Source organism: Panthera leo, chromosome B3 (genome assembly GCF_018350215.1).
Source record: "Panthera leo isolate Ple1 chromosome B3, P.leo_Ple1_pat1.1, whole genome shotgun sequence".
Lineage (NCBI taxonomy): Eukaryota > Metazoa > Chordata > Mammalia > Carnivora > Felidae > Panthera > Panthera leo.
Genome location: NC_056684.1, coordinates 69,795,539 through 69,867,627, shown reverse-complemented (window position 1 = coordinate 69,867,627; position 72,089 = coordinate 69,795,539). Strand labels below are relative to the sequence as shown.

Sequence of the window (72,089 nt, the reverse complement as noted above, 5' to 3'; positions counted from 1 at the left end):
GACAAGCAACAAAAACAGAATAATACACAAGTGGAGCTACATCAAACATAAAAACTTCTATACAGCAAAACAAACAAGTGAGTGGAAACGCAACCTACGTTGCGAATGGGAGAAACTTTTTGGAAACTATGCCTCCCATAAGGCTTAACATACATAACTCATATGACTCAATAGTAAAAAGCAAATAATCCAATTTTAAAATGGGCAAAGGACATGAATGGAAATTTCTCAAAAGAAGACATACAGATGGCCAATATATATATTAAGAGGTATTCAACATCACTGATCATCATGGAAATGCAAATCAAAATGACAATGATACCATTCCACATGTTACAGTGGCGGTTATAAAAGAGACAAGAGAGAACAAGTGCTGGTTAAAAAAAAAAAAAAGTGGAGAAAAAAGAACTCCGGTACACTGTTGGTGGGAATGTAAACTGGTACAGAATTTTAGAAAACAGTACAGAAGTTCTTCAAAATATTACAAATAGAAATACCTTATTATCTAGCAATCTCACTTCTTAGTTTACATCTAAAAGAAATGAAATCAGCATCATTTCATTACAGAGAGATATTTACACTCTTACATTCATTGCAGCATTATTCACAATAGCCAAGATATGGAAATACCCTAATATCCATCTATGGATGAATGATAAAGAAAATGTTTTATATACATAAATGGAATACGATGGAGCCTCAAAAAAAGAAGGAAATCTCGCTGTACGCAACATGGATGGACCTAGAAGACATTACGCTAAGTGAAATCAGCCAGTCTCCAAAGGAAAAATGCTACATGATCTCACATATCTGAAGTGTCTAAAATAATCACATCATAAAAACAGAGTATAGAATGGTGGTTTCCAGGGACTGGGTAGGGGGGGAGGAAATTAAGAGTTGCTATTCAACGGATAACAGTTTCAGTTAAACAAGATGAATGAGTTCTAGAAATCTACTGTACAACAATCTACCCTATAATTAATGATATTGTTTTGGACACTTAAAACTCTATTAGGAAAGAATATAAAGTATTCTCAGATCAAGTATAAAGTATTCTTACTACAATAGAAAAAAACAAAAAAAAAACTCTACATCTTTGAATCCACTGATGGTAGTGCTAATCTCTACAATTCTTTCTAAAATGAAGTATTGTTTTGGTTTATTATTTTGATATGTTAATTAGGTCTAATTTGGCTCACTTGTCCTTTCTTATCATAACAGCTTTGACTTCATGGGTTAGTTAATCAATATTGGAATTCTGCCAATTTGTTAGTATATCTATGCCAATCTACCTCAAACTATAGACATAACTAAAGGGAGAGGAAGGTGGGTGATGGGCATTGAGGAGGGCACCTGCTGGGATGAGCAGTGCGTGTTGTATGGAAACCAATTTGACAATGAATTTCATATTAAAAAAAAAGAAAAAAATAATGGATTTAGGAAACCACAGAGCACACTGTGAGATGGGCACAGACAAAATTTCATTGGCCACCTGACCACCATAAGCCCCTAATTTTTGACTGGTTGTCCACAGTAGCATTTTCATTCTCCAGAAATTAGTGACAGTTCAAAATCAGTGTCTAATAATGCCCAAAATTCTGATTATTTCAGAGTCCTTTGGGAGAAGGATAGGAAAAATACAGTATAAAATAGTGGCTGTGTAGAAAGGTCCTCACTCAAGAGGACACAGTCCTCCCTTCACTCAAGAGGACACAGTCCTCCCTTCACTCAAGGAGCTTTGGTTTGGTAAATCAGATCCAGTCTAAAGCAAATCTCTAGATGCATGAAACAAATTCCTTGTTGTCTAGGTCTGGGAATGGAAGTAAAGATTAACTACAAATAGGTGCAAGGAGTATTGTGGGGTGATCAAATTATTCTAAAACTTAATGATGATGATGATTATACAACTCTATAAATTTATTTGAAATTACTAAGTAGAACATTTAACTGGATAAATTTTACAGTATACATATTAAACCTCCATAAAGCTGTTAAAAATACCAAGTGAGACTTTCAAATCTAACTTTGTACTACTTTTGGAACTCCCCTGATTTGTTCAAATACCAGTCCATTATTTCTCAAAATCCAAGTCAGAAATCCATTAAGGTATAATGTGATAGTTTTCTTAAATTTGATAGTGATGCCAAAACGACACTATCAATGGTTCAGATAACTTGCAATAACAATGAATATGTAACAAACCTAAAATTCTATCATTTGGGAAAAAATATTATCAGAGCACAAAATCATAGACCATCATCACATTGAACTGCTCAATTTCCCTGGATCTCTTTTCTGCAAATTGTGATAATTTACCCTTGGGAAAACCAGTATGCACAGAAGACCTGGTTTCCATTTGAAGTAATTATGGACTCAATCCAGTCCCGCTATCCAGTCCTACTAATTGACTCCCTTCCTAATGGAATGAACTATTTATAAGTTTCTGTCTGAAGAAATGGTGACGATTCAAAGCGGGTGTTAACTGTCTGTGTGTCTCAATCTCTTGAAGCTCCTGCTGAGTGAAACCTGCACCTGAGCAGGTACATATGAAGCCTGCTCTCTTAACTCCCTAGCAACTGGTTACATTTTGTTACCAAACCTTCTTTCCTCTGTATCTCAAGGTTCCTTTTGTTCATGTGCTTTTTGAATGATTTTCACTCATACTGTTTTATGTATGTTCTGGTCTCATTTTCTTAAGTTCAATTGTATTATGAGGTGAATTTCTCTTCAAGGAGTCCTTATCAGTTTTAAGCTGGTACGTGAAGGGGCTTTAATTTTCCACCCCCTTTTCACTCTGATATCAGATTAATGGAAATAAAACATTATGTTTTTGCTATTTCATTCCAACTGAGCACAATCTGGCAGAGCAAGCTATCTCTATGTTTGGAAAGCATTGAATGATCAAGTCTTAAAGATCGTTAAAATTATTTTTTTAATTTATTAAGTACTTATTATATGCCACACCATGCTCTGCTGTCTTCCATGTATTAACTCATTTAATCCTCACAACACTATAAGGTAAGTACTATTATCATCCCTATTTTACAGATGAGGAAATTCAGGGACAGAGAAGTGAAGCAACTCACCCAAGGACACATAGCTCATAAATCAAGGAGATGGAGATTCGAATCCAGGTAGTTTGTCTCCAGAATGTTTGCTATTAGTTACTACATAATATTGCCATTATAAAATTGCCCCTATTTCATTTTTCCTATTTCCCCTCACTAATTTCAAAATTTTCTTTAAAAATTAAAGAAAGCATAAATATTACTTGTAAAAATATAGAAAATAAGAGTCCATATTTAGGAAAAGACAAAATTACTCAAAATCCCACAAACTACAGATATTATAAAGTCTAAATATCTACACATATGCATTTACACTATATTTAGTGTTTTATAATCTTTTTTTAACTTAACAAATTATATATTTTTTCAATTTACTTTATCCAAAGTTCTAATTTATGTCATGTGCATCAAAAACTCTTCTGAACATAGATTCAGGTGTATTTAACAGTTTTCTTCCTTCTTCATGTACCAAACAGCTTTTCACTGGGGCTTAAAGCATGAAAAGTGTACTGTTCGTTTGAATTACTGAATTTTTCCAAATATCCCAGTGATGTTTTAAGCTTAGTATTCTTTCCATAGCATACTTTAATACTTAACTGTATTTTGAGGAAAGTTCCAGACACTCTGTAATGACTATACACATTTTGTTTGCGGCAAAAAATAAAGAGGAAGGTTTGTACTTTTTCTTGTTTTACTGTATACGATTGAGGGTCTACTTGGGAATGTGGGGTGTTGAGGTCACTCTGTGAGGACAGTGTCATGACAAGGGAGTTGCTGATCTAAACCGGTTTCCATTCTACCATTTGTATGCAGATGTCAATGAGTTCAATCCCCAAAGTCATTTGGTGAAAATCTACTCTCCACCAAAATCTCCCACAGGGGCTTCTAGGCCCCTGATTTGCTTATCATGTCTTCTTGAACTTTCTACTATGAATGTTAGTGAAGACTATTATTTAATAGTGCCTACCTTGTGCGAGAAATTGTGCTAAATATGGGGGTATACAAAGTTGGCTAAAAGCCCTTTTTCTCAAAGAAATTATAGTTGAGAATGAAGAACATGCAAAAGAAACTATAATATAGTATATTATAAAGAATGTACAAGATATAACAATAGTTCATAGACACTACTCTTCTTAGGGTCTTCAACAGATACGTCTGAGTAGCTGACATTTAATCTAAGTTTTGAAAGATAAGGAAAAAGGGAAGTAATACTTCTGTCAGATAGTTAAACTCCTATAATGCCTCACAATATTTTATTTGTTATATTTATGTTATGGACAAATAAATACCATCAGCATCATTGGCTAGCTTACCCTAGTTTATATAGCTCCTAAGTGGCAGAACTAGAATGGCAACCAAGTCTATCAGGTCTTATAGACAAGTATGTTTCCACGTAGTAATGACCAGGAATAACACAGTTGAAATCATATTCAAGAGCAGAGAAATGTGAAAAAATACAGTAACATGTTCAGTTTATAAAGGGTCTGATGTGATATGCTATTGAATTTTAGCTTATCCATGATAGAATCAGAAGATAAAATAGAAGAGTAACATGACCATATTTGATCTTTAGATAGACAAATCTGAAAGCAGAATGTAGAACATACTAAACGTAGGTAAGATCGGAGGCAGAGATATCATTCAGGAGGCTTTTTGGTCATTAAGTACAAAAAATATACAGACCTGAAATAAAACTGACAGTGGAAATGGAGATGAGGAGACGAAACAGAAATATTCAGAAGGTACAATTTTCCAACTGGCATATAAGGTGAGAGAGGAGAAAAGGTGCCTCGAAGATCCCTGGATTAAGCATCTGAGAGAATGATCATGATATTTTCTAAGGGATTAAAAAGAGGATAAAATTAATTTGAAAGTGTTTGAGGGATGTCCATTTATGTACTACAATACAGCCTTGGATATATTATCCTAGAGTCCAGGAATAGCGCTATGGATATAGAAATCTCCCATAAGTGGTGAGTACTTAAAACTACATGTTTGGAATTAAAAAAATATTTTACAACTTGAGTCACATCAATACTCAAAGATAAGTGGGGGGAGGGAGTATTTTTTCTCACATTACAAGATATCAGAAGGTAGATCTTTGCAGACATCAAAGACTATTTAGACTGGATTATTTTTCTATCTGTTCATACTACTGTCCTTAACATGTAGACACCCAGGGCTCATGATTACTGCATCTTTAGTCATCACCTTAATATTGAATTCAGGAATAAAAAGGCTAGACAAAGAGCCTTCTTCCCATTAATCTTTATATTTTAATCTGGGAAATAAAACCTTTCACAGAAGACATTATTCTGTATCTCATCAAGTCTAGGCTACATGCCCCTCTTACACCAATCCATGGCCAAGTCACATAGATTATCATATTTCACCCCAGGGCTAAGATAAGAACCTACCCCCCCGCCCCACCCCAAATTGAGAACAGATATGTGTTCTCTTGGCATGAACTAGTGTGGAAAATGCTTTGGGAATGGCAACATATGTAACATCCAATGACGGAAGGAATTTCAAAAACAATGCAAGATCATTAGTATCAAATTTGGACAACAGGTATGTAACAAAGACTGAAAACATTATCATATGTGACATTTTTATATGTAGACTATTGTGTGCTGAATCCCTGGCAACTTCTCTAAAAGTTTTTTCTGGAGTGCAAGCAAGCTTGTTTTGGCTTGTTCAATAAATAGAATGTATATATTAAAATAAACTTACCTGAGAAGGGTTTTGGAGAGTAGAGGGAAAAAAAGGAAGATAGCCCACTCCCATCCTTCACAGATTTAATTTTTGAAGGAGAGATACAATGTGTAACACACCAAGGAAAGTAAAGAGTTCAGATGAAAGATGAAAGAAAATGGTTGATGCATCTAGACCCTTGAAGAGGACTACAGTATATTTGGAATGCCGTGCAAACTGGTACAGCCACTCTAGAAAACAGCGTGGAGGTTCCTCAAAAAATTAAAAATTAATTACCCTATGACCCAGCAATAGCACTGCTAGGAATTTACCCAGGGGATATAGGAGTGCTGATGCATAGGGGGCACATGTACCCCAATGTTTATAGCAGCACTTTCAACAATAGCCAAATTATGGAAAGAGCCTAAATGTCCATCAACTGATGAATAAAGAAGATGTGGTTTATATATACAATGGAAATACTACTTGGCAATGAGAAAGAATGAAATCATGCCATTTGCAGCAACGTGGATGGAACCGGAAGGTATTATGCTGAGTGAAATAACTCAGTCAGAGAAGGACAGATATCATATGCTTTCAATCATATGTGGATCTTGAGAAACTTAACAGAAGTTAAGGGGGGGGGGGTGGAAGGGAAGGGGGAAAAATAGTTACAAACAGAGAGAGAGGGAGGTAAACCATAAGAGACTCCTAAGTATAGAGAACAAACTGAGGGTTGATGGGGGGAGAGGGGGAAAATGGGTGATGGGCACTGAGGAGGGCACTTGTTGGGATGAGCACTGGGTGTTGTATGTAAGCCAATGTGACAATAAATTATATTAAAAATAAGAAGAATGCATTCTAAAGTCCTAAAGCTCTGGCTTTGCCACTTCATCCTTCCCAGGCATGGTTTCATTTGTGAAGTGGGGATAATAAAATTGAACTTAGCTTTTAGTCATTGAGAGGTTTGGAAGAAATAATGTACTTACCACAATTCCCTAAATATAGGAGATATTCAAATCTGTTATCTGTGATCATTAGACTTATTAATTTTGGTTACATTTATTCCTCTTTGCTCTCAGATATGCAATATTTTATTTTATTTTTAGCTTGTCATTAATTTGTTTATTAAAAGTTATCATGGACGAATATGATAATCATGCAATAAACCATTAAAATTATTAAGCCTGTGTATCTGAGTTCCATTTAAATTTAAAAAGCCCAATGTAGGGAGTGATGGGATATGTTCAAATACTTTTGTCATGGTCATCTCTATAAGTCCAGTGAAGAAGGGAAATTTTAAGGGGCTAAGAAAAGTTCAGATAAGAGAATAGAGAATTAGTATGAAAATATTAATAGGGATGCAACAGAAAAGCTGACGTTTATGTGGTGTGAGAACACTTAGGGCAATGGTTAGGAAAATGATCTAGAATTCTTTGAGAAAAAAAATTTTTTAAAGATTTAGGTATGAGATGAAAATTAAAGTAACCCCTTTTGGCCCTATCTGAAAAATTTACATTTTTCCTCACATACCCCTTTATTATTTTTTATTTTTTTAATGTTTATTTATTTTTGAGAGGGTGGTGGGGACACAGAATCCGAAGCAGGCTCCAGGCTCTGAGCAGGCAGCACAGAGCCTGACGTTTGAGCACAGAGCTTGAACCCATGAACTGCGAGATCATGACCTGAGCTAAAGTCAGATGCTTAACCCACTGAGCCACCCAGGTGCCCCCACATATCCCCTCTCCATAATAAATTTGCTGTTAACTTTATTTCTTCCAAATTCATTTTTCTTCTCTCAGTGAATTATATCTAACCTAATTAGCAAGGCAAATAGGGAATCTATGTTTCTGCCCGTGATGCTTACTGTTTTTAATTTTTATCCTCAGGTCACTTGAAAATCAGCTCTCCTGTCCCCGTCAATGGGTGGACTAAATGACTCTGTGGTCACTGAAATTGTGTTACTGGCCCTTTCTTGCTCTTGGGAGAAAAAACTTTTTCTTATTTTGATATGTTCTTTGCTGTATTTAGGGGTCATCTTGGGAAACCTTTTTATTTTGTTTTTGGTAATTTTTGATTCTCACCTACATTCTCCCATGTACTTCCTGCTGGCCAACCTGTCCCTCATTGATGTGGGTCTTTCCTCTACTACAGTTCCAAAGATAATCACAGACCTCTTAAATGAATACAAAGTAATTTCTTTCCAAAGTTGTATGACACAGATATGCTTCATCCACATCATAGGAGGAGTGGAGATGGTGTTACTCATAGCCATGGCATTTGACAGGTGCACAGCAATCTGTAAGCCTCTTCACTACCTGAACATCATGAACCCTAAAATATGTGTTTCATTTGTAATCACTGGATGGGTAACTGGGGTGATCCATGCTATGTCTCAGTTTTTATTTGTTATAAACTTGCCTTTTTGTGGTCCTAATAAAGTGGACAGCTTTTACTGTGACTTTCCTAAGATCATAAAACTTGCATGCACAGATGCGGCCAAGTTTGAGTTTATCGTTACTGCCAACAGTGGCTTCATGAGCATGGGCACCTTCTTCCTGCTAATCCTTTCCTATTCATTCATTTTGATCACTGTCTGGAAACGTTCTTCAGGAGAATTATCCAAGGCATTTGTCACCTTGTCAGCTCACATCACTGTGGTGTTTTTGTTTTTCACTCCATGCATGTTTCTGTATGTCTGGCCTTCTCCCCCACCTTCAATTGATAAAAATCTGTTCGTTGTAGACTTCGCTATTACCCCTGTCTTGAATCCTGTTATCTATACACTAAGGAACAAAGACATAAAGTTATCTATAAAAAGACTGCACAAAAGGATATCTAATTCCAAATTTTGTTGACTACATCTTTTTCAGGGAGCTCTAAAACTAAACACCCCACTGCACGCTGACCCATCCCTATATAAGCACCTCAAATTTAACATATCCTGCACAAACTTATCATCTGCCATTACTACTGCTACTAATTCATCTGTGAAGTATAAGAACATTACCAAAACTATCACGAAGTTGTAAATTCATCATACAAAGAATTGATATTCTAACAGAGAATAGCATAATCTGACAACATTTTAATTTTGAATTTTTGGTTATTTTGCCAATAAAAATGTAATAACACTGTTTCTGCTATTCATAAGCTTTAAAAATAACTTGTAAATTTGTTATTATGAATGGATGAATGTACATCACATTAAATTGCTGTGTGTGTGCTGTATGTATCTGTGTGTGTATGGCCCAACGGCTTTTCTTATTCTTTAAAAGAAGACACAGAGACAAATTCAAGGCCCAGAGTTTATTTGGATGGGGCACCAGGAACACATTTTTTTCAGAAGTGGAGACATGGGACAGGAAAAAAAAAAAAAGATGCCAACAGAGGGTATATTAATGGGTATTCTACTATGTGGACATTGGGGTTCAATTCTGCTATGGCTCTTTAGGAGAATGTATAATATACAGTTGTTTCACTTAAGAGGCTAAGACGCTGTATTTCTGTGTTGGGGTAGTTCTGAGGCAATGACCCCATGGCAGTTCCAGGCTTCCCCACATAGTAGGTTGAGCAGTTCTGATAACCAAAGAAAAGTACTCAGGCAGAAAATTTTTGCAGCTCGTGGTATAAAACAATCTTACATTCTTTTTTTTTTTAATTTTTTTTCTTAATGTTTTTATTTATTTTTGAGACAGAGAGAGACAGAGCATGTGCAGGGAAGGGGCAGAGAGAGAGGGAGACACAGAATCGGAAGCAGGCTCCAGGCTCTGAGCCATCAGCACAGAGCCCGGTGCGGGGCTCCAACTCACAGGCTGTGAGATCATAACCTGAGCCGAAGTCAGATGCTCAACCGACTGAGCCACCCAGGCTTAATATTCTTAGGAATATTAAGAGGGATATGTGTGTGGCATCGAAAGCATCACAAACACTCCACATCTTCCCATGCTTAGAGGCATTCACATTCAATGTAAAATCACTCCATCATTGATTGTTCAAATGCAGGAGTGTTAATGAAACAAGTGTTAATGGGTTCCATCATTGCACATTTCCAGGAAGATAATCGCTATCTTCTTCTTCCCTAATCCATTCTAGATTTCCCTCACATTTTTTCTGTACTTCTGCTGATCTAGATCACTTGTCCAGATCCACACTTCCTACCTATGAAGGCTAAATCCATGATTACCGTGCTTTCGTCAGGCTGTAATTACTGCAACTGCTCATTTAGAGTTATCACCACATATAGCAGACATTCTACTTCTTGGTGATAATGAAGGTTAATTATATCTGGCATGGTAGTAACTGTTTTTTGTCTGCTGATCTATAAACACAAGGAAACCAAAATGACCAGGGAGCTACTAAAATTTTAGCTTTATTAAAATGCTTACTCTGTCCCCAGAAGAAACATACACCACCCCAGCAGAGGTTCAAGTTGTAGGTCCAGAAAGCTCAAATTCTCCAAGGAAGTGATGGTGAATTGAGCAACTCTCACTGACTACCTTGGGTTTCCAGACCTCTGCATTTTGGAATACAATACCTTATAATGCCCATTGGTTCAAAGTATGTACCACAAGTTAAAGCACTAAGTATTATCCCCAAGCACACTTACTCGCACCTTTACTTGCATTTTTAAAAGGCTGTTCCCATGTTCTATTAGTCTGACAGCTTTTGCATAATGCCATCTATTGCCATATCAGTGGATCACTTGGTTGTGTGCTCACTGTTGTTCTTTCTTGGTTGTAAAGATACTTCTTTGTCCAAAGCAATGTTGTGAAAGACATTAGAGATTCTGTGTGTCTTTGGATCGCTTAATGGCCAAGGTACTGCTGTAAGGATAGTCAAAACCATACTTGGAAAACATGATTTTTTTTTTTTTTAAGGCTTATTTATTTTTGAGAGAGAGAGACAGAGTGCAAGCAGTGGAGGAGTACACAGAGAGAGAAATAGGAAGACCCAGAATCCAAAGCAGGCTACAGGCCCAGAGCTGTCAGCACAGAGCCTGATGCAAGGCTCAAACTAACAGACCACAAGATCATGACCTGAGCCAAAGTTGGACGCTCAACCAACTGAGTCACCCAGGTGCCCCGGAAAAGATGTTTATCCCAATAAGAACTATCTGCTGTTCTTACAGCATAAAAAGAACCTAATGTGAACAACTAGCCATCAAGTTGCTGGCTAAAAGCACCAACTGATGAAACCACATCAAGGGTTTAGCATCCGTCTGTACTTCTGAAATGAACAAACATTCAATAGTGGCTGTCACTATAACTGCCTAACTGAGAAGAGACCATACTCAAAGAACCCATGGAAAGACTTCACAATGAGACTTCAGATGAGATTTAATTTTTATCCTATAATAAAGGAGGATTCTCAAAACAGAGGTGAATAAATCCACATAATCACAAAAATTAAGAATTTGAACAAAAAGTTACATTCTTCATATAAAAAAATCAGATACATACTCTTCAAAATAAATAAATTGGATAAAATTATTTAAAAATTATATCATAAAGCACCTTTTAATAGTGTGATATTTATATAATTGTGGCATAAAATTTGCAATTTTAGGCAAGGCAAAACAAATAGAAAACATGAAAAAGGAAAAGACTATATTTTACTACACTACATTTAAATTTATAAAAACAAATATAAAGGCTTCTGGTTCCTAGTTCTGCATATAAGGAGCCTGGACATGATTCCATCCTAACAACAAATAGAAGGTAGAAAAAAGTGAAAAATCAACAATTCTTGAATTCAAAAAGCAATGGGAGGACACAGAGCAAACTACTGTCTCCAAAATTAGAGACACAGACAAAATACAGGTTGTTATGGCTTATTAGAGCAGACACAAACAACCAGAAACTGCTGTGGGAATGAGAGCTGGATAGCAAATGTAAGCCATAATTGATGAATTTCTGGAGTCTCAGTACAAGCGATTTTGAAAGTTAAAACCTATCCAGGGGAAACCAGCCATAGGGGGTCCCAAAAATATTGTGAGGTTTACTTGAAACAGCTTGATCAGATTCCCTAGTAAATATCTGAGAAAAACCCCCTCAGGTTTCTGGCAGAGGAAGAGGAAAAGGAAATATTTTGAAATACACCACAATACTCTTTTCTTAAGAATCCCTGCCCTCGGGAAACTAGCAAACCAGAATCTAAACTACTGAGGTATTTATAAGAGCCTAACTGACCTGGAGAAGGAAAATACCCAACTCCAACCCATGCTTGCCATTCTGTCCCTTGTAAGAATTGAAAAAACAAAACAAAACAAAAAAAAAAAAACAAAGACAAAAACAAAAACAAAACAAAAAAAAAAAAACAGAAACACCTGTGGAGTTCACAGTACAGAGGCATAGGCTCATTAAAAGCCTAAGCCCTAATCATCAGACTACATAGTGTTTTTCCTCCACCCACACTCCACCACATTAACTAAGGCCAATTTACAACAGTTCCTTTGCCCAGTACATCATGTCAGCATCAAGAAAAAATTACAAGTCATACTAAGAGGCAAAAAAAAAAAAAAAAAAAAAAAAAAAAAAGACAAAACTAGCTTCAGAGCTAGATACAGCAGGGATGTTGGAATTCTCAGACAAGAATCTTAAGATAACTGATTAATATGCTAAGGGCTCCAATGGATAGATGGCATGTGAGAACAGATGGCCAATATAAGCAAAGGGATGGAAATCCTCAGAACAAAAAAGAAATGCTAGAGATCAAAAACAATGCAACAGACATGAAAAGTGACCTTGATGGGCTCATCAGTAGGTGGGACACAGGTGAGGAAACAATCTCTGAACTAGATCATATATCAATAGGATCTTTGAAAACTAAAGAGCAAAGGGAACAAAGAATTTAAAAACAAACAGACTAAGGACTGTGGGATAACTAAAAAAGGTGTGATTTATGCATAATGGGAATTTCAGAAAGAGAAAAGCTCAGTGGGGACTCTCTGCTCCTCCCCAACTTGCTTATTCTCTCTCTCTCTCTCTCTCTCTCTCAAAACAAATAAATAAACTTTAAAAAAATCCATGATAGAAGTCACAGGGAAAAAAAAACAACTTTATGTATATAAAAACAAACTGAAGAACCATATCCAACTTCTCCTCAGATACCACGCAAGCAAGAAGAGAATAGAGTGAAATATTTAATATATTGACAGGAAAAACCCTACAATTCTATACCTCTCAAAATTATCCTTCAAAAGTAAAGAACAGAGACTTTCTCAGACAAGTAAAAATTGAGGGAATTTGCGCCTAGACCTGCATTGAAAAAACTATTAAAAGAAATTCATTTGAGAGAAGGAAAATAATATAGGTCAGAAATTCCCAGCTACACAAAGAAAGGAAAAGCATAGAAATAGAAAATGGAATAAGTGAAAATAAAATAAAAACTTATTTTCCTTATACTTAATTGATCTTACAGATAACTGTTTAAATAATAATACCAACAATGTACTCAATTATATATGCCTAGGTTTATATATTATTCATATATATGTGTATATATTTACATATATATGTTAATGCATGCTTACATGTAAATGTAAGCATTTGCAAAATCCAACACCAATTTATGGTAATAACTCTAGGTTAAATTGGAACGGGGGGGGCGCCTGGGTGGCTCAATCGGTTAAGCGGCCAACTTCGCTCAGGTCATGATCTCGCAGTTGGTGAGTTCAAGCCCCACGTGGGCTCTGTGCTGACAGCTCAGAGCCTGGAGCCTGTTTCAGATTCTGTGTCTCCCCCTCTCTCTCTGACCCTCTCCCATTCAAGCTCTTTCTCTCACTGTCTCAAAAATAAATAAATGTTAAAAAAAATAATGATAAAGAAGATGGCGGCGAAGGAGGACGCTGGGCTCACCGTGCATCCTTCTGATCACTTAGATTCCACCTACACTTCCCTAAATAACCCAGAAAACCACCAGACGACTAGCAGAACAGAGTCTCCGGAGCCAAGCGCAGACGAGAGGCACAAGGAAGAGGGTAGGAAGGGCGGAGAGGCGGTGCACATTCCAAGGATTGGCGGGAGGGAGCCAGGGCGGAGGGGCGGCCTGCCAGCACCATCTCCCTCACCATCCCCCAGCCAAAATCCCAAGGGGAACCAGTTCCTGCCAGGGAACTTGCTTGCTCCGAGCAAACACCCAAGGCGGTGCTTCTGTGGATCCATCCCTCCAGCGGATAGGACTCCCTCCCGGTGCCACAGGGCCCCTCCTGAAGTGGATCACCAGAGGAGAAGCGAGCTAAGCCTGCCCCTCCTGCCCCTGTGCACCTTGCCTACCACCCCAGCTAATACACCAGATCCCCAGCACCACAAGCCTGGCAGTGTGCAAGTAGCCCAGAGGGGACACACCACCCCACAGTGAATCCCGCCCCCGAGGAGAGGGGAAGAGAAGGCACACCAGTCTGACTGTGGCCCCAGTGGTGGGCTGGGGGCAGACATCAGGTGTGACTGCGGCCCCGCCCACCAACTCCAGTTATACACCACAGCACAGGGGAAGTGCCCTGCAGGTCCTCACCACTCCAGGGACTATCCAAAATGACCAAATGGAAGAATTCTCCTCAAAAGAATCTCCAGGAAATAACAACAGCTAATGAACTGATCAAAAAGGAGTTAAATAATATAACAGAAAGTGAATTTAGAATAATAGTCATAAAATTAATCACTGGGCTTGAAAACAGTATAGAGGACAGCAGAGAATCTCTTGCTACAGAGATCAAGGGACTAAGCAATAGTCAGGAGGAGCTGAAAAACGCTTTAAACGACATGCAAAAGAATATGGAAACGACCACGGCTCGGATTGAAGAGGCAGAGGAGAGAATAGGTGAACTAGAAGATAAAGTTATGGAAAAAGAGGAAGCTGAGAGAAAGAGAGATAAAAAAATCCAGGAGTATGAGGGGAAAATTAGAGAAGTAAGTGATACACTAAAAAGAAATAATATACGCATAATTAGTATCCCAGAGGAGGAAGAGAGAGGGAAAGGTGTTGAAGGTGTACTTGAAGAAATTATAGCTGAGAACTTCCCTGAACTGGGGAAGGTAAAAGGCATTGAAATCCAAGAGGCACAGAGAACTCCCTTCAGACGTAACTTGAATCGATCTTCTGCATGACATATCATAGTGAAACTGGCAAAATACAAGGATAAAGAGAAAATTCTGAAAGCAGCAAGGGATAAACGTGCCCTAACATATAAAGGGAGACCTATAAGACTCGTGACTGATCTCTCTACTGAAACTTGGCAGGCCAGAAAGGATTGGCAGGAGATCTTCAATGTGTTGAACAGAAAAAATATGCAGCCGAGAATCCTTTATCCAGCAAGTCTGTCATTTAGAATAGAAGGAGAGATAAAAGTCTTCCCAAATAAACAAAATCTGAAGGAATTCGTCACCACTAAACCAGCCCTACAAGAGATCCTAAGGGGGATCCTGTGAGACAAAGTACCAGAGACATTGCTACAAGCATAAAACATACAGAAATCACAATGACTCTAAACCCGTATCTTTCTATAATAACACTGAATGTAAATGGATTAAATGCGCCAACCAAAAGACATAGGCTATCAGAATGGATAAAAAAACAAGACCCATCTATTTGCTGTCGACAAGAGACTCATTTTAGACCTGAGGACACCTTTAGGTTGAGAGTGAGGGGATGGAGAACTATTTATCATGCTACTGGAAGCCAAAAGAAAGCTGGAGTAGCCATACTTATATCAGACAAACTAGACTTCAAATTAAAGACTGTAACAAGAGATGAAGAAGGGCATTATATAATAATTACAGGGTCTATCCATCAGGAAGAGCTAACAATTATAAATGTCTATGCGCCGAATACGGGAGCCCCCAAATATATAAAACAATTACTCATAAACATAAGCAACCTTATTGATAAGAATGTGGTAATTGCAGGGGACTTTAACACCCCACTTACAACAATGGATAGATCATCTAGACACACGGTCAATAAACAAGGGCCCTGAATGACACATTGGATCAGATGGACTTGACAGATATATTTAGAACTCTGCATCCCAAACCAACAGAATATACTTTCTTCTCAAGAGCACATGGAACATTCTCCAAGATAGATCATATACTGGGTCACAAAACAGCACTTCCTAAGTTTACAAGAATTGAAATTATACCATGCATACTTTCAGACCACAATGCCATGAAGCTTGAAGTCAACCACAGGAAAAAGTCTGGAAAACCTCCAAAAGCATGGAGGTTAAAGAACACCCTACTAAGGAATGAGTGGGTCAACCAGGCAATTAGAGAAGAAATTAAAAAATATATGGAAACAAACGAAAATGAAAATACAACAATCCAAACGCTTTGGGGTGCAGTGAAGGCAGTCCTGAGAGGAAAATACATTGCAATCCAGGCCTATCTCAAGAAACAAGAAAAATCCCAAATACAAAATCTAACAGCACACCTAAAGGAAATAGAAGCAGAACAGCAAAGGCAGCCTAAACCCAGCAGAAGAAGAGAAATAATAAAGATCAGAACAGAAATAAACAATATAGAATCTAAAAAAACTGTAGAGCAGATCAACGAAATCAAGAGTTTTTTGAAAAAAAAATTTTGTTTATTTTGAAAAAATAAACCAAATTGACAAACCTCTAGCCAGGCTTCTCAAAAAGAAAAGGGAGATGACCCAAATAGATAAAATCATGAATGAAAATGGAATGATTACAACCAATACCTCAGAGATATAAACAATTATCAGGGAATACTATGAAAAATTATATGCCAACAAATTGGACAACCTGGAAGAAATGGACAAATTCCTAAACACGCACAAGCTTCCAAAACTCAATCAGGAGGAAATAGAAAGCTTGAACAGACCCATAACCAGTGAAGAAATTGAATTGGTTATCAAAAATCTCCCAACAAATAAGAGTCCAGGACCAGATGGCTTCCCAGGGGAGTTCTACCAGACATTTAAAGCAGAGATAATACCTATCCTTCTCAAGCTATTCCAAGAAACAGAAAGGGAAGGAAAACTTCCAGACTCATTCTATGAAGCCAGTATTACTTTGATTCCTAAACCAGACAGAGACCCAGTAAAAAAAGAGAACTACAGGCCAATATCTCTGATGAATATGGATGCAAAAATTCTCTAGAAGATACTAGCAAATCGAATTCAACAGCACATAAAAAGAATTATTCACCATGATCAAGTGGGATTCATTCCTGGGATGCAGGGCTGGTTCAACATTCGCAAATCAATCAACGTGATACATCACGTTAATAAAAGAAAAGATAAGAACCATATGATCCTCTCAATTGATGCAGAAAAGGCCTTTGACAAAATTCAGCACCCTTTCTTAACCCTTGAGAAAGTCAGGATAGAAGGAACATACTTAAAGATCATAAAAGCCATTTATGAAAAGCCCACAGCTAACATCATCCTCAATGGGGAAACACTGAGAGCTTTTTCCCTGAGATCAGGAACACGACAGGGATGCCCACTCTCACCACTGTTGTTTAACATAGTGCTAGAAGTTCTAGCATCAGCAATCAGACAACAAAAGGAAATCAAAGGCATCAAAATTGGCAAAGATGAAGTCAAGCTTTCGCTTTTTGCAGATGACATGATACTATACATGGAAAATCCGATAGACTCCACCAAAAGTCTGCTAGAACTGATTCATGAATTCAGCATAGTTACAGGATACAAAATCAATGTACAGAAATCAGTTATATTCTTATACACCAACAATGAAGCCACAGAAAGACAAATAAAGAAACTGATCCCATTCACAATTGCACCAAGAAGCATAAAATACCTAGGAATAAATGTAACCAAAGATGTATAAGATCTGTATGCTGAAAACTATAGAAAGCTCATGAAGGAAATTGAATAAGATATAAAGAAATGGAAAGACATTCACTGCTCATGGATTGGAAGAATATTGTCAAAATGTCAATACTACCCAAAGCTATCTACACATTCAATGCAATCCCAATCAAAATTGCTCCAGTATTCTTCTCGAAATTAGAACAAGCAATCCTAAAATTCATATGGAACCACAAAGGGCCCCGAATAGCCACAGTAATTTTGAAGAAGAAGACCAAAGCAGGAGGCATCACAATCCCAGACTTTAGCCTCTACTACAAAGCTGTCATCATCAAGACAGCATGGTATTGGCACAAAAACAGACACGTAGACCAATGGAATAGAATAGAAACCCCAGAACTAGACCCAGAAACGTATGGCCAACTCATCTTTGACAAAGCAGGAAAGAACATCCAATGGAAAAAAGACAGTCTCTTTAACAAATGGTGCTGGGAGAACTGGACAGCAACATGCAGAAGGTTGAAACTAGACCACTTTCTCACACCATTCACAAAAAGAAACTCAAAATGGATAAAAGACCTGAATGTGAGACAGGAAACCATCAAAACCCTAGAGGAGAAAGCAGGAAAACACCTCTCTGACCTCAGCTGCAGCAATCTCTTACTCGACACATCCCCAAAGGCAAGGGAATTAAAAGCAAAAATGAATTACTGGGACCTTATGAAGATAAAAAGCTTCTGCACAGCAAAGGAAACAACCAACAAAACTAAAAGGCAACCAATGGAATGGGAAAAGATATTTGCAAATGACATATCAGACAAAGGGCTAGTATCCAAAATCTATAAAGAGCTCACCAAACTCCACACCTGAAAAACAAATAACCCAGTGAAGAAATGGGCAGAAAACATGAACAGACACTTCTCTAAAGAAGACATCCAGATGGCCAACAGGCACATGAAAAGATGCTCAACATCGCTCCTTATCAGGGAAATACAAATCAAAACCACACTCAGATATCACCTCACACCAGTCAGAGTGGCCAAAATGAACAAATCAGGAGACTATAGATGCTGGCGAGGATGTGGAGAAATGGGAACCCTCTTGCACTGTTGGTGGGAATGCAACTTGGTGCAGCCACTCTGGAAAACAGTGTGGAGGTTCCTCCAAAAATTAAAAATAGACCTACCCTATGACCCAGCAATAGCACTGCTAGGAATTTACCCAAGGGATACAGGAGTACTGATGCATAGGGGTATTTGTACCCCAATGTTTATAGCAGCACTCTCAACAATAGCCAAATTATGGAAAGAGCCTAAATGTCCATCAACTGATGAATGGATAAAGAAATTGTGGTTTATAGACACAATGGAGTACTACATGGCAATGAGAAAGAATGAAATATGGCCCTTTGTAGCAACGTGGATGGAACTGGAGAGTGTGATACTAAGTAAAATAACTCCTACAGAGAAAGACAGATACCACATGTTTTCACTCTTATGTGGATCCTGAGAAACTTAACAGAAACCCATGGGGGAGGGGAAGGAAAAAAAAGAGGTTAGAGTGGGAGAGAGCCAAAGCATAAGAGACTCTTAAAAACTGAGAACAAAATGAGGGTTGATGGGAGGTGGGAGGGAGGGGAAGGTGGGTGATGGGTATTGAGGAGGGCACCTTTTGGGATGAGCACTGGATGTTGTATGGAAACCAATTTGACAATAAATTTCATATATTGAAAAAATAATAATAATAATAATAAAAATAAATTGGAACAGAGGGAAATTTTTGCAACATGATAAAGGTTATACACATGCGCGCGCACACACACACACACACAAAATAAATAAAAATAAAAAACCTACAGCTAACATCATACTTGCTAGTGAGAAACTCAAGTCTTTCCCACTTATATACTGGGCAAGAATAACCCATCTTACCACTCCTACATTGTACTTACCTTACCACATTGTACTAGAAGAACTTGTTAATGCAATCAGACAAAAAAAAACAAGAGTATACAGATTTAGAGGAAAGATATAAAATTGTCCTTGTTTGCAGATGACCTAACAGTTTATATATTTAAGAAAAAATCTTAATCAACAGCAACAAAAACTCTGCTAAATGAATAAGCAATTACTGAAGTTTTCAGGAATGACATGGAGGGAGGCATGGGTATAATGCTAAGTGAAGTAAGTCAGTCACAGCAAGACAAACACCATATGATTTAACTCACATGTGGAAGTTAACTAAATGAGCAAAGGGACAAAGAGAGAGAAACCAAGAGATAAACTCTTAATTATAGAGAACAAACTGATGGCTACTAGAGGGGGGTGAGGAGAGTGTCAAATAGGTGATGGCAATTAAGGAGTACACTTGTCTTGATGAACACTGGGTGTTGTACGGAAGTGTTGAATCACTATATTGTACACCCGAAACTAATGTAAATAACACTGTATGTTACCTGGAGTTAAAATTAAATTTTTTTTAAAAAAAGAAAAATGAGTATGGCCTAATGATTAGGAAAAAAAAATAAGGGGTTAAGATTTTCAAATCACTATCCCATGACCTCTGCAATGGACACGTGTATGCTACCGTATGATCTGCTGATTTGGTGGGGTGGTCAGCAGGTTGTGCCCATCTTAGGAAAACTTGGTTAGCAACATTGTATCCTGCCAAGCTGGGGGGGGAGCAGACAAACAAAAGACCCCTCATGTAAAAGCATGTGCTGAGAGAGGAGTCAAGGCTAGAAGACCAACCAACTTCAAAGGCAGGCTCCTCAAAACCTTACTGAAATGTGTTACAAAGCTGTCTCTTACAGGACACTGCATTCCATGGGAAATGATAAGAAAATGTTGTAGAGCAGGGGTGCCTGGGCGGCTTAGTCACTTAAGCATCCAATTTAGGCTCAGGGTGAGTTTAAGCCCCACATGGGGCCCTCTGCTGTCAGCCCAGAGACTGCTTCAGACCCTCCGGCTTCCTACTTACTGCCCCTCCCCCTGCTCATGTGGCTTGCAGGTTCTCTCTCTCAAAAATAAACATTTAAAAAAAGAGAAAATGTTGTAGAATAAAAAATAAGGACTGAATTATGTTTACATGGCCATTCTTACAATGGCTAAAGTCTTTATAAAGTTGTCCCACAAAGAACGTATATAGAAGAAAATAAATCCATGAACGTAAAAAATTAAACCAAATTACCCCCAAATCCTGTGCAAACTTGAAGCTTTGATGAATTCTAGCCAGTTAGGAAATGCCCAAGGCAGACAGCGCACAAATATTTTTATTTTTCCTGAAATGATTGATGAGTAACAAAAAGTAACTATTCTCACTTTAAAAAACACAAAATCTCAAGGTGGAGGGTTATCTTTTTCAAGAGCAAAAAGAGAATTTTTTATGTAGCTGAAGTTACATTGCTATCAGCTTAAAATAGACTGTTATATCTCTAAGATGTTGTAAGCAACCCCATAGTAACTACAAGGCAAAAATCTAGAGTAGATACACAAAAGATAAAGAGAAGGGAATTGAAACATACCATTATGGTAAATCACCAGCTCACCAAAAAAAAAAGGGGGGGACAGCAAAAGAGGAAGAAAAGTACAGGGAACTACAACACATCAGAAAACAATAAGATGGCATTATCCTTTAGAATCCTTTCTGACATTAGGAAGTCCTAGCCTGTCAATAATTACTCTAAATGTAAATGGATTGAACTCTCCAAACAAAAGGCCTAAGTGGCTGAATGACTAAAAAAACAAAACCCAACTATATGCTGCCTACAAGAGACTAACTTCAGCTTTAAGAACATACAAAGTCACAAAGTAAAGGAACAGAAAAAGATATCCATGCAAATGGGAACCAAAAGAAAAAAAATAATAAAAGCAGAGGTAGCTATACTTAGACAAAATAGACTTTAAGTCAAAACCTGTAACAAGAATAAGGTCATTATATAATGACAAAGGAGACCGCTCATTGTAAGTCTGTAACAATCATAAACATATATCTCACACACACATACACACACACACACACACACATATATATATATATTCTCCTATATATACATATGCCCAGAACATCATACCACCTAAATATATTAAGCAAATACTAACAGATATGAGGGGTTAAATAGAAAACAACACAAAAAATAGCAGAGGGATTCAACACCCCCACCTTCGACACTAGATAGAATACTCAGAAAAAATCAGTTAGGAAGCACTGGACATGAACTACACTTTAGACCAAATAGACCTAACAGACATATATAGAACATTCATCAGAGCAACAGAACACAAAATCTCAAGTGGACATGGAAAATTCTCCAGGATAGATCATATGTTAGGCCACAGAACAAGTCCAAACAAATTTTAAAAGACTGAAATCATACCAAATATCTTTTCTGACAATAATAATCTGAACTAGAAATTAGTAACAGGAGGAAAACAAAGGAAATTGCAAATATGTGGGATTTAAACAACATACTTCTGACCAACTAACGGGGCAAAGAAACCAAAAGGAAAATCAAAAACTATTTTTAAACAAATGACAATGGAAACACAACATAGAAAAGCTTATGGGGTGTTGCAAAAATAGTCCTAAGAAGAAAATTTACATTGATAAATGCCTGCATTAAGAAAAAAGAAAGATCTCAAACAATCTTTACACCCCAGGAAACTAGAAAAAGAACAAGCTAAGCCCAAACTTGGCAGACCAAAAGAAATCACAAAGATCAGAGGAGAAATTATGAATTAGAGAGAAAATGAATACAAAAAAAGCATCAAAAATATAGAAATTCTCTCTTATTTGCAGTTCAGCTTTTGTGGTTTCAGTTACCCATGGTTGACCATAATCTGGAAACAGATGATCCTCCTCTGATGACTTATCAGAATGTTAACAGAATTCTAACACTATGTCATAATGCCTACATGCATCATTCACCCGACTTCATCTCAACACATAGGCATTTTATCATCTCATCATCACAAGAACAAGAAGGCGGAATATAGTACATCGAAATATTTTGAAAGAGGAGTGCCTGGGTGGTTCAGTCTGTTACGCTTCCAACTCTTAATTTTGTCGCAGGCTGTGATTTCATGGTGGTTCATGAGCTCAAGCCCTGCATCTGGTTTCAGGCTGCCCCCTGTTTGGGATTGTCTCTCTCCATCTCTCTCTGCCCCAACCCCCCCCCTGACTCTCACTAAAAATTAAATATTTTGAAAAAAAGAAAATATTTCTTATAAAAAATTTTGAAGAAAGAGAACACATTCATATAGATTTCATTACAATATATTCTTATAATTATTCTATTTTATTAGTAGCTACTGTTGTTAACCTCTTCCTGTGCCAAATTTATAAATTAAACTTTATCCTAGTTGGGTATGTACATACAGGAAAATATATCGTATATCTAGGGTTTGGTTCTGTCTGCAGTTTCAAGCATCCATTGGGTCTATTGGATTCATCCCCCACAAATAAGGGAGGCCTACTGTTAGAGCTTTTTCCCAAGGTTTATTGAGAAATAATTGAGATATATCACTGTATAAGTTTAAGTTGTACAACATGATGGTTTGATTTATATTTATTGTAAAATGATTACTGAAATAGGTTTAGTTAACATTCATCACCTCAAAGAGATAAGAAGAAGAAAAAATTCTCCTTGTGATGAGAACTCTTTGAACTTAATCTCTTAACTTCCCAAGTATCATAAAGCAGTGTTATTGATAGTCATAACATTGTACATTACACTCCCACTACTTATTTCTCTTATAACTGGAAGTTTGTATCTTTTAACTGCTTTCTTCCAATTCCCCCTCCACCCTCGCCACATCTAGTAACCACAAATTTATCTTTTTCTGAGATTCGACTGTTTTTGTTTTAAATTCCACATAGATCATACAGTATTTGTCTTTCTCTTTCTTATTTCACTTAGCATAATACCTTCCAAATCCATCCATCCATCTTGTCTCAAATAGTAGGATTTCATTACTTTTTATGGCTGAATAATATACCATGCTGAAGATATATATATATGTATATATGTATGTGTATGTGTGTATGTATATATATATATATATATATATATATATATATATATATATATATCTTCTTTATTCATTCATCCATCAGTGGACTCCTTGGTTGCTTTCATGTCTTGGCTATTGTAAATAATGCTGCTATGAATGAGGAGGTGCAGATATCTTTTTGAGTTAGTTTTCATTTCCTTTGGATATATTCCCAGGAGTGAAACTGCTAGATCTTATGACAGTTCTATTTTTAACCTTTAAAGAAACCTCCATAGTGTTTTCCATAGTGGGGTTACCAATTTACAATCCCACCAATAATGTGCTAGGGTACCTTTTTCTCCACATTCATACCAACATTTCTTACATTTTTTGTTTGTTTGTTTTCTTGCTGATGGACATTTTAACAGGAATGAGGTGATATTTAATTGTAGTTTTATTGCACTCCCCTAATGACCAGTGATGAGCATCTTTTTCTGTCCCTGTTGGCCATTCATACATCTTCTTTGGAAAAAATGAATATTCATGTGCTTTGCCTTATGCTTATTTTTGAGAGAGAGACAGATCATGAGCAGGGGAGGGGCAGAGAGAGGAGACACAGAATGTTAAGCAGGCTCCAAGCTCTGAGTTGTCAGCACAGAGCCCCATGTGGGGCTCAAACTCACAAACTGTGAGATCATGACCTGAGCTGAATTCAGACGCTTAATCGACTGAGCCACCCACGTATCCTGATTTGCCCATTTTTTATTGGAATATTTGGTTTGTACCATTGAGCTGCATGAATTCTTTATAACTTTTGGATATTAAATAATAAATAAATCTGATATGGTTTGCAAAGATTTTTCCCACCCACAAGTTGTCTTTACACTTTGCTGATACTTTCCATCGCCGTGCAGAAGCTTTTTTAGTTTGATGTAGGCCCACTTGTGTGTTTTGACTTGGGTGCTTGTGCTTTAGGTGTATATTTCCAGAAAATCATTACCAAGATCCTTATCTTGGAGTTTTTTTCCTAAGTTTTCTTCTAGGAGTTTCATAGTTTCAGGTCTTAATATTTAAGTCTGTAAGGTTTCAAGTTATTTTTCATGAGTGGTGTAAATTAGGGGTGTAGCTTTATTCTTTTATATGAGAATATCCCATTTTTTAAATTAATTAATTTAAGCATTAATTAAAGAGACTGTCTCTTTTCCATTGAGTGTTCTTGATTTTTCTTTCAAATAGTAGTTGAATGTATATGCTTGGCTTTATTTCTGAGCTCTGAATTCTGGTCCATTGGTCTATTCGTCTGTTTTTATGCCAATATCATACTGTTTTAATTACTGTAGCTTTATAAATAGCTTGAAATCAGGAAGTGTAATGCCTCCTGCTTTGTTCTTTCTCAGAATTTGACTCTTCAGTATTTTGAGGTTCCATATAAATCTTAGGAGTTTTTTCTACTTCTGTAAAAAATGTCATTGGAATCTTAATAGACATTGCATCAAAATTACAGTTGGCTTTTGGTAGTATGGACATTTCAACACTAATTCTTCTAACCCATGAACATGGATACCTTTCCATTTATTTGTATCTTTTGTATCAATGCCTTGCAGTTTCCAAAGTAGTGATTTTTCACCTCTTTGGTAAAATGTATTCCCTAGTCTTTTATAGCTAATATAAATGGGATTGATTTCATTATTTCCTTTTCAGAAAATATGTTGCTAGTGTATAGAAACACTACTGAATTCTCAATGTTAATTCTGTATCCTGCAACTAAACTGAATTTGTTCAGTACTGTTTTCTGGGATGAGTTTTTAGGATTTCCCATATATAAAATCATACCATCTGCAAATATAGACAGTTTTACTTTTTCCTTTCTAATTCTAATGATATCATATCTTTTCTTACCTGATTGCTTTAGCTAGGACTTCCAGAACTATGTTGAATAAAAGTGATGAAAATTGGCACTGTGTCTTACTCCTGATCTTAGAGTAAAAGCTTTCAACTTTTTACCGCCAAGTATCATGTTAGCAGTGGGCTTATCCTATATGGCCTTTACTACGTTGAAATGTGCTTCTATGGCTAATTTGCTGTATGTTTTATTATAAACATGATGTTGAATTTTGTCGACTGCTTTTTCTGCGTCTGGGATGATCGATCATATGATATTTTTTTTCTTTCATTATATTAATGTGATACATTGATTGATTTTTGTGCACTGAACCCTCCTTGCATGCCAGGTATAAATCCAACTTGATCATTCTGAATGATCTTTTTAATGTGCTGCTGAATTTAGTTTGCCAGTATTTTGTCCAAAAATTTTGCATCTATGTTCATCAGAAGCACTAAACTGTACTTTTCTTTTCTAGTAGTGTCTGATCTGGCTTTAATATTGGAATTATGCTGGCCTCATGGAATGCATTTGGGAGTGTTCCCTCCTCTTTGATTTTTTGGAAAGGTATGAGAAGGAGTGGTGTCATTTTAAATAATTTTGTTAAGTAAAAGCTATACATATTCAGTTTGAACTGGATGCCACAGGCATGTGCCCGTTGAGTGTAGGCAGTGTATGTGGAGGAATGACCCGCAGGACTTCAACTAACTTCACAACCTTCATCTGTATCTTTACTCCTGAATATATATGAAGATGATGAAGATGGATGTGGACGATCCTCTACTATTCCCTCTTCTTCTGCCTAACTTGCATGAGCTCGGGTATGGTCATCAAGTTTCTTGTGCAACAGGCCAAACCTTATGGGCCATATGGTGTCTGGTGAAACTATGCAACTCTGCTTGTTGTAGCACAAAGGAGCCATAAACAATACATGAACAAGTGGTTGTGGCTGTGTTCCGATAAACTTTATTTGAGGAACAGGCAGTGGTCCGAATTCGACCTATAGGTCATAATTTTCCAACTCTTAATCTAGAATAACATTTTTTAAGCTTTTTTCCTTTTGCTCAACAATTCAGCATGGTCCCATACCACTTATGTCCAGTTATAATCCAATATGATTAAAGAATAGAATAGTCACACCAAGATATTTATTTATTCATTCATTCAATACATTTTTAGTGTTGGTGATTAATTTTGGGATAAGTAACAGATAAAACATCTTGAATGAGAATGAATCGTGAATGCACATAAGACTTGCATAAAGTCTTCTGTTTCTTCTGGAAAAAAAAAATTGATACATAGGGCTCATTCTCTGCCACTCCATAAATGAGGGCATCTGCAATAATTGTAGACTTCTCCTTCTTCCCAAATCAGCAAATCTAAGTAGGCTCACATTTCCTGTTCTAAATGGTATCTATTTCCACCCATCCTGCATATTATCTTGCCTGATATACAGGAGATATTATAACACTTTTTTTTTTTTTTTTTTTTACCTTTCATCACCAAGTAACTCTTCTGATATTTTTTTTCCTCTTGGGAAAATTAACATGACTCATAGAACTGGTACCCAGGAGAAATCAATAAAAGGCTGGTTAGTAGAAATCCAAGAAATATCAGTGGGTCACTAACACCTACTACCACTAATTAACTGTATTCTCACTGGGAAGAAACATATATTTTTGTCTTGAAGGTGATTATACTACAAAGCAGAAAACAAAAATATTGAGATTCTACAAATGCTGCTTCACACCCTAGAACAGAACAGGTAGGTTAGAAAAATATTCCTAATGTTGAGCAATACCATAGCAATCTCTCCCTTCTTATTCTTCCATTCCACTTTCTCTCTCTCTTTTCCACTTGTATACTTTCCTTCTGTCTTCAGTTATTCCAGTCCCTTGAACACTATTCTTACTATTTTAATCACAAAATTATATTAAGCCTGACGAAGGAGATATTTCTGAAAAGATTAACATTTATGATGTCTGGTTTTGGTAGGTTGGTATCTCAAGAATTTTGTACCTCTCACCACTTTCTTCATCGTCTTATGTGACACTTCACATTTGCTATTGTAAAGACCAAATATGGTAAATATTTCTTGCCCACTCCATTCCCACTCATGCTCCTAACTGACTGAACAAATGGAAATGATTCTCTGTCCTCATATGGGGAATGCTGGAGTGGAGTCCCTCCACTTGGCATATTTGATAAAGCATTTGATGATGTTAGCCAATGACTGGGTCAAGAAATAAAGAGAGAATAAGAATGAATATGAATTAATAACTGGTATCCATCAGTTCTGAAAATATGGTACAACAGTGACAAGACACTGGCAAAATGAGTTTGGGACAGCTTTGCTTCTCTGTGTTTTCAGTTTTAGGTTGGTGATAATTGCTCTTGGCCCCTTAAGAAGTGGGAATTTTCAATCACTAAAATAAAAAAACCTGAGTTCTATCTGATTCTCTGCATTACCTACATAAAAAGTTTTCTATGTTCTGAATGTTAAAGTCAAAATATCCAGCAGGGATATAAACCAACTCTTTTGAGACTCTGCCTCCAAAGAATTTCTAATTCTTAATGTTTTCTAAGCAAGAAAAACAACTAAAAAATTTTTAAGCAGATTGAATTCATCCTCTCCTCATGCTGTAAGCATGAACTCAATCTTTCAGAATAAACTAATTACTAGAATCAATTCCTGATAAATCATGAGCAAAGATGGGATCCTCTGTAAGCAGGGTAATCATCACAACATAGCACACAGTCACTAGTAAGTCTGATTTCGCTATACACCTTTAGCTTTTCTCTTTAGACAGATTTCTTCAGTCAATTCTGTTTTAGGAAATATTAGGAAGAATAAAATTTGATTAGCAAACTAAAGATAGCTTATATTAATGCTTTCCCATTGTTTTCAGTGTAAGACTTGCATGTTTCAAATAACACACCAGCATTCTATAAAAAGCCATTCAGTTGCCAATCATTAATATTCCTTAACTCCAAACTCATTCACATGTATTGAATGTACGTGTAAAGTTCTGGTTAAAATTAGGCATAAAACACCAAGATTTTCTACATAGTACACCAGTAATTGTCATTTACCCCCAAGAAATGATGGTTTAAATTTTAAATTATAAATCTAGTACCAAAAATATGTAATAATCTACCTCTCTCACATATATGCATTCTCTACTCTCTCCATAAATCTCACAAGATGCTTCTCTTTCTCTTGCCCTTCTCTATTATTTATTTGAGAGAAACAGAGACAGAGATGGATGGAACACCACTCCCTTCACCCCTTTCTCTACAACCCTCTACAACCCTTCTGTCTGGCAACCACAAGTTTCTTCTCTGTATTTATGAGTCTCTTTCTACATTTTCACAGTTTTTATTACAAACATGTGGCCAATATAGAAAAAAACAAAATATACATGGTCAAGTTTTTTAATATTAAAATTACCTAAAATGTCATTGATCCAGTGATCTTCTTGAGATGTTCATGTATTTACATATTTTTGTAGTGTATACTTGTAAAGAGCATATCACATAACACATACTCATTTGTAACCAGGTTTTGTCACTTTATAATTTAGTGGACATGTCAAATCCAAATTTGCATTGTTTATAATGGCCACACTCATTTAGGTACTAATCTTCTCAATTCCCTTCTGTATATCTTCTAATCTCTTATCTCTTAAATGTACTTTTAATTTTTTACTTTAAATTAAATAATGAATGGGTCCAAATGAATTTATATATCTTCATCCTTTCTACTTATTCAAACTGAAAACAGATATTCCCCTGGAAAAAAGTTGTTGGGAGCAATTTTGCACACCTCCAAACAGCATTTTAGCTGAACTAAGCTTCAAATATTTGAAGACAAGCTCTCATGATGCTTGAGATCCAGTAGTTTTGACATGCTCTTAGTATATCATGATTAAATATTTTGATTCAGTGAGCATAATTATTTCTGTTTTGTGTTTAAATTGCCACTCATTAATCCTAGAACACACCTTTCAAAAGCACAAAATCTCTCTCAATCCTAGCAAAGTACTGAAAAGCCATTTTTCTGAGTCTTCTGACACTCTCTTTTTGGCATTGGGAGGTTCACTTGACCTCAAATGTATCTTAATTTTCCAAGTGACTTGTTGCAATCACAAGAATTGTAAACTATCAAAGGACTAAGCCTTTTCATTTTATGTTACCACTCCTTTTACATTCAACACTCTTTTACTCATTGGCTTTTACTCATTGGCTTGGTCACAATGAGTGTTAATTCCCAAGATTTCACAGGTGTGAAGTAAAGATTAGTCAGAGAGTACATTCTGCAAGAAAATGTGTGTACAAATATCATTAAGAGTTTGAACATTCAAATTATGGATAACTATTCATGAAACAGAAGATGTTTTCTGGAATGTATATGGAAAAGACTGAGAAAGACTGAATTATTGCACAACGAACATGGTAAAGAGGCTCTTTACCAGGAAGTGTTACTCTTTGCTCCTAATTCCTCCATGTTTCCAAATAATTGTTTCTTTCTCTCTCTAGTTGAAGTTATGATTATCTCAATTCCTATTCATTTATCTTCCTTTCATTTGCCTTCTCTGTATGTTTTCCAGCTTCACATTTTGGCAATTACAACATATCTTCCACAAATTCATTGAGGGGCAAAAGCACATCAATGTTCAGTACCCATATTTCTCAATTCTTCCTTATTTTCTACCTTCAGAATACTTCAGCGTCTTCTCTACTGATTGAGCCAATGGATGGACCAAATGACTCTGTGGTATCTGAATTTGTATTGATTGGTCTTTCAAATTCATGGGAGATGCACCTTTTTCTCTTTTGGTTCTTCTCTGTGTTCTACATGGGAATTATCCTAGGAAACCTCTTCATTGTGTTCACGGTAATTATTGACTCTCATTTATACACCCCCATGTACTTCCTATTGGCCAACCTCTCTCTTCTTGATCTAGGTCTGTCCTCTACCACAGTACCCAAAATGATCTCTGATCTTTTCACTGACTGCAACATCATTTCCTTTCCAAAATGCATGATACAGATATTTTTTATTCATGTTATGGGTGGAGTTGAGATGGTGCTGCTCATAGCCATGGCATATGACCGGTACACCGCAATCTGTAAACCTCTCCACTACCTGACCATCATGAGCCCCAAAACGTGTGTCTCCTTTGTAGTGGCTGCCTGGATAGTGGGGATAATCCATGCTGTATCTCAGTTTGTTTTTGTCATAAACCTGCCCTTTTGTGGCCCTAATGAAGTAGATAGTTTTTACTGTGATTTTCCTCGCGTCATGAAACTTGCTTGTGTAGACACTTACAAGCTAGAGTTTGTAATCATTGCCAACAGTGGGTTTATATCCATGGCTACTTTCTTCTCCTTAATTATATCCTATATCTTCATTTTGGTCACTGTCTGGAAACGTTCTTCAGGGGACTTGTCCAAAGCATTTGTCACATTGTCAGCTCACATCACTGTAGTGATTTTGTTTTTTATGCCATGCATGTTTCTCTATGTGTGGCCTTTCCCTACATCATCACTGGATAAGTATTTGTTCATAGTCGACTTCGCTATCACCCCCGTCTTGAATCCTGCCATCTATACATTAAGAAACAAAGACATGAGAGTGGCCATGAGAAGACTGGGCAAGCGGATTGTGCATGCTACTGGTATCTAATAATGAATGGAGATCTAGATTCTACATGCTGCAAGTTCACCAAGAACACTGCAAGTCATGTGACTGTCGACATTACTATGAAAAGAGCCACCATGTGCGGAGATAGTTCAATAAAAGCCCATTTGTAGAAATTGAATGTTGAATCAGAGGTGACTCTATTTGGCTAGCGACAGAGAATAAGTTGACCTCATCTACTTCCATGGAGAACAGAGATGAGAATAGAAAACTGAGCTGATTTCTAGAAGTAAACTTAACATTCAAATACCATTTTCTAAGTGACATTTTCTGGGACTTGCTTATTGTATTTATTCTCATTATCAATAAATACCTCAAAAATGATAAATATATCTCATAGTAAACTTATGGTCTTAATAGATAAAATGTGACTTTAAGGAAATCAAAATCCATAAATTATATTTTTAATTCCTATTTTAACTTAGAATAAGAACAAAATAAACTGTGTGTTACTTATGTTGAGCCTGGAACAGAAACTTGACTGTCAGTTTAGGATGCCATTGTAGTTTTAGGTTTCGATTAGAATTACAGGTAGAGAGAGAATTTCCTTAATGCTACCGATACTTTAGTAAATACAAACCAGAGCTTTTTTCACTTTTGCCTGCCTCTCTACTATTGTAAAAATGAAGTCTTTCCAATATTCAACCAACTGGTTTATTCCCCAGGAAAAAAAAATGCATAGAAATAATAGCTGTTCCAAAGAAGAATAATCACCCAAGGGTGTATATTTAAAGGCCCTGGCTTCCTTGAATATGATTTCTTAGTCAGATAAAACACCTCCCAGGAGCTTATATATCTGAGTGATAGCCTTGGATAACAAGCCAAACATAGTAAAGCATGTTCAGTTTAATTAAGAATTTCTATACTTGGAATAAATGCTTTATTAAACTTACATATAACTTTTTCATTCATTTATTTCTACTGCCCTGTGAATAAAATCTGCTGAATTGAGGAAACTAATGCCTGTATTTTTTGTCCTGCGTTTCTCCAAGAAACCTTTCCAAAAACATCTCTGCTTCCTCCATACAAATTAATCATTAATACTTCTTTTAATGCTTTGGCATTCATCTGGGTGGAAATTTCTTCTTTACTCGATCATTGCTAACCACTCCCTCTTTCAAATATTCCACTGGACTTCCGAGAAACTACAGTCTCTTGTTTTTCCCCCAACTCTTTCGGAACTCCTTCCCAGTAGCAGTTTTCTGGGTTTGTCTCATCTGCTCCAACACCAAACAGTGTTCCTCAGAATTACATCTCTGGGCTATTCTCACTCCATATTCTATCCCCAGGTGGGCTCCTTTCCCTTGGCTTTAATTTTACCATGTCGGCTAGGAACTTCAAAGCTGGGGTATTATTTCTTTAGTTCCTACTTCATAAATCTGTCTACTGACCTGATGCTTTGAGGGCATCTCCCACTCAGCAGGTCTTAGACTAATCATCTCATTCTTAAACCTCATCTTCTTCCAGATCCCCAACCACAATAATTGGCACCAATATTTACCCACTTCCTCAATGCAAAATCCAGGAGTAATAATAGACTCCTCCCTTCCCTGATCTTCAGTATTCAATAAAATTGAAAATCCTATGAATTCCTACTCTAAACACCTCTTAAATACATCCCTTTGTTTTCCTCCAAACATCACCATTCTTGTCTAAGATTTCACATCTTTTTTCAAATAGAATATTAAGTCACCTATATGTCTTCCCACTTTAAATCTTATTTGTCTTGATTCCTATTATCTACATTCAGAATGAGATTTTTGTATTTATTTATTTTTATTTATTTATTTATTTATTTATTTATTTATTTTAATGTTTATATATTTTTGAGGGTGACAGAGACAGAATGCGAGTGAGTTAGGGGCAGAGAGAGAGGGAGACACTGAATATGAAGCAGGCTCCAGGCTCCGAGCTGTCAGCACAGAGCCCGACTCAGGCCTCGAACTCACGAGCTGTGAGATCATGACCTGAGCCGAAGTTGGACGCTCAACCAGCTGAGCCACCCAGGCACCCGCAGAATGCGATTTTTTAAAATATAAATCTAAGCATGTGATCGTTTTCTTCAAGACCCTTCACATACTTGTCACTACTCTTAAATTAAAACACAAACCCCTTTTCAAGATTTATCAGGCCATCCAAGACCTGGCCCCCATCCTCCTCTCTAGCCTCAGAGGACATGCTCTAGCCCTGAAATTCCAGAAGCAATTTTATTTCCTTTGCTTGCCCAAAACTTCATTCTCTCTCATCTTGAGGCTTTGCAGTGGCTAATTATTCTGTCTGAAACATTGGTCCTTCATGCTTTGCCTATTAACATCTATCCATTCTTCAAATCTCAGTTTCAGCATCATACTGCTAGGAAAATCTTCTCAGAAGCTGAGTCCAAGAGAGCTCCTTTCATTGTATGTTATTTTATACTCCATAGTACCATTTCTGTAACATAGCCATTTCTAAGTTGATGTATGTATTCCTCATTATATTTTAAGTTCCATGTAAGGAAGGGCTGTGTCCATCAAGGTTACTGCTATAACATTACTAACATTATTACAGGAAAATGCTCAATAAATATTTATCTTTAAATAAATGAATAAAGCCAAAATAGTTGAAAAATAACAATGTGAATAATTTATTGATTAGTGTCTGGGATTTCTTTTTTCTTAAGTCAACTTTTATTTTAGATATTTATAGATTCACATCAAGTTGTAAGAAATAACAGAGATCTCATATACCTTTCACTCACTTTCCCTCATCAGAAACCTGTAAAAATACAGTTCAATATTACAACCAGGACATTGATATTAATACAGTCAAGAAACAGAACATTTCTATCAGCACAAGGTTCCCTTCTGCTACCATTTTGCACCCACACCCACTGCATCCTGTATGGGGAATAAGCTTAGGAATTCCCTGAGCCTGCACTAATGGGCTAACAAGGCATAAAGAATTAGAAAGCCACAGGATGAATACACCCAAGTTTGGGTAAACAAGATTAGGTAAACAGGGCAAAGGTCCCTGGTATAGGACAAAAGTATAGGAATAGGAAATTTTAGGAAGGAAGCATACAAAATGAGGTAAACAAGATTAGGTATTCAGGGCAGAAACACCCCCTGCCTCCAATTTAGGGCAATAGCAGAAAGCTGTTTTCACAGGAAGGAAGGACCAAAATAGGTAAGCAGGTAAACAGGGCTGTAGATGGCAGGGTAAAGTGGCCCTGAGCAGAGCAAATTAGCAAAAGAAAGGTGCCTTGTTGACCCTGAGGTAGCATGCTCTGTCTTTCTTGTCCTCTAGGCAAATTTAGGTAACAGAGGTGGTGCCTCATGCCTGTTGTAAACAACCATCTGCCTGGTACTAGGATTTAGTTTTGCATTGACCCAAAACCCTAACACCGCATATCTTCAAAATCCCATTTCCCCCATACCCATGAGTTAATGTTCACAGTTTCATTGTCTCTTTGTGCACATCCATCACACTTGTAAGCCTTCGAATCCTACTAAAAACAGAGCAAGGACCCTTACTCTAGACTCTTGTCTCTTCCTGGACATTAGCCTCTCTCGCATTTCAATCCTGCATCCACTCTCTTGCTGGACAAGAGAGAACTCCAGACCCTGAGTCTATAACAATTCTGCCTCTCCCTTCCCTAATTCCTAGGAACTGCTAATATGTTCCCCATTTTTATCCTCTTGTCATTTCAAGGATGTTATACATATGAAATTACTTTTGGGGATTAGCTTTTTTCACTAGGCATAATTCCCTGGAGATTCACATAGGTTGTTCCATGTTTCAGTAGCTGATTGTATTTTATTGCTAAGTACCATAGCTTATTTTAACTTTTCACCTTTTGAAGGACAACTGGATTGTTTCTAGTTTGGGGCTATTATGAATAAACCTGCTATAAACATTTGGTACAGGCTTTTGTGTGAACATGAGTGTTCATTTCTCCAGCATAAACACACAGGAGTAAAATTGCTGGGTGATATCATACTTGAAGGTTCTGTTTTTTTAAGAACTGCCAAACTGTTTCCCAGAATGATGGGAGGACTTTAACCTACCAGCTATGTATGACTGACCCAATTTCACTGTATCTTCACTGGCATTTGGTGTTGACACTATTTTTTAAGAAAAATTTGTTATTAAGATAGGTATGTAGAGATCTCCCATTGTAGGTTTACTTTTCATTTCACTTACAGCTAATGATGCTGAACATCTTTTTGCGTGCTTATTTGCCATCTGTACATCCTCATCAGGGAAAAATGTCTCTTTATGTCTTTTGTCCATTTTCTAATTGGATTGTTTTAAATGATGAGTTTTTAAATGTTTTAAATGATGAGTTTCTTTATATATTCTGGATAGTAGTCCTTTGTCAGATACATGTTTTACAAAATGTTCTCCCTCTCTGAAATTCATCTCTTCATCTTCTAAACAAGGTTATTCCCAGAGTAAAAGTTTTTAATTTTGATGAAGCCCAGTTTCTCCTCGCAGTGTTGACTTTTAGTAGTTGTTTCTCCGTTAAGTTTGAAATATTTCCAGTTCTTGCTAGAAGAAATGATTTTTTAATTTCTTTTATGGCTTTTTGTGATACCACTCTGGCAGGAGAAAGGGAGCACAGTCTCACCACCACCAGTGAAGGTAGAAGTCCAAGGGTGCACTTGTTACAGCTAGGTAGAAGTGGGAGTTCAAGGACCCCACACTGTCCCCACTGACCCTGCCATAGAAGTGCCGTCACTACCACTGGACATTAGTGGAAGTCCCAACTCTATTAGAACTTCCTCAGATACAACCCAACAGAGCGGGGAGAAGTGCCTCAACTGCTGAGTGGAGATGGAAGTTCAGGCTCTCACATGGTCTCCAATAATACCATGGGGGTGGCTAGGGGTCCTCATTACAAGCTTGCAGTGATGAAAATCCCATATTCCTGCCTGGCTTTCTCTGATACCACCCTGGGTAGGGGGAGAAATAGGGAGTGCCTTGTTATAGCCCTGTGAGGGTGGTAGTCTAGACACCCTTGGGTCTTTGCTGGTGTAGGTAAAGGTGGGGCCACAGCTTGTTCTATGCTATTTGGCTGGAGTAGAGCAGTTATTGTCTAAAACTTTTCTATCTTGAGGCACCTGGGTGGCTCAGTCCATAAAGCGTCTGACTTCTGCTTAGGTCGTATCTCACAGTTCATGAGTTTGAGCCCTGAGTGGGTCTCTGTGCTGACAGCTCAGAGCCTGGAGCCTGCTTCAGATTCTGTGTCTCCCTCTCTCTCACTGCCCCTCCCCTGCTCACACTCTCTCTCTCAAAAGTAAATAAACATTTTTTAAAAATTTAAACTTTTCTATCTGCCTAGGCTGCCCTTTTCCTGGACCTTGGCTTAGCGAGAACAGGCTTTTATTGGGACACTTAAAAAACTGTTCACCAGCATTTCCTGGTTACCTCCTTCTTCAGCTCTAAGTTGGGGGGCTTGCCTTGGGAGAGTAGAAACAGCTACCGTCCAGCCTTACTGCAATCTGCTGTCCCTTCTTCATTAGGTCTTTCACTGGTGGTCCAACATTGGCACTTCCTCCTGGGAGATGAGGGACTGTACCTGCTCATTCTCACTATCAGCCTCTGTACTCTGCCAGCAGCCCCTGCACCAGGTACTCCAGAACATAGCTGTCTGTGCATGAAGTGCTCCAGCTCCTCTAGTTCATGGGAAGAGGAGGCTGATGCTGCCAAGAAGCTCCTCATCCCTCCAGCTCAGTGACCTGGGTTGGGTTCAGGACTTCTGTCCAGCAGTGGGGAAGGACTCTGGGAAGTGAGAAGGGAGGGAGAAGGCTCCAGAGAGCCACATGCTGCCCCAAGTCCCCTATCCTCTGCCCTCTGGGCTTCCTTTTTACATTTGATTAAAAATAGGATTAAAGTACCTAATCTCCTTTTCTTTGCCTTTTCTCAATTTTCTATGCTTCTTTGTCCTCAATCCTCTGCAGTGAAAGCTACTGATGAGTTTCTTTTGCTGGCTTTAGTCAGTTCAAATCTTAAAGCAATTTTAGCTGGGGCAGCCTATAAATCAGTGGTCTCAGCTCTCTCTGATACTTCTAGGTCTCATAAACTCTACATTAACAACCCCTGCTCCTCTGTTAGCCCAGCAGCTTTCTCTGCTTCCAAGCAAACTCAGGATCCATGCCCCAGGGGATGGATGGCTCTCAAATCACAGTGTGCTCTGTGTCTGGCTGGCCAATTCCCTAGGATTTTATTTCTGCCTAGATTCTCCCTCATTCATCTTAATATGCTGCTCTACCTGGTATCCAGTTGGCCATTTAGAACATAGACACATCAGGACAGGAGCACACTGACACGACAGAATGATTTATGGGGCTCTGGACTGTTCACTGCATTGCAGTAGCCATGGGTCAGGGAGGCAAGAGGAGAAATTTTCCTCTGGTCTTAGAGTAGTTGTGTTTCTGTTAAGCAACTAAATTGTTTTACTTCATCATATATCTACTATGATTCAAGCCACTGACCATGCATTCCTATTTATTTTTTAATATATCTGCCCACATTATTCTCCAGTTTTTATCCTTGCTTATACATTTTGGAATGTCAACACTTTTCAAAAATTAATTTGACACTAACCATCATTCTACAACTATTCTAGAGAATTATGATTTTCCCTTGTTTCCTAACAAGAAAAAATAAAATACAACCCTAAACAAATACAACTCTAAACAAAGATAGAGCCTTCACACTTGAGGCCCCATGATAGGCTGGAGATCAAATTCCTTGTATATACACACCAAAGATAGATTAAAGCCTTACTTCTTTACAGAGATACAATAGGCTTGTTTCAATGCCTTGTCATAGGTCCTTTGAAAGAGTATCTCCCTCAGGTAAACATGTTCCTCTTACAAATAACTCAAAATTTAACTCCCTACATTTTTCCTCTTTTGTATTTCTATCTTCCACTGATCTCTTAAGAAATTGATCCAATAATAGACAAATTTTACTTGTATCCAGTCAACTCAGGAAAATAAAGGTCAAATGCTTTCAAGAAGAACTTCATCCCCAACACTCTAAAGTTTGGGAACATAGGTAAACATTGGCTATAACTGATAAGAGGAAAATGATTAATTTATTCCCCCACTGTCATTTGTAAAAATTATCTTTACATACCAAGGGCTTTACATCTATTTCTTCAAGTTTGGTACTATGACATACTTCACACAAGATATGTCTGTCCACACAAGATATGTTTTCACAACCTCATTGCCTCATCTCAGTGCTTCCAAGTTATTCATCCCAAAGACCATGTAACCTATATAGGGATATTTTTATACAAACTAACATATTGCCTCAGAAACTTCCCTCTTCCCTCTGTTTCATTATCAGGCAATTTCTCTTTCACTATTTCTCTCATGGGGAAACCAATGTGACTCAAAGACTTGGTCCCCTGAGAGTAACTAATGATGGGCTGGGTGTTGGCCTGCTCTGACACAACAGGTCACTCTCCTGTGCAGCTAATTAGCTTTATTTCCCATTCTTATATATCTCTTTGTCTTTGAGGGAAGATTATGTACAGAAATTAAGGCTAAGCTCTCTGAATCTCTCTTCTAAAAATGCACATCCTGTGACTGAACAGGCAGGTAGGAAAGATACTTTTCAATGACAAAACTGCACCTATCATGGTTGTGCCCCTCTCTTTATCCCCCTCCACTCCCTTCAGTTTCTGCCCTTCTGTAAAATATTTGTGTCAGAAATTTTCTCCTTTACAAAATGTTTTTGTTCTTTTACTCTATGCCATCACTCTCTTAGTCTCAAATTTCAGTTATTGAATTACATTGTCTTATCAAATCAATTACACACACACACACACACCTTTTAATATGTTCAATTTGCCTCCTTAATGTGAAGATTTTTCAAGATTCATGTGTTCCTGACTTTCACGTTCTCCAACCCATTTTAATCTTTTTCCCCCCACTGTGTAAAGCAGACATCTGACCTCAGCCATTCCCATGCTGTTTGAGAACCAAATTCTCTTTTTAACCAAATGAAGGACATCTCAATCCCCAATGTCCAGGATTCTGGTGTGGTTCCCTCTCCTTCAGTATTACTTTCCTCCACATTTGAAGGAACCAGCCAATGCCTAGTCTGAGAGGCTATGCTCCGATTCAAAAAGCTTTTGGCCCCATGCCAGGGAACAGTACAGAGGAGATATAAGTTCTGAGATGGAACAGTTCAAGATGACCAAGTTGTTTGAAGAAACAGGAAAGAGGGTTACGAAGAACAATATCCCACGGAGAGAAAAAAGTCTTTCAGGAGAGGAAGGCCAATTTTATTTTAAATGAAATAAAAAGTCAGGGATGAATAGGGACTTTCCATTTAGGTTACAGTGATCCTACCAAATATAAATAGTTCTAGCTTTTTCATGACACTTCCTATTAAGCAGGTGTGTGGTATTATTAAGACCATTTTACTTAAGTTAGACTGACTTCTAATTCTGGCTCTGGGAATGCATTGCTGTGAGCACACTGGCTAACCATTTAACCTCACAGGGTTGTCTTTGTACCTATAGAATGAAATAATTGAATACGGTTCTCTCAAAGTTCTTACCCACTTCTATAAAATCTCTAATTCTGGTCATCTTTTTTGTTTAATATGTGTCTATATTTCCTGTTTAAATATGGGTCTCCTCAGGCCCTCAATGACTGAAAAATTTTATATTTCTAAGAGGAAGGACAGCAAACTCTATGGGGACTTGGGTTCTGAAGAACTCCTGTGAGGTTCAAAACCCACCAGAGTTTTCTAAAAAGGCAGAGAAACCAAGCACATGATCTTTTTCTCCAAACAAGCTCTCTTTATATATATATAAAAAACTGGGTTAACACCAGGAAGTACAAGCTTGTGGAGTAGGTATTGTGAAATTCAATGTCTCTATATATTTGTGAGGGCTACTGTTTGGTTTCTTATATGAACAATTTAGTACCTATTTCTAAGAAATGCATTCATCACATATATCCTGGGCTTTTTCTACTGTTTTAGATAAGTGATACAGTGTTAGACAAAGCAGAAAGGGTTCCTATATCACAAACTTTAATTTTATATTTATGAAAAGCTATAAATACTAGAACTAGGGTAAGTAAAATAGTGCCTGGATGCTAAAGGATGCTTTTGATCAGTTACTTCCTAATTTTTCAGAGGTGACTCACATGTCATTCTGCTGAGTCACCAATGTTCAACTACCCAGTGCATTCTACCAAACCCACTGCCACCTCCATGACTCATATGCTTAAGTCTTAACTTCTCTTCATATCAGTAGCTATTTTCCCTACAGTTTTACTATTACTTTCCATCCTTCCTATCAAACTATACCTAAAGCAGTGAAAAAAAAACCTAAGTTTACAGTCAGGTGTTTGTAATTTATCAATATGTGTTGGTTTAAACCTTGACAACCTAAGCAAAGATGTGCAGTGTTCTACTAATGCCTTTTTTTGATCATCATTTTATTCTCCTTATTTGTCTTTTAGGTTTTTATTTGTCTCCTGACCCCCCTTTTATTTTCTTACTCTCTGCCCAATCTATCTTCATTCTTCCCCTTTCGTTATGTGTTCTTTTCTGCCTGTCCTTTATACATGCTACTGACTGACTCCACCACACTGATTATAGTCAGTTCCACATTTTGCATTGTGATTGTCCATGTTATAATAATTAAAGTTCATAAATAGATTAAATTGTATTTTATAAATGGAAGTTTAGAGTTTATAGGCTAATAGATGCATGTAGTGTGGGATCTTCCTGTTTACAAAAATTATAACTCAAACTCCAAGACAAACACCATTTCAGCAGTACTAACCTAACAATAATGGGAATTTCTAAATCTGACAAATTAGTTCAGAGACTTTAATTGATTTTATAAGATGAAATGCCCACTTTATGAGAGTCCTGAAGTACTGGGTTTACATATTTTCATAGTTTCACAAAATAAAACATGTGATCTAAAGAAGTCATGGTTCTTCAGCTTCAACTGTATTTCTCCAGACTGAATGATGAGCTTAGGAAGTCACTAAACACCTTCTGCTCAGCAAATAGAGCATATTTGCCATGAAATGTCTTCCATGAAATAAGGATGACCCTGTTAACTCTATAATACTCCCTAGATTCAAATCCCTCCCCCAAATCTTTTGTCCTTATGCTCTTTTAATTTGGATGATTTAAATGTGGATAAAAAGTCCAGTGAAGATAGTATGAATGAATTGAAATGATACAATCTGGCAAAAAAGATTATTTAGAACATTGAGGAAGGAGAAGGTAGAAGACAGTGTAAAAACTGACAGGTAACAAAAATAATTCCATACTGTGAAAATAGGAAACTAATAAAACCTACTTGTCTCCATCTGCTATATTCTTCCCACAGCATTGTTTCTTCTGTCTCATTTGTACTTTATTGCTTCTACTTAATGGACCATTTATTGTGTCTCTCTTAATGTTTCCTGCTGCAATATTACTAAGCTTCTTCACTATGAACTGGATGGGAACCCTAGAACATCTACTTTCTTTCTAGCTATTTCATCGTAACCAGCATTCATTCCAAATGGCCAATCCTCGCCAAAGTGAAGCAGGGGAGATGCTTTGTCAATTATCTGGATGGAATACTCCAAGAAGTTTCAACTTCATGACAGTTTTATACAAAGTGCTAGAAGTTTATTCAGGGCCTTTTATTTATTAAGTTATGCCTCCTCCTTCCTGCTTTAATAATCATATCTATGAATCAATTTCTGGCAGTTTATGAAAATGGCTGATTGAGAGAACCATTAGAATCTGTTACTTCCTCAGTTAATTTGTCTTCCAATAATTATGAGCCAATCCTTGTTTTCAAACATTCTTAATAAACTATTCCTTCAACTCTCTTTGATGTTTTTATCAAAAAACAAAAAATGTGAACCAAAAAATATTTCAAAATCTAAAGGGAGATTTTTTAAAGCTCTAAAAAATTCAAATTCAACTACTGTCATTTAAAGTTTTGCAGGGTGCCTGGGTGGCTTAGTTGGTTAACCATCCGATTTCAGCTCAGGTCATGATCTCAGCTTGTGAGTTCGAGCCCAGCATCAGGCTCTGTGCTGACAGCTCAGAGCCTGAAGCCTGCTTCAGATTCTATGTCTGTCTCTTCTCTCTGCCCCTCCCCCACTCTCTCTCTCTCTTTCTCTCAAAAAAATAACACCTAAAAAAAATTTAATTTTGCAATTTGTTTACTTTTATTGCACTTAATATTATAAAGAAAAATCTTCTTAGTGTTATATTAATGCTTTATTAACATTTGTTTTAATAACTGTACTATATTCCATCAATATAAAAATATTGTAAGAGACTCAGCTAATGTTTAGCATTTATATTGTTGCATTGTAGCATTTCTATGCCAGAAACTTTTTCTGCACAAATTTAATTCCATAAGGAGTATTATTGCACCAAATGATATGGAGTCAAGATTCTTGATACATGAATTCAAAATATTTTCTTTAATGCTTGAATCAGTCTTTATTTCCTCCAACAATATATGAAGGTATCTATTTCATTGAGATTTCCCAGTTTTGATAATAATTATAAAACAGTTTTCTAATTTAATAGGAAAATGATATATTACATTTTATCTTATTTCTTTGATTTAATACCCACACATACAGTTTACATTTTTGAATTCTCTCTTCATATCATTTGCCCATTTATCTACGAGGTTTTGGAGGTTTTCTGATTTGATCTCTTTTTCTATATTATAAAGATATAAGCCTTTTCTCCTTCTATAGAATTTCAAATGTAACTATGATTTATGTGTTGCTTTGGGGTAAATTGTTTTTAAGCAATTGAAACAGATTTCATCGGTGTCTTAACCGTTATTATTCTATACTCATTTCTAATGTTTATTTAATTTTATTTTTTTTTATTTTATTATTCTTGATTATATTTTTAAAGGTTGTCTATTTTTTGTTTTTGTTTTTTTTTTAATTTAAATCCAAATCAGTTAACATATAGTGTAATAATGATTTCAGGAATAGAATTTTGTGATTCCTCACTTATGTATAACACCCAGTGCTCATACCAACAAGTGCCTTCCTTAATGCTCCTCTCCCATTTAGCCCATCCCCCCACCCAACACTCCACCAGCAACCCTCAGTTTGTTCTCTTTATTTAAGAGTCTCTTATGGTGTGTCTCCCTGTCTGTTTTTGTCTTATTTTTATTTCCCTTCCCTTATGTTCATCTGTTTGTATCTTAAATTCCACATATGAGTGAAATCGTGGTATTTATCTTTCTCTGACTGACTTATTTTGCTAAGCATAATACACTCTACTTCTATCCACGTTGTTACAAATGGCAAGATTTCATTACTTTTGATTGCCGAGTAATATTCCATTGCATATATATACCACATCTTCTTTATCCATTCATCAGTCGAAGGACATTTGGGCTCTTTCCATACTGTGGTTATTGCCAATAGTGCTTCTATAAACATTGTGATGTCTGTGCCCCTTCAAAACAGCATACTTGTATCCTTTGGGTCATAGAGTAGTTCTATTTTTAATTTTTAGAGGAAGCTCCACAGTTTTTCAGAGTGGCTGCACCAGCTTGCATTCCCACCAGCAGTGCAAAAGAGATCCTCTTTCTCTGCATCCTTGCCAACATCTGTCTGTTGTTGCCTTAGTTATTAATGTTAGCCATTCTGACAGGTGTGAGGTGGTAGCTCATTGTGGTTTTGATTTGTTTTTCCCTCATGATGAGTGATGTTGAGCATTTTTTTCATGTGTCTGTTAGCCATCTGGATGTCTTCTTTGGAAAGGTGTCTGTTCATGTCTTTTGTCCATTTCTTCACTGGATTATTTGGTTTTTGGGTGGTGAGTTTAATAAGTTCTTTATAACTCTTGGATACTAACCCTTAATCTGTTATGTTGTTTGTAAATATCTTCTGCCATTCTATTGGTTGCCTTTTAGTTTTGATGATTGTTTCCTTCACTGTGCAGAAGTTTTTTATTTTGATGAGGTCCCAATAGTTCATTTTTGCTTCTGTTTCCAGTGCCTCCAGACACATGCCAAGTAAGAATTTGCTGTGGTTGAGGTCAAAGATGTTGCTGCCCATTTTCTCCTCTAGGATTTTTACATTTAGGTCTATCATACATTTTGAGTTTATTTTTGTGCATGGTATAAGAAAGTGGTCCGGGTCCATTCTTCTGCATGTTGCTGTCCAGTTTTCTCAACACCATTTGCTGAAGAGACTGTCTTTTTTCCATTGGATATTCTTTCTTGCTTTGTCAAAGATTAGTTGGCCATAGGTTTGTGGGTCCATTTCTGGGTTCTCTACTCTGTTCCAATGATCTATGTATCTGTTTTTGTGCCAGCACCATGTTTTTCCATGGAATGGAATGTTTTTCCATTTTTTTTTGTGTCTTCTTCAATTTCTTTCATAAGATCTCTATAGTTTTCAGTGTATAGATTCTTTCCCTCTATAGTTAGGTTTATTCCTAGGTATATTATGGTTTTTGGTGCAATTGTAAATAGGATTGATTCCTTGATTTCTCTTTCTGCTGCTTCATTATTGGTGTATAGAAATGCAACCAATTTCTTACACTGAATTTATGTCCTACGACTTTATTGAAGTCATGGATCAGTTCTAGAAGTTTTTTGGTGGAGTCTTTTGGGTTTTCCACATAGAGAATCGTGTCATCTGAAAAGAGTGAAAGTTTGACTACTTTTTGTTTTTTAACTTTTTTATATGCTCATGTGTACTATTCCAATTTTCTAAGATTCAATATATATTATTTTTAATTTTTATTATTTTCTTTCATCTACATTCCTTGAGTTTATTTTTGCATTCTTTTCTCACTCCTTAAGTTGCCTGATTACTTCAGGTATTTAAACCAATGAGAGCAATTTAAAGCAACAGATTGCCTCTGAGTGCAGTTTTGGTCATACTACCAAACCCATACACTGGGTTCCCATTATTTTATAAATAGTTTACTATCAATTAAATAAAATATCTGTTATCAACAGATAATTTTATATTATCAACATCTGACGCATTGTTTTTAGGGCCTCAAAGTTGACTCCTTCTTTCTTTTCTTTCAGGCCACATCACAGTCTTTTCTTCTTTGTGATTCCATGGACCAAGTAAATGGCTCTATGGTAACTGAATTTGTGTTACTGGGACTTGCACAATCCTTGCGAATGCAGGTTTTGCTTTTTCTTTTCTTCTCTTTATTCTATGCAGGAATTATCTTGGGAAACCTCTTCATTATGTTTACAGTGATTTTTGATTCTCACTTACACTCTCCCATGTATATCCTGCTGGCCAACTTATCATTCATCGACCTGGGCCTTTCATCCACCACAGTTCCTAGGATGATCTCTGATCTTTTCAGTAATGGCAAAATCATCTCCTTCCATAGTTGCATGATACAAATGTTTTTTATTCATGTCATGGGAGGAGTTGAGATGATACTGCTCATAGCCATGGCATATGACAGGTACACAGCAATTTGCAGGCCTCTCCACTACTTAACTATTATGAATCTCAAAATGTGCATGCTTTTGGTAATGACTGCTTGGATCATTGGGGTGATCCATGCTGTGTCTCAGTTTGTTTTTGTCATAAATTTACCTTTCTGTGGCCCTAAAAATGTGGGGAGTTTTTACTGTGATTTTCCTAGGGTTATTAAACTTGCATGCATGGACACTTACAGACTAGAATTTGTGGTCACTGCTAACAGTGGCTTCATATCTATGGGCACCTTCTTTTTCTTAATTGTATCATACATCTTTATTCTGATCACTGTCAGACAACATTCTTCAAAGGATTTATCCAAAGCATTCATCACTTTGTCAGCTCACATCACTGTAGTGGTTTTGTTTTTTGTTCCATGCATGTTTCTCTATGTGTGGCCTTTTCCTACCAAGTCAATGGATACATTTTTTGCCATTGTGGACTTTGTCGTCACTCCTGTCTTAAATCCTGCCATCTATACTTTAAGGAACAGAGATATGAAGGCAGCAATGAGAAGGCTGAGTCAACAAGTTGTAAGTTCTAGAGAGATGTCATAACAGATTTCATTGGTAAGAACACAAGATGAATGTCATGGACCACCATGAACACCATGGAATATGTACACTTTCATTAATGCCTACAGAAAACTGAGAAGTCTACATAAAAAGAGGTATTGAATCAAAGAAATTCACTTTCAAATAGGAATTGCAGTAATTTTTGTTAATTATAAAAACTAAAGTGTTATATATTCCTACCTAACCAATAAACCTAAATTTGTAGTTATCATCAATGACTACATTCAATTTTCATGTAGTTTTTATCTATATATAAATATATACATGAACATATGATTTAGCTTTATTTATCAGTATCTTCATACTGATAATAAGCATCACTGAAAATTAATATTTCTTATGGAAATTATGTGGATCCAATGGATAAAATATGAGTTTATACAAACCAGCAGACATTAAAAATCAAGAAAGAAACAATTTTCATCCTAATTGTACTTTAAGTTAGATAAATAGGAAGGCAACACTATGTTACAACTCTTAAGAATTGTTTTCAGCCTTTGATTGTCAATGTATTTTGTACAATGTTACTTTAAAAATAGATTCTAGTATTTTGCATTATGCAACAATTGTCTATGGTCCTTTTTTTTCCAGAGAAAATTTCTATTGTTCTTGCAGTCTTCCTCAAAGCATTTCTTGATTTACCCTAAAAGAGTACCCACAATTATAAAAGTATTTTGAGAATGTTATTGCCTAAAGAAAGGCACCCAACTTAGATCTCAGCTTATTTAATGTACCTGTTAAGCTGGAGTACTCAGGACAAAGAAGATGATTGACATCTTTACTTTTACTTTACTTTTCCAAGTAAAACTTGGAAAGTCAGATGGGTCAAGGAGCAAAAGTGAGAAATCACTTGGATGTATTTCTATGACTGACTTAAAAAACATTAATTGTGGTGACTCAGCCCAGTTGTAACTTCTGCATTGTAAGCTGTTCAATAAAATGATAAATAATGAACGAGATTTTCTTACTATTGTTCAAAGTATTTTTCCTATATTTTATCCAAAATTGGTCATAAATGTTATAAGCTATCCTCTTTTTATAACAACTAAAGCATTATTATTTATTGTCTTCTTAATCCATCTGGATTTTTTTATATTTTAAAATCCAATAATACTTTTTTTAATATAATTTATTGCCAAGTTGGATAATATAGTGTCTATACAGTGTGCTCTTGGTTCTGGGGATAGATTCCCATGATTTTTCGCTTACATACAACACCCAGTGCTAATCCCAACAAGTGTTCTCCTCAATGCCCATCACCCATTTTCCCCTCTCCCCCATCAACCCTCAGTTTGTTCTCTGTATTTAAGAGTCTCTTATTTCCACATCCTTTTTGAGTTAATTTTTGTGAATGGTGTAAGAAAGTGGTCTAGTTTCATTCTTCTGCATGTTGCTGTCCAGTTCTCCCAGCACCATTTGTTAAACAGATTGTCTTTTTTCCATTGGATAATCTTTCCTGCTTTGTCAAAGATTAGTTGGCCATACTTTTGTGGGTCTAGTTCTGGGGTTTCTATTCTATTCCATTGGTCTATGTGTCTGTTTTTGTGCCAATACCATGCTGTCTTGATGATTACAGCTTTGTAGTAGAGGGTAAAGATGTGGGATTGTGATGGGATTGTGATGCCTCCTGCTTTGGTCTTCTTCTCTTGCACTGTTGGTGGGAATGCAAACTGGTGCAGCTGCTCTGGAAAACAGTGTGGAGGTTCCTAGAAAATTAAAAATAGACCTACCCTATGACCCAGCAGTAGCACTGCTAGGAATTTACCCAAGGGATACAGGAGTACTGATGCATAGGGCCACTTGTACCCCAATGATTATAGCAGCACTCTCAACAATAGCCAAATTGTGGAAAGAGCCTAAATGTCCATCAACTGATGAATGGATAAAGAAATTGTTTATAGACACAATGGAGTACTACGTGGCAATGAGCAAGAATGAAATATGGCCCTTTGTAGCAACGTGCATGGAACTGGAGAGTGTGATGCTAAGTGAAATAAGCCATACAGAGAAAGACAGATACCATATGTGTTCACTCTTATGTGGATCCTGAGAAACTTAATAGAAACCCATGGGGGAGGGGAAGGAAAAAAAAGAAAAAAAAGAGGCTAGAGTGGGAGAGAGAGCCAAAGCATAAGAGACTCTTAAAAACTGAAAACAAACTGAGGGTTGATGGGGGGTGGGAGGGAGGGGAGGGTAGGTGATGGGCATTGAAGAGGGCATTTTTTGGGATGAGCACTGGGTGTTGTATGGAAACTAATTTGACAATAAATTTCATATAATAAAAAAATAAATAAAAATAAAAATAAATTTAAAAAAAGAGTCTCTTATGGTTTGCCTCCCTCTCTGTTTGAAACTACTTCTTCCCCTTCCCATCCCCCATGGTCTTCTGTTAAGTTTCTCAAGTTCCACGTATGAGTGAAAACATATGATATCTGTCTTTCTATGACTGACTTATTTCACTTAGCAAAACACCCTCTAGTTCCATCTGGATTTTAATTTCAGAACTATCTGACTGGTTTCAACTAGATTCTATTAAAAAGTCTCCTTTAACAGAGAAAGACAAAGACCACATGATTTCACTTATATGTGGAATCTAAAACACAAAACAAACAAAAACAGAGTCTTAAATACAGGAAAAAAACTGGTGGTTGTCAGAGGGGAGATTGGAGGGGGAATGGGGAAAATAGATAAAGGGATTCAGATGTACAAACTTCCAGTTACAAAATAAATAAGTCACAGAGATGAAAAGTATAGCATAGGGAATAAAGTCAGTAACATTGTAATAACGTTGTGATGACAGACAGTGACTGAAGTTAGCATGGTGAGCACTGAGTAATGTACATAATTGTCAAATCACTGTGTTATACACCTGAAACTAATATAACATTGTATGTCAATTATACTTCTATTAAAAAAGAGTTTAGGTAAATATAGATACAAGGAAATAAAGTTTCATTTGCACAGAGAAAAAAATCACCTTTAGATTTAGTGAGATATTTAAAATACCTAAATGAGCCAAGAAATTGTGACAACAGCTCCTGACTCCGGAAAATTCTGTGTGTTTCCTCTAGGGAAAATCTGAGAGCCTATAAGAGTCTCCGTACTCAAAGGCTATTTCCAGATCTCCTCACACCTGCTCACACCTCCATAAATGGCTCTTCACTGAGTGGTTTACTAAGGAGGACAATTCATACAGACTTTATGCTCTTGAAATTTTATGCTTCAAGAGAAAGTGCAAATAAAAGGAAAATCTGTACTCTTTTTTGCAATAGTCTCTTCCAGTTATGAAGGAGGTAGGTGGAATGATGAAAATGAAGTATATTAGCAGAACTAACCAAAGTGTAGAATTTTATTGACAATGAGATGCTTCTATTATCAGTAAGAGCCCATTTGGCAGAATTTAATTATGCATGTATCTTCAAGAAAAATGGAAGGATTTTGTGAGGTCAGTTTAAATACTTACAAGAGTTAGTATAAATATTAACAAGCATTGCCCTTGTTGTGTTAAACAACCTAGTATATGTTATACAAGTGTTATGAGTGTTGAGTCCTTCCCCTGTATGTTCCAGGCTAATATATTCTTTCATCTCTATTTAAGCATCCATTTTCTCGTAAAGCCCAGATTCATTGTTCTTTTACTTATTTCCCTCCCTCCCTCCCGCAACCCCAATGAAATTTGATTTTGGATATTTCTTTCACATGTAGGTACAAATCATACTCTTAGAGCTGTAGAATTTTGTTTTAGAAAGCTTTTGATCCAATAAGCTCATTTTTAAACCGGAAAACTAAGGCTTGGATATTTTGAATGACATGCTAAAGTCACACAGTAAATTTGTACTAGAACCCCAAAGTCTCCTGACTTCAATCTCAATGAAACTTATAAAATAAAGATTTTAGGTATTTTTCTTTAAAAAGCGGTAAAAGACATTTAGGACAAACATAATATCCTAAAGTTTGAATTTTAAGTTTAATCTAGTACATAGGGAAAGATTTTATTGTTCATTTGTAGCTGGCTCTTCATGATTACTATAGCCAATGTATAAGATTCTGGAAAACTCCTTCAATAGACCTAAACTTAATGTTTCACTTAGAATTAACATAATCCTTCTAAAACCCCTTGCACCATTTTTGAAGAACCAGGTATGATCTTTGAAAGGATTACGTTCGTGAAGGATCCCCTGTAAATGAGAATCCTCTATATTCATTCACTCCTCAGTAACATACTCAAGAAATGAAATGTTTTAACTGAGAAATTCCTTTTGCTGAAGATTAACATATATGAATTCTTGTCACCATGGTAGAAAATCTTTTCACTGCAAAAGAGAACTCTTTTGTCAACTATCACCCTTGATATATTTCTTATGGAGATAAAAGTATTGAGTTTGTCCTCTAAGTGAAATGAAATGGTTGCATGTAAGTTAATATCTAAATTCAATTCTAAATTGAATACTTTGAAGGGCACCTGGGTGGCTCAGTCACTTAAGCGTCAGACTCTTGGTTTCAGCTCAGGTGGGGATCTCATGGTTCATGCGTTCGAGTCCTGCATTGGGTTCTGTGCTGACAGCACAGAGCCTGCTTGGGTTTCTCTCTCCCTCTCTCTCTGCCCCTCCCGGCTTGTGTGTGCTCTCTCTCTTGAAATAAATAAATGAACTTTAAAAAAAAAAGTAACATACTTTGATTCTTAAGAAACATCCTAACCAGTCACATCACAACAGGAATCCCATCCACTTGATTGTCAATGATTAGTATGATTGTATTTATTACTGTGCTAAGCAGATGGGAAAGGTGTGTTTGTGTCTTGTTTTACTATTAGACTTCTCTTTTTACTTGGAAATAAAATTATAATTCCTAAGTTTTTATAGGACTTTGAAAACAGTAATATGAAGCATTAGTGGATAGGGCTAAGGAATGGGATTTGGGATAATGACAAGAAAAGTGTAATTTCCAAGGGCTACAGAATAACTGTGATGAGAGAAGTAGTGAAAACAAATAATTCTACTCCCCCAAGAAATTTGGTAAGATTAACCCACTATACTTTCATGCCTCCCTAGCACCCATCAATTTCCACAATTATTCAGAATAGAATCATTTATATACTCCTTTTTTTAATCTCCCACATCCTGTTGACAAATATCCTGTTTTTACTACCTTAATAATGGCTATCATGTATTGACTATTCACTATTTATTAGAAATGTATTAAACAATTGCACATAATGCTTTAATAGTTCTTCACTGTCTTCATAATAAAACACAAATCCCTTAGCAAGCATTCCAGAATCCTTTTTCAATTTTATCTCCTATTAAACCCCTTCACATTTTCTCTCATGCAAATTTTTTTTTGCATTTTCCGCACTTTTAATTTCACCTCTAAATTACCTTTCTTTTATCCTTTTATTTTCTGCTATTTTATTTTTCTTCCATTTTTCATCTTTAATTTTATTTTGGACTAACTCCTTTTCTTCTAAGCATTTTGGTATCACTAAATGATAAGTATAAATTCCATTCTCTATAAGGCCTTATAATTCTGACCTTCTTTTTTAGAATCCTCATTTATTTAAACTTCTCCTAAGATTGAATTTCTACATCTGTCTTAGCTTTCATGTTTCTATCCAAGCTTCTGAGAAACTATGAAAATTATTTTGGAATTGTGTCCCTCACTCATGCCCCACAGAGTACTAGACTAGTGGCAATTTTGAGAATTTTTGATGCAGTGCATTTGTTTTAAAGATGGGAAAACAAAAGGATGCAGGGAACTGAAATTCAATCATCTTGTTATGAACAAGATGAACAATAACATCTATGTTATTTCTAGAAGTCAAGTAAAATTTGTAAATTATTACCAGGGAAATGGGGTTTCTCTGTGAATCGAAGGCAACAAATATTACTACTAATAATTATCCAAATTCATTTTGTACTTACTAAATGCAAAAACTATGCAAAACACTTTACACTTAATACTTCGTTTGAAATTCATTATAACCACAAGAAGTGAATATAATTAGTATCTACATTTGTAAAAATGGTAAAAATAAGTGTTAAAGAGTAAGTCCAAGGTCCACAGACTACATTCAAAATTTATACACTATAAATTGCCTCACAGAGCAAAATTGTGAATGAGGATTTGTCTTAGTTTCATAAAGAGGTTTCCAACAACTGTACATAAAATGATTGTGATGGGCTACAAAACCACTAAGAATACTTTTTCAAAAATGTATGCCACAAAAAGTCCTTGTAAATATAAAGATCATATAAGTATGTACTTAATAGCTAAGATACTGTTTTGGAATTCAAAGGAAAAGGAGATAAACATATGATGGTGATATAGACTTAATCTGGCACAGAAGGTCACATGAACAAAGGAATTTTATTAGAAATAAGCCTAAGTGCAAATAATGAGAAGACTTGAATAACTGGACTATAAGGCACAGTCAGGGGAGGGGTGTGGAGTAAAATGGTGGGTTTAGATTGTATGCATTTATGTAATAAACCATAGATAGACATTATATGAGTAAGCAGAATGACACAAAATGAGGCTTTGAATTTGAATATAATAATTCTGACTTTCTTCTTACTCTATTCTCTAAGGTAACTACAGAGGCTCTTTCCTGGAATGAATCAATAAATGACACAAATTACTCCATGGTGACTGAGTTCATTTTTCTGGGACTCTCCAATTCTCAGGAATTCCAGATATTCCTACTGGTGTTCTTTTTTATATTCTATGTGGGAATTGTGTTTGGAAACCTTCTTATTGTCATAACTGTGGCTTCTGACTCCCATCTTCACTCTCCCATGTACTTCCTGCTGGCTAACCTCTCACTCATTGACCTCTGTCTGTCTTCCGTCACAGCCCCCAAGATGATTGCTGACTTTTTCAGTAAACACAAAGTCATCTCTTTCAAGGGTTGCCTTGCTCAGATATTTCTCGTTCACTTTTTTGGTGGGAGTGAATTGGTGATCCTTATAGCCATGGCCTTTGACAGATATGTAGCAATCTGTAAACCTCTTCGCTACTCTACAGTTATGTGTGACCATGTATGTTTTGGCATTGTGACTGCCGCATGGGGAACTGGCTTTCTCCATTCAGTGAGCCAGTTGGCTTTTGCAGTAAACTTACCTTTCTGTGGTCCCAATGAGGTTGATAGCTTTTACTGCGACCTACCTAGGGTTATCAAACTTGCTTGTATAGACACCTATAGATTGGATGTCATGGTCATTGCTAACAGTGGTGTGCTCACTGTGTGTTCTTTTGTTTTCCTAATCATCTCCTATGCTATCATCCTAGTAACCATCCAGCAACGCCCTTCAGACAAGTCGTCCAAGGCTCTGTCCACTCTGACTGCTCACATCACAGTAGTTCTTTTGTTCTTTGGACCATGTATCTTCATTTATGCCTGGCCATTCCCCATCAAGTCACTAGATAAATCCCTTGCTGTGTTTTATTCTGTGGTCACTCCTCTCTTGAACCCGATTATATACACACTGAGGAACAAAGACATGAAGACTGCAATGAGACGACTGAGTAAATGGAATGTGAATTCTAGTGTAAAATTTTAGATGTCTCCTAACTTTAAGGCTAAACTAAGATAATGACATAAAATAAAGTTGGTGAAGTACTTGGTAAAGCTCATGAAAATCTTACTTTCCATTTCTTAGTAAATGTCAAAGAACTTTCACATAAATTGCCTCAATTTATCCTTTGACAAATTTGTATTTTATATTTTTGGATACAGATACAAAGTTAATATGCTTTCAAAATATTATCTAATTCTCAGAACAATGGCATAAATATGTCAATATTTGTACACTTCTGTGGCTGAGTAGTTCTGAGCATAATAGATGGAAACACAGAAATTAGCCTTCCTTATAATATTTTTATATTTTTATTTGACTCATTTTCCCTAAAAACGTCAAGGAAGCAACTTCCATACACCTAACTCAAAAAACATGCTTAGTGATAAGGATATTTATGAGCTAATTTTTTTCTTTTTAAATATATGAAATTTATTGTCAAATTGGTTTCCATACAACACCCAGTGCTATGAGCTAACTTTCAAAAGGTTTAGAAAAGAAACTCTTCACACTGTAACAGTCTATAGTTCGTCTGCAATCACTAGAATAACCCATAATCCATGAGATCATTATCAAAAGTGACAGGAAGAGTAAGTCTGACAATGTAAAATTTGCCTTACAGGCACTTGATATCTTGTAGCTTACAAGCTATCACAAGCAGTAAAATGCATTTAGAAAGATCCAAGTTCTTTCAACGTGTTGGCACAAAGTATATCAGTTTGATCCATTCACATCATTTTCCATGGTTAACTTTTAGAAACACAGACTTTGAAGTCAAAAAGAGATGGGTCCAACTCTACTTATGCATTAGTAATCATGACTGGGCATTAGCTTGTCTAAGCTTCAGTTTCCACATGTGCAATAGGAGGATAATAATACCTACACATATGGTTATTATGAGGGATAATAAGACAATAGATATAAATCTATTTTATATCAGATATCATTGCATATAACATAGTGTATATCAGTGTGCTATTTATAAATGTTTAAATAAATCAATCAATTTATTGATTTATATCAGACAAATAGCACATTTTGTGGCATATTATCAGGATCCCATAAGTATCAGGTACTATTAACATTATTATATAAAGCCTATATATTAACAGGCCAAAAGTTCTCAACTTTTATCTTATCCTGACATACTTGAGGGATATGATATAAACCAATCTTAACAGATGCTCATTTTGGGGACATTGTAGTTGTAAGTGTAAGTGTGTACATTTATGTGCAAGTGTGTATTCATGCTCATACACCCTACCATTCTAGGAACACATGTCAAAAAGTCAAGATAGAAGTAGAGGGAATATAAATTTTTAAAAAGCTTGGAAAATTATTCCTGATAAATAGCTTCACACTCCATCAAGAATCACTGAACCAGGCTACAATTGAAGATTAAATATAATAAGAAAAGAATGCAGCTTTTCAAATTGTAGCTTAATAAATAAGGAGAGTCAGATGATAAGAGAATTAAAATCATGTTTACCACAGGGGGGAAAAAAGAGAATAGAAATTCCATAAGCAGGTTGAAAACATAAGAAAATGAGCACATGATAATGGCAGTATCTCAAATCAGTGGAGAAAGGAAGGACCTATTAATGTGATGGTGGAATAACTGGATAGTAATTTGGGAAAAGATATATTGGACATATTCTTCATGTCACATGCCAGGACAATTTCTAAGTAAACTGAAGCAGAAATATTTTTTTAACTACACAAATATTAAAAGAAAACATGAGTTATATTTTGTTTGTTTGTAATCCATGAATATGATAAAGATTGATAATGTTAACTAAATCAATGTTTTAAATGCATGATAAAACCATGAACAAAATAGAGAAGATAAATACATCAGGAGAAAGTATTGACAACTCACATGGCAAAGAATAACAGCTGTAATTATAAAGAACTTCTAAAAACACACCAAACAAAAAAATAGACAAAAACATATTAATTTACAATTGATATGTAAGGAGATAAAAATGGCTTAAATACATTTAAAAAAAATCAAGTTCTCAGGGTTGGGTGGCTTAGTCACTTAAGCACCTGACTCTTGATTTCAGCTCAGGTCATGATCTCTAGATTCATGAGTTTGAGCCCCTATCAGGTTCTGCGCTGACAGCATAGAGCCTGGCTGGGATTCTCTCTCTTTCTCCCTCTCTCACTAAATAAATAAACTCTAAAAAAAATGTTCAAGCTCTTTCATGTTAAGATATACACAGCTTAAAACTAAGCTGAAATACCAATTTTGATCTTAAGATATAAAATATCTGACTTCAATATTCAATAATACACCTTACTGGTAAAGATATACATAAAAGAGTCCTCATATGAACTATTGATAAGAATACAAAATGGTGTTACATCCTAGCAATATCTATGAAATTTACAATGCTAACTTCTGACCCAATGATCCTAATTCTATCTTAACAATACATGTGCAAAAATGCAAAATAACCCATGAATTTGTTGCAGCATTGTTTTAAATAGCAAAAGATTGAAAAATACTTAAATGAAAACCAGAAAAAAACTGTATAAATTATACATTATGGAACATTAAGTAACTATAAAAATTCGTGAGGAATATCTCCAAATAAGGGCTCTGGGGGAATCTACAAGGTATAAGTTAAATGAAAACAATTAAGTTGGAAAAGAATATGTCCAGGATGTTAATTTTTATTTTAAAATGGGGATATATATGTTGGGTTTATATATATATATATATATATATATATATATATATATATATATATATAAAATTTATAAATATATATTTTATAAAGAATAATAGAAATATTTTCAATGGTAAACAAAAAAAAATAAAAATGGTTTATTATAGAGAAAGAGAAAACAGGGCAAGGGACAAGTATAAGAGTTAGATTTTTCTGAATATGTCCTATTTTATAGTTTTGACACTGAAATCCTGTAAGTGTTTTTACATAATTAAAAATGAAATTAAATCAAAAGAAAAATGTTCTCCTAGGTAAGTCATACAGTGAATCTCAAAAAATTTCAAGATCAGCACCTTTAAAAAGTATGTTCTCTGACTAAAATGCAATCAAATTAGAAATCAACAACCAAAAGATATATAGAATAGTAAAATTGGCAAAAAAAAAATTAGTAGGCCTTTCTCCAAAATAGATATTAAATAATAAACAAATTAAAAGATGCTCAACGTCATTAACTGTTAGGGAAATGCAAATTAAAACCCCATTAAGATACCATTTCACATACACACTAGAAAGGCTCTAATCAAAAACAGATTATAACAAGTGCTAGCAAAGATGAGAAAAAAAAATAGAACCCTCATACATAAGTGGGAATGTAAAATGCACCTGCTTTACAAAAGACTTTAAATGTAAATAGACTAAAGACTCCAATCAAAAGACAGAGTGGAGTCACTGAGTTACCTAAATCTATTCTCCTACTGCATGATTCTTCTTTTGTTCATCTTCACTATTTGCCATTATTTTGTCTTCTATGTCACTAATTCATTCCTCTGATTCTTCCAGCCTACTGTTCATTGCATCAAGCCTGTTTTTAATCTCATTTATTATATTTTCGTCTCTGATTGATTCATTTTTACCTCTATTATCTCTGTGGTAAGGGTCTCCCTCATGTCTTCTACTCTTTTCTCAAGCCCAGTGAATATCCTTATGATGGTTGCTTTAAATTCTCTATTAGGCATGTCACTTAGATCTCTAGCTATGGACTTCTCTTTTTCTTTCATCTGGGACAAATGCCTCAGTCTTGGCATTTTGTCTAAGTCTCTGTCTTCTTCCCTGTGTTAGAAAAGCCAATTATGTCTCCTTCTCCTAAAAGTAAGGGCCTTATGAAGAAGTCATGTAGTTCCCAGAGCCTGGAGCTTCAGGGAGTGTCTCCAGTGTGTGCTGTGTGCAAACTACTATTGTGTTTTGGCTGCTCTCTCCTTCAGGCCAGTTATCTGCAGAGGCTCTCCTTGCCTACAGCGGGCTGTTTGGTCCCTGCCCTGAATGTAGTGACTCTTAACTGGGTGTGCTCTGGTCTGCTTGTGAAATGAGACTTGTCACCAACTCCACTGGAACTGAGGCACTGCAAAACACTACTGGGCATTACCCAACGAACACAAAAAAGTTAATTTAAATGGATACATGCACCCATTTGTTTATAACAGCATTATCTACAACAGCCAAATTATGGGAACAACCCAAGTGTCCACCTACTGATGAATGGATAAAGAAGATGTGGTATATATACACAATGAAATATTATTCTGCCATAAAAAGAATGAAATCTTGCCATTTGCTCCATGGATGGAGCTAGAGAGCATTATGCTAAATGAAATAATTCAGTCAGAGAAAGACAATGATTTCACTCATATGTGCAATTTAAGAAATAAAACAAGTGAGAAAATGGGGGAAAAAGAGAGAAAGAGGTAAAGCAAGAAAGAGATTCTTAACTATAGAGAACAAACTGATGATTACCAGAGAGGAGGTAGGTAGTAGAATGAGTGAAATAGGTGATGAGGATTAAGGTTGCACCTGTTGTGATGAGCAATGGGTGTTGTATAAAAGTGTTGAATCACTGTATTGTACACCTGAAACTAATATTATACTGTATATTAACTAACTAGAATTTAAATAAAAACTTTAGGGGTATCTGGGTGGCTCAGTCAGTTCAGCGTCTGACTCTTGGTTTTGGCTCAGGTCACAATCTCATGGTTTGTGGTTTTGAGCCCCACATCAGGCTCTGCGCTGACAGTGTGGAGACTGCTTGGAATTCTTTCTCTCTCCCTCTCTATAACCCTCCCCACTCATCTTCTCTCTCAAAATAAATAAATAAATTAAATTAACTAATTAAAACTTTTTAAAAAGGCCACCTACTAAATGGGAGAAGACATTTGCAAATGATATATCTTATAAGGGGATGATATCCTAAATATATGAAGAACTTATGCAACTCAACATAAAAACAAAGCAATCCAATTAAAAAATGGGAAGAGAATCTGAATACACATTTTCCAAAGAAGAAATACAGATGGGAAAAGAAACATGAAAAGGTGCTTAACATTACTACTTAAGGAAATACAAATCAAAACGACAATGAGATGATACCTCACATTAGAATGGCTAGAATAAAAAGACAAGAAATAACATGTATTGGTGAGCAGGTGGAATAAAAGCAAACTTCATGAAGTATTGGTGGGAATGTAATTGGTGCAACCACCAGGGAAAACAGTATGGAGTTTCCTCAAAAAATTAAAAATAGGAATACCATATGATCCAATATTTCCGCTACTGGGTATTTATCCAAAAACAAAAACACTAATTCAAAAATACACATGTATCCCAATGTTTATTGCAACATTATTTACCATAGCCAAGATATGGAAGAAACCCAGTGTCCATTAATAGGTGAATGGATAAAGAATATGTGGTGTATATACACAATGGAATATTAGGCACAAGAAAAAATGAAATCTTGCCATTTGAGCATGGATGGATGTAGAGGGTATTAGGCTACATGAAATAAGTCAGTCAGAGAAAGACAAATACAATATGATTTCATTTATATGTGGAATCTAACAAACAAAACAAATGAGCATACAAACAAACAACAGACTCTTAAATACAGGGGACAGACTGGTGGTTGCTAGAGGAGAAGTGGGTTGATGGATGGGCAAAATAAAGAAAGAGGATTAAAGAGTACAAACTTCCAGTTATAAAAAAAATAAGTCACAGAGATGTATAGTACAGCATAGGAATATAGTCAATAATATTGTAATAACATGTATGGTGACAGATGGTGACTACGTTTATTGTGATAAACACTGAGTATAGTTTTTTAATTACTATGTTGTACATTTAAAATTAATAAAACATTTTATGTCCACTAATTTCAATAATAAAAAAGGATATGTATATTTTTTTATGTTATATAAGATTAACATGAAAAAAACAGCAAAAGGGGCATCTGGTGGTTCAGTCATTTAAGCTCAGGTTATGATCCACAGTTGTGGGATTTACCCCTGAATCAGGCTCTGTGCTGAGTGTGTAGCTGCTTAAGATTCTTTATCTCCCTCTCTCTCTGCTCCTTCCCTGCTCACACACTCTCTCCTGCTCTTTCTCACTCTCAAAAGAAGGGAAGGGGAAGGGGAAAGGAAGAAGAGGAAGAAGAGGAAGAAGAGGAAGAAGAGGAAGAAGAAGAAGGAGGAGGAGGAGGAGGAGGAGGAGGAGGAGGAGGAGGAGGAGGAGGAGGAGAAGAAGAAGAAGGGAAGGAGAGGAGATGAGAGGAAAGAAAGAGAAGGGAAGGAGTAGAGGGGAGGGGAGGGGAGGCAAAAGACAAAAAAGAAAAAAAAAAACAGCTTTCCACATGGAAAAACCATAAATTGGATTTCACCACATACTATATACCAAAATGAATTCAAGACAGATTAAAGGTGTAAAACATCATAAACAAGACTTTTTAACTTTTGTATTTTTAAAAATTTTTTAAATGTTTATTATTTATTTTTGAGAGAGAGACAGAGAGAGAGAGAGAGAGAGAGAGGGAGGGAGGAGTGGGGGAGGGGCAGAGAGAGAGGGAGACACAGAATCTGCAGCAGGATCCAGGCTCTGAGCCATCAGCACAGAGCCCAACACAGGGCTTGAAATCACAAACCATGAGATCATGACCAGAGCCAACGTCAGACACTTAACTGACTGAGCCACCCAAGCGCACCGATATAACTTTTGGATTCTGATTGATCTTCATATAATGGCAGCCACATAAATCTGTCCATAAATATCATGCACAAAAGATGTAAAATTGAAAACAGTTACAAAGGAAACCACATATACCATGCCCTATCATTGCTAGGAGATAGGAAAAACCATAAATTTCAAATTGTGTGTGAGTAAAGAAATAAACCACAAATTCCAGCTGCAATACTATTGGAGTGTCCCCCACCACTTGAAGCTATGGATGCAGAGAAGAGAAGAAGCTTAAAGATCCCAAGTGAAAGATGCAAAAAGTGTGGAGGACATAATAATGTCTCTAAAAAGAATGTCCGTTACTAAATGCTAAAAATATGGGAGATTAGAATGGCTATTAAACGGAAAAGTGTGGGAAGTTATGTAAATCCCTTCTGGAATCATTTAAAAACTCAAAGTTTTCTGGTAACCAATTCTTAAACATGATGTATTTTCCTGATTAAGTTACATAAAAACGTTTACCTTAAATGGCCATACATAAAGTTTTGATTACCAAATGTGACACATCAACAACAGAAAAAAGAACAAAAACAGTACATAGAAAGTCATGAAGAGGAGATAACAATAATGATCTTTGTTTTTTCAGAATTATACCAGAAATCTTTCTCTCCTCCAAAAAGTCAATCAGTCAATACAAAAACAGTCTTGCTTTTTCTTTTAAACTCCTGTGCTTCTGTGAGTGCTCTGGATTCAGAGTGACTGCTAAGCCTATTTTCATATCTGATTGGATTTCTTTCTTTTTTAAGGCTGAATAATATTTCAGTGTATGTATTTTTTTTTTTCAATTCTCATTTATTTTTGGCTCTTGGGGCAATGTTATCTTGTGTATGTATTTCTTTATCCATTCATTCATCCATGGACATTTAGGATTTTTCCTATCTTGGTTATTGTAAATACTGCTACAGTGAACATGGAAATGCAGATACCTATTCAAGATCCTGATTCTACTCCTATGGATAAACATCCAGAAGAGGAAATGCTGTACCATATGGTAGTTACATTTTTAAATTTTTGAAAATTTCCATAATGTTTTCTGTAATGAGTGTACCAATTTACTTCCCACTAATAGTATAACAGGATCCCCTTTTCTCCACATCCTCACCAACATTTGTTTTCTTTTGTTTTTTAAAAGTATCCATACTAACAGGTGAGAGGTGAAATTATTTCACTTTCGTTTTGATTTGTGTTTCTCTGAGGATTAGTGATGTTGAGCACATCTCATATTTGCGGACTATTGGTAGGACTTCTTTGGGAAAATGTCCGTTCAGGTTCTTTGCCCATTTTGTAATGAAGTTATTTGCTATTTTGCTATTGAGTTGTATGAGTTCTCTATATATTTTGGATATTAACCCCTTATCAGACAAATCCTATGGGAATATTTTCTTCCATTTTTTTCACTTTGTAAATTGTTACCCTCATTATGTGCAAGCTTTTTAGTTCGATGTGACACTGAATTCATTTTTCTAGTATTTTGTGGAGAATTTTTGCATCTATACTCTTCAGGAATATAGCCTTTAGTTTTCTTCTCTTGTAGTATCCTTATGTACCTTTGGTATCAAGGTAATGTGGGCCTTATAAAATGACTTTGGAAGTATTTCTTCCCCTTCAATTTTTTGGAAGACTTTAACAAATATTAACACTAATTCTTTAAATGTTTGGTAAAATTCACCAGTGAAATCATCTGGTCCTGGACTATTCTCAGAAAGTTTTTAATTCCTGATTCAATCTCTTTATTTGTAATTGACCCATTAAGATTTTATATTTTTTTCATGATTCAGACTTGATACATTTTATATTTCTAGGAATTTATCCATTTCTTGTTAGGTCTTCCAAGTTGTTGCCTATAATTGTTTATAGTAGTCTCAATATCCTATGTATTCTTGTAGTATCAGTTATAAAGTCTCCTTTCTTTCACTTATAATTTTATTTATCTCAATCTTCTCTATTTTTTATTAGTTTAGCAAAAAATTTGTCTAGTTTTTTATCCTTCCAAAAACAAATTCAGTTTTCATAATCTTTTCTTTGGTTTTTCTACTACTTACTTTTGCACTATTTTATTTCCTTCCTTCTGCTAGCTTTTGGTTTAGTTATTATTTTTCTAGGTCTTTGAAATGTAATGTTAGATTGTTTGAGAACTTTATTTTTCTTAAGTATCTGTTGTTATAAGATTTTAGAAATATTTTTGCTGTATCCTATGACTTTTGTATGCTCTATTTCCATTTTTGTTTGTCTAATATATTTCCCTTTTTATTTCTTGTTTGGCCCAATGATATTTCAAGAGTGTGTTGTTTAGGGGTGCCCAGGTGGCTCGGTCGGTTAAGCGTCCGACTTCAGCTTAGGTCATGATCTCATGGTCTGTGGGTTCAAGCCCAGCATTGGGCTCTGTGCTGACAGCTCGGAGCCTGGAGCCTGCTTCTGATTCTGTGTCTCCCTCTCTCTCTGCCCCTCTCCTGCTCACACTGTCTCTGTCTCTCAAAAGTAAATAAATGAAGAAAAAAAATTTTTTAAGAGTGTGTTGTTTAATTTTCACATATTTGTTAATTTTCCAGCTTTATATTGTTATTGATTTCTCCTTTCACACCGTTTTGACCAGAAAATATACTACATGTTATTTCAATCTTCTTAAATTTGTTAAGATTTGTTTTATACCTAAAAAATGATCTATTTTGGAATATGTTCCATGTGCACTTTAGAAAAATGTATATTTTGCCACTTTTGGATAAAAGTTTCTCTAGATAGCACTGGGTGTTGTATGTCAGTGATGAACCCCGGGAATCTATATCAAAACCCAAGAGCACACTTTACACACTGTGTGTTAGCCAATTTGACAATAAATTATTTAAAAAAAAAAAAAGAAACTTTTTAAAAGAAACTTTTTTTTTAGATGCCTTTTAGATCCATTTAGTCTTAGATCCATTTACTGTTTCCTTATTGATTTATAGCTGCATGATCTAAAGCTTAGTTTTAGTGTTGTTGAAATTGGGGTACTGATGGCCTCCACTATTATTGTGTTGCTATCTATTTATCCATTCAATTCTATTAATATTTGCCTTACATATGTATGTAGTCTGATATTGGGTGCATATAGAGTTTTTATATCTTTTTGATGAAGTGATCCTTGTATCATTATACAGTGACCTTCTTTGTGTCTTGTGACAGTTTCTGACGTAAAGTCTATTTTTCTGATATAAGGATAAATAACCCTCTCTCTTGGTTACTATTTGTATAAATATATTTATCCTTTCCTTCCCTTCTGCCTGCATGTGTTCTTAAAGGTAAAGTTGAGGGGCGCCTGGGTGGCGCAGTCGGTTAAGCGTCCGACTTCAGCCAGGTCACGATCTCGCGGTCCGTGAGTTCGAGCCCCGCGTCAGGCTCTGGGCTGATGGCTCGGAGCCTGGAGCCTGTTTCCGATTCTGTGTCTCCCTCTCTCTCTGCCCCTCCCCCGTTCATGCTCTGTCTCTCTCTGTCCCAAAAATAAATAAAAAATGTTGAAAAAAAAAAATTTAAAAAAAAAAAAAAAAAAAAAAAAAAAAAAGGTAAAGTTGAGTTTCTTATAGGCAGAGTTAGATAAAAAATGAATATAGTTGGATCTTCATTTTTCTAAAAAATCCATTTAGCCATTCTGTGCCTTTGATTGGATAATTTAGTCCATTTACATTAGAGAACTTACTGCCGATGTGTTCCTTGTTTTATAGGAAACTTACTATAAAACACTTACTGCCAATGTGTTCTGTTTTATAGTTTCTTCCCCTTTCTTCCTCTCTTGCTAACTTCCTTTGTGACTTGATTTTTGTACTGGTTTGCATCAGTTGTTTTTTTCTTTTTTTTTTTTTTTAAGTTTATTCATTTTGAGAGAAAGAGAGAGAGAGAAAGAGAGAATTCATGCAAGCAAGGGAGGGACAGAGAAAGAGGGAGAAAGAATCCCAGGTAGGCTCTGTGCTATAAGTGCTGAGTCTCTTGTGGGGCTTGATCTCACAGAGATCGTGACCTGAGCTGAAATCAAGAGTCCAACACTCAACCCACTGAACCACCCAGGTGCCCCAATTTTGTTTCAATTCTTTTCTCTTTATCTTTTGTGTATCTACCACACAACATACACCTCTTCTCAAGTGCACATGGGACACACACAAAACTTGATTATTAATTCTCAAAGAAAACATAAATGTCACAAAGTAGAAATATTACAAAAAGTATTTTCTGATAATAATGAAATAAATCTAGAATTTAAAATAAAATTGAGAAACAAAAGGCCCAACCATCTTGAAATTTGGAAACCTGCACTTAACACTAAGAAAGGACGTACAGACAAAAACATTTAAAAGTCACAGAATTAAAGAATGAATTAAGTTGCCAAATAAAAAATTAAAAAGAAAGCAAAAATAATACAAACTATAAGAAAGAATACAAACAAGATAAAAGTAGAAACTAATAAAGAACCAAAAATAGTCTATCAAAGCAATAAAACAAAAATCTTATTTTTAGAAAAAATTACAATGCAGACAAACCATAGCTAATCAAAGATAAAAAGGGATGAAGAGACATGTAAATAATAAATGCTAGTGGAATTATTATCTGATAAACAGCAAATTAAAAAAAATCACTAAATACAGTGGTGCTACATGGGTGGAGGCAGGAGGCAAGGAAGATTACAGAAGTCAAAAGTATACAAGGGGAGTACCCAGCCTCGGGCATCTGGCTGGCCCCTCTTGTTTTTACTATCTTTTCTTCTCAATGGAAACTTCAGACACCAAACAAAACAAAGAATACAGAAATTATACAGATAGTATAGAAGTCACTAAACAACAATAAAAAAAAAAACCCACCTATATCCCACAGAAATTAACAAAAACAAATCCTGAGGAGAGAGAATGTGATTTTCAGAGTTACTAAATTATAATATCCAAAATGTACACTTAAAAAAAAAACAAGTGTGTAAATTTTTTAAAAATATATGCCCCATGTACAAGAGAAATAAACAGAATCTATCCCTGAGAAAGCACAGATATTGGACTTACTACAAAAAAAGTTTTAAAAAACTTTTAAATAAGCTCAAAGAGAAAACAAAAAACAAAAACAAAAACAAAAACAAAAACAAAAACAACCAAGAGAATGATGGATGAACAAATCAGGATATCAACGAAGATATGGAAATTATAAAAAGGAACCAAACTGCAGCTAAAAAATATAACAACTGAAACAAAAGGACCTGGAAGAAGTGAATATCCACATGCAAAAGAATTGCATCTCTACCTCACATCATATACAAAATGTAATGAAAACTGCATCATTGACTTAAATGTAAGAGCTAAAACCATAACACTCCTAGAAGAAAATACAGATATAACTCATGGCCTTGGACAGGCAGTAAGTTCTTAGATATGACACCAAAAGCGGAAACATAAAATTTTGGACTTTATCAAATTATAAGCTTTTGTGTAATTATATTATCAAAATTGGACTTTATCAAAATTACAAACTTTTGTGCAACAAAGGACATTATCAAGTAAGTGAGAATACAACCTAGGGAATAAGAGGAACATTTATTAACCACATCTCTGACAAGGCTCTAGCATCCAGAATATAGAAAAAAACAATTACAACACAGCAAGAAAAAAAGATAAACTACCCAATTTTTAAATGGACAAAGGACTTAATAGGCATTTCTTCAAAGAAGATATACAAGTAGCCAAGAAGCACATGAAAAGATGCTCAACATTAACAGTTGTTAGGGAAATGCACATCAAAATCATAAGAAACCACTTCATACTCACCATGAGGCCATTTAATAAAAGGAAAACTATCATTGTTGGCAAAACGTGGAGAAATTAGAATTCTTATACACTACTTATGGGAATGTAAACTGATGCAGACATATAGGAAATTTTTTTTTCCAGTTTCTCAAAATGTGAAAAACAGAGTTAGCATATGACCCAGCAATTCCACTCCTAGGTATATACCCCCAAGAAGTGAAAAAAAGTTCTAAAAAATTTATACACACATGTTTACAGCCACACTCATCACAACAGACAGTGGAAGTTATCCAAATATTCATCAACAGATGAATAAACAAAATGCAGCATATCCAAACAATAGAATATTACTCAACCACAAAAAGGAATAAAGTACTGATTCGTTCTACAATGTTGATAAACCTCAAAAATATGTTGAGTGAAAGAAGCCAGATATAAAAGCTGACTTGTTGTATGATTCCATTTACATGAAATATCCAGAATAGGCAAATCCACACACACAGAAAATAGATGGGTAGTTTCCAGGATCTGGGGGAAAGACAAAATGGGGAATAATAGCTTAATGGTATGTTTTCCTTTTTCTATTATTATTATGAAATTTATTGTCAAATTGGTTTCCATACAACACCCAGTGCTCATCCCAACAGGTGCCCTCAATACCCATCACCCAACCACCCCTCCCTCCCACCCCCCATAAACCCTCAGTTTGTTCTCAGTTTTTAGAAGTCTCTTATGTTTTGGCTCCCTCCCTCTCTAACCATGTTTTTTCTTCCCCTCCCCCATGGTCTTCTGTTAAGTTTCTGTAGCCGCTCTGGAAAACAGTGTGGAGGTTCCTCAAAAAATTAAAAATAGACCTACCCTATGACCCAGCAGTAGCACTGCTAGGAATTTCCCAAGGGATACAGGAGTACTGATACATAGGGTCACTTGTACCCCAATGTTTATAGCAGCACTTTCAACAATAGCCAAATTATGGAAAGAGCCTAAATGTCCATCAACTGATGAATGGATAAAGAAATTGTGGTTTATATACACAATGGAATACTACGTGGCAATGAGAATGAAATATGGCCTTTTGTAGCAACATGGATGGAATTGGAGAGTGTTATGCTAAGTGAAATAAGTCATACAGAGAAGGACAGATTCAATGGTATGTTTTCTTAATGGATGAAAATATTTTAGCACTAAGAAGGGTGATTGTGCAACTTGTGAATGTACAAAATACCACTGGATTATTCACTTCAAAATGATAAATTTTACATTATGCGGATTTAACCTCAATTTTAAAAAGGTAAAAGATATAAATACTCTGAAAACAGATAAAAATATAGCCACTTGCCTGGCTTCCTCCCCCAGAAGACTTGCTCACACCACATCTTCCAACTCGTAAGTTTTGTGGAGCCTTGCTTCCAGTGGTGGTGGCAACAGGTCTCATTTCATAAGCAGACCAGTGCACACCTGGTTAAAATATGTCACATTCAGGCCAGGGACCAAACACTGTGTACAACAGGCAAAGAGCCTCCACAAACAACTGGTCTAAAGGATAAAGTGGCCAGGACAAAACAGCAGAATACATGTAGCACACACTAGAGACTCTCCCAGAAGTGCCAGGCACTGGGGAACAAGGGACACTACACAGCAGGGCACTATGGGACCTCTTCCTTTATAAGGCCATCACTCTCAAGAACAGAAGACACAGCTGACCTTCCTAACCACAAACAGGCATAAACTGAGACAAAAAGAAAAGACAGAGAAATTTACCCCAAATGAAAACAGAATAAGGCCACAGCCAGAGAACTAACAAAATAGATATAAGTAACAAGAATAGCAGGAGATTTTTCAACAGAAAATTTCCAAGCCAGAGGGTATGGCATGATATATTCAAAGTGCTGAATGGGAAAATCTGAAGCCCAGAATACTCTTTCTCACAAGCCTATTAAGAGAAGGAGACACAAAGAGTTTCCCAGGGCATAAAGCAACTGCATTTTCAGGGAGTCCAAACTACTGAGAAAATTTCTGTCTGCTACATAATTCTCCCCTATACAAAGAGTTACACAAAATACTGCCATCATAAAAGCAGTTAATTAATAGCACTAATTGTGCTTGGGTAGTGACCAAGTTCAACTCAGAGACTTGGTGTTGCCAGCCAGAAATGAGTCTGTTATGAGAATTGTCTCCTAGAATCACATTGGTTTTCTAAAGAAAGTAAGAAGAAAAGTGGTTAATGAGTCACCTAGGGGGTGACATCTGTTTTTGTAAATCACCATCTCCTTCCCCTACTAAAATTTGGTTTTTGTTTTTATCTAACCATCTATCATCTATCTATCTATCTATCTATCTATCTATCTATCTATCTATCTACCTACCTACCTACCTATCTATCTATCTGCCTCTTTATATTTTGCCATGAAGGCAAAAGAAAGCTCTTGAAAAACAAGGAAAGCAAATAAAAAATATAACAGGAAGGGGATAATTGCATCCACAATTGTAGCATTGCAATGTCCCTCAGCCTTTGAGTAACTTCTTCTAACAGTATAAACCAAGAGGTTCTGACAGATCAGCCTCATTCTATATTATTCTAGCTTTGGGTCTAAGTTTGTAGTCAACCAAATAAATCAAACTTAGGGTTAATCCAAGCCATCTGAACTAACATATTAAATACAGAATCATTGTTTAGTGTACTAATATCATTAAATATGGCCAATCCAACATTTTATTCCTTCCATCCAAGTCAAACACTCTTAGGATCCATTCCCATATATAACGTTCCAGGTGTCTATGGATACAGATATGTAAAATCTTACAGTAATTTTGGTGTATACTGCATCTAGTCACGGATTCCATTTTGTCCCTGACTCACCGGAGCTTTCTGGGACTTGAGCCTGACTATAGGACTAGGAACAATGTGAAGAGGTGGGAACAGGCACTGGTAATTGTCAGCAGTCCCCCTCTGGTAACCAACTCAGAAGAGGTCATTATAATTTTCAGATAAGCACAGACAAATCTCTTTATATAGAGAAAAGAAAAGATGCTCCCACCAGTAAATGAGGATTGAAAGATGTTCTGGTTTCTGAGTTTGTGTTGCTGGGATTTTCTACATCTTGGGAGACTAAAGTTTTTCTCATGTTGACATTCTCCTTGATCTATTTAGGGATCGTCCCAGGAAATTTCTTCATTTTCTTTCTGGTATTTTTTTTACTCCCATTTACATTTTCCTGTGTACTTCCTGCTGGCCAACCAGTCCCTCATTGATGTGGACTTTTCTTTACCACAGTTCCCAAGATGATTATAGACTTTTTTAATGAATGCAAGATTTCTTTGCAAAGTTTCAGGGCACAGACATGCTTCATCCACATAATGGGCAGAGTGGAGATGGTGTTAGTTATAGCCATAGCGTTTGACAGGGACATGGCAATCTGTAAACCTCTTCAGTACCTGGACATCATGAACCCTAAAATACATGTTTCATTTGTAACTACTTGCTGGGTAACTGTGGTGAACTACTTATGCCTCCATTTGTTTTCGTTACAAACGTGTGCTTTTGTGGTTATATTAGAAGTAAAAACCTTCTATTATAACTTTTCCAGAATCATCAAACTTGCATGCAGAGATGGAGCCAAGTTTGAATTTATTATTGCTGCCAATAATAACATCATGAGCATGGGCACCTTCTTTTTACTAATCCTTTCCTATATCCTTATTTTGGTCACTGTCTGGAAATGTTCTCAGAAAGACTTACCCAAGGCATTTATCACTCTGTCAGCTCACATCACTGTGTTGACTCAGTTTTTTACCTTATTCATGTTTCTTTTTTTGTTTTGTTTTTTGTTTTTTGACCATAATCACAGCCTGGTTTATTTATTTTTTTAATATGAAATTTATTGTCAAACTTGTTTCCATACAACACCCAGTGCTCATCCCAACAGGTGCCCTCCTCAATGCCCATCACCCACTTTCCCCTCCCTCCCACCCCCCATCAACCCTCTGTTTATTCTGTGGCCTTTCCCCACTTCTTCAAGTGATAAATACCTGTTCATTGTATTGACTCACTATAGTATTGACTTTGCTATCACCTCTGTCTTTAATCCTTCCATCTATCTATACATAATAGAACAAAGACATAAAAGTAGCAATAAAAAGATTGAGTGAGCAGGAACATGTCAGATTTTGCTGACTGAATGTGACTCTGGAGCTCTAAAACTATGCATCCACTAAGTATCCACTTTGGATACTTCAACTTTGGGTATTTCCACTTTGGATACTTCTGACATTTAACATGACCATATCTGAACATAATATCTATCTCACTGAACAGACTCCTACTACTAGAGCATTTATTCATAACCTCTACTACCATGGGAAATGTGAATCCACCATGATATGGGTTATTTTAACAGAGAGTATCACTATCTACTAAATAATACTTACGATTGAAATTGTGATCATTTTGACAGAAGATGGACATAATGACATCTCTTCTGCTTCCCAAAGATTTGCAAATGAAATGCAAACACACTTTGGAGAATGTCAGGAATCATTACATCAATATACGCAGGACTAGTAATTCTAATTATTCAGGCTGTGTTCCCTCAGAAGAAGATCCAAAAACAAAATTTTATTGCCAGTAGTTTATTTGGAAATTGATTTTTGAAAATCTCATCAAGGGAATAGGAAGTGAGACAGAGATGTGAAGGTTGCTTATGTTGATAAATGTAACTGGGGTGCAAGCCTAGAATGGCCCTCTAGGTTACTCTATAAATTCTGTGGCTTAGAATTGTCCCATTTTAAGGGAAAGGAACTGGAATACTTTTTTCATTTGTAAAGGGTGCAATAACTCCTTAGTATTTCCAGTCCAGAATACTGTGCATGATAGGAAGGAAGCCAGAGGAAAAACCATCAGGTAGACTTCCAGCTGCTGGAAGTAGAAAACTATCTCTTTCTTTGAAAACAATAAATGCAAAGGTATATTCCACTTTTTAAAGAACGCAGGCCCCATTTTACCTTATCCTGTCAAAGATTCTCTAACGTGATGGCTGTTTTCAATTTCACAAAAGGAAGACTTAAAACAGAAGTGACGAGCTATAGCGGCACCGTTGCTCAGAGCTGATAGTTATGTTCCCCTCTATTACCCATTCTAAAGCCCCCATCATCAGGCAGTTCTTCTGATGATCTAGGTTACTTGACTACTGAGACCACCCAGTTTTTTTAAGAGTAGTTTGAGCCCTGATTAATATGTTCTTGTCAATCTACTGTTGCCACAATTGCCCTATTATAGTTATCATACATCATGAAGCCAACAAGGCATGCCTCATTGAATCCCTAGTTTTAGAAAATCTCTTTGCTGTATCATCTATTAAGAAGCAACCTGGTATTTATCCACTGTGGGATAAAAATGAGGTAACTCAGTCTTCCGAATGCTGGCCTTCAAATCTGAGGAAAGCCAAATGACATAAAAGCAGTTAAACATTTTAGGTTTATTATAACCCATACTGTGTCTCCCAAAAGAAGCATTCTCCCCACTAAAACAAATCCTAAAATTTGAAAACAGAAAACAGAAGATGCACAAGAACTTCACTGGGATTTATGATGAGACACTACTGTTTTATCTATCCCTTTGGTTTACAGAACTTATATATTTTATCCACAGGGGACATAGCACATCTAAAGGACACTGGTTCAAAACATATACCTTAAAGTATAGATTTTGACTCTGCAGGGTATCATCTTCAAGCTGGTGCCTCAGTTGTAATTTTAACAGGCTATCCCAATGTTCTATCAGATAAATAGCTCCCAGTTGTGCAATGTATAATAGGAAAAATGGGTTCCTTATTTATGTGTGTTTTGT

At 36.1% G+C, this 72,089-nt stretch overlaps 4 protein-coding genes and 1 pseudogene across 4 annotated transcripts; all 5 read left to right on the top strand.

Moving 5' to 3' along the window:
• The first annotated feature begins 7,684 nt into the window (after positions 1–7,684).
• On the top strand, positions 7,685–8,620 carry LOC122221230 (olfactory receptor 4F21-like). Its single transcript, XM_042940544.1, has one exon. It carries the CDS (start codon positions 7,685–7,687, stop codon positions 8,618–8,620), a length of 936 nt encoding a protein of 311 aa, XP_042796478.1.
• A 21,566-nt stretch (positions 8,621–30,186) lies between these two features.
• Positions 30,187–31,122, top strand: LOC122221229 (olfactory receptor 4F15-like). Its single transcript, XM_042940543.1, has one exon. It carries the CDS (start codon positions 30,187–30,189, stop codon positions 31,120–31,122), a length of 936 nt encoding a protein of 311 aa, XP_042796477.1.
• Positions 31,123–45,229: 14,107 nt separating this feature from the next.
• LOC122221228 (olfactory receptor 4F6-like) lies at positions 45,230–46,168 on the top strand. The gene has a single exon (XM_042940542.1). The coding sequence runs from the start codon at positions 45,230–45,232 to the stop codon at positions 46,166–46,168; it is 939 nt and encodes a 312-aa protein (XP_042796476.1).
• Positions 46,169–52,776: 6,608 nt separating this feature from the next.
• Positions 52,777–53,745, top strand: LOC122221227 (olfactory receptor 4F4). The gene has a single exon (XM_042940540.1). The coding sequence runs from the start codon at positions 52,828–52,830 to the stop codon at positions 53,743–53,745; it is 918 nt and encodes a 305-aa protein (XP_042796474.1). The 5' UTR covers positions 52,777–52,827.
• A 7,659-nt stretch (positions 53,746–61,404) lies between these two features.
• Positions 61,405–70,418, top strand: LOC122222565 (annotated as a pseudogene).
• Positions 70,419–72,089: the final 1,671 nt, after the last annotated feature.

Bases quoted from the DNA above. Each gene is read 5' to 3' on its own strand.
- LOC122221228 (XM_042940542.1), top strand. From the start codon at position 45,230: ATGGACCAAGTAAATGGCTCTATGGTAACTGAATTTGTGTTACTGGGA.
- LOC122221230 (XM_042940544.1), top strand. From the start codon at position 7,685: ATGGGTGGACTAAATGACTCTGTGGTCACTGAAATTGTGTTACTGGCC.
- LOC122221227 (XM_042940540.1), top strand. From the start codon at position 52,828: ATGGTGACTGAGTTCATTTTTCTGGGACTCTCCAATTCTCAGGAATTC.
- LOC122221229 (XM_042940543.1), top strand. From the start codon at position 30,187: ATGGATGGACCAAATGACTCTGTGGTATCTGAATTTGTATTGATTGGT.